This window comes from Chrysemys picta, chromosome 1 (genome assembly GCF_011386835.1).
Source record: "Chrysemys picta bellii isolate R12L10 chromosome 1, ASM1138683v2, whole genome shotgun sequence".
Classification (NCBI taxonomy): domain Eukaryota; kingdom Metazoa; phylum Chordata; order Testudines; family Emydidae; genus Chrysemys; species Chrysemys picta.
Window position 1 is genome coordinate 213,054,329 of NC_088791.1, and position 55,440 is coordinate 213,109,768.

At 41.4% G+C, this 55,440-nt stretch overlaps 1 protein-coding gene across 8 annotated transcripts; it reads right to left on the reverse strand.

Moving 5' to 3' along the window:
• Nucleotides 1-8,145: 8,145 nt before the first annotated feature.
• Nucleotides 8,146-36,193, reverse strand: ZFX (zinc finger protein X-linked). Of its 8 annotated transcripts, XM_005281551.5 has the most exons (9): nucleotides 36,053-36,178; nucleotides 34,875-35,102; nucleotides 29,977-30,065; nucleotides 28,883-29,446; nucleotides 19,149-19,298; nucleotides 18,793-18,936; nucleotides 18,562-18,696; nucleotides 13,940-14,080; nucleotides 8,146-11,956 (listed from the first exon to the last, which is right to left on the reverse strand). In XM_005281551.5, exons 3-9 carry the CDS (start codon nucleotides 30,035-30,037, stop codon nucleotides 10,770-10,772), a joined length of 2,382 nt encoding a protein of 793 aa, XP_005281608.2. In that variant the 5' UTR covers nucleotides 30,038-30,065; nucleotides 34,875-35,102; nucleotides 36,053-36,178; the 3' UTR covers nucleotides 8,146-10,769. The 8 variants fall into 8 exon arrangements, with proteins under 8 accessions (XP_005281608.2, XP_008168435.2, XP_065435468.1 ...); XM_008170213.4 differs by lacking the exon at nucleotides 34,875-35,102 and having other exon boundaries at nucleotides 36,053-36,193; XM_065579396.1 differs by lacking the exon at nucleotides 18,793-18,936.
• Between the last annotated feature and the right edge of the window lie 19,247 nt (nucleotides 36,194-55,440).

Sequence of the window (55,440 nt, forward strand, 5' to 3'; positions counted from 1 at the left end):
CTCAACTCACTTGGTGCCTAAGTTATTGCCTCTGCTCACCGCTGCCTGGACATCTAAGTCCCACTTAAGCCGCAGAGCGATTCATAGGTGTTCAGCTGCCTAAGTTATTTGCGGGGGCCAGATCCTGTGGGCATGCTCAAAGTTCACAAAAGACAACTGGAGGAGGATGTGTTCCCTTGTAACCCTTAGGCTAGTGGTTAGGACAATAACCCAGGATGCAGGACCACCATCACCTCTCCTCAGTTCAAGTCCCCCCTGCCTGATAAGGACTTGGTATCTGAACAGCGATCTACCACCTCTCAGGTAAGTGCCTGAATCACTAGGCTATAGTCATTCTAACTCTAGCTGTGGCCCAATTAATATTTAATGAAAGTGGAACTGGTTAAATAGGAGAGATTAAGGGGGAGACACCTCAGAATCCTCCATATCCTAGCGGTTAGGGCACTCACCAGATAGGTGACCAGGACACTAAGCTCCCTGTAGTCACACCTTACACACTACTGGAACAATCTTTTACAAAATATGCCTTGTCAGGTGTTATTTGAAAACTAACAACTCACTGATTGGTAATATTCTTGCATGATGTATGTATGCAATGGGTATTAAGTTATGGAAATATGTTAGAATTCTAACTAAAGTGTGTGTAAACCAGGTATGTCAGGGGGAAAGTTTTAAACAGGTCTGCCCTAAACAAAGGAATGGTTTTGCCCACCTGGGAGTTATTTCCAAAGTATGTTGAAAGACAATGAGAATCTATATACATATCACGTAAACACACCCATCAAGCCACAAGGGGGGAGGCAAACCTCTCACTAACAGTGTGGGGAAAGACAGCCTGGCGTCTACATCAAGCAGGGGAGAGAGGCTTGGTCTGGGATTTACTTTGCAGAAGTATCCATTTAAAAGGTTTACTAGTGATAAGCAACTGAATCAACTGATTGTATATAACATTGCTGTACTATCAGTTTGTGCAGAGTGAGGTCTTTTCCGAAAGCCTATGATGCTGGTGATTAATGTCATTGTGAATGGTATATATTAACCCTCTAAAAGGAATTATGGATACTCATTGATATTAGGCTGTTCAATCTGCCTAGACAGAAAGGGAACGTCACAGCTGTCTCCCTATGTTATTTAAGGATGGTAGAATTAAAACAATGGAAGCCCCAGGAAGGGAAAAACAGCATGAAGTCATCCTGCCTCTTGAAACAAAGTCACTGAACTTTGGAAGATACAAACAAGCACAGAAGACATCTTTGGCATCCATCACTAGACAGACACAAGGGAATAGAGTTCTTGCAAGCTGAGAAAGGTGGGTCCTTCAACCAAAAAGGGGGTTTGAAGTTTCTGGGAGCTGAATATAGGTGAGAAACATACCTAGGCAGAGATCTTTCACCTAAAAAGAAAAGTTAAGCAAGCACCTTGTACTTCTGTGGAAGGTCCTGACAGAGGGAAAGTCAGCCATGGTTGGGAAGGAGGAAGATTGGCGAGATAAACCGGTTTGAATGAAGCCTGTACTTTGCTAAATTACGTTTTAGACTTTTAGATGCACATTTTCACTTTTATTTGCTTGTAACCCTTGGTAACTTTATTCCTTTTACTTGGAATCACTTAACCTATTGTTAATCCATTTGTTCACTAGTAATCTAAACCACCAGTGCTGTGTTTCAATTAAAGTAAATATTAACTCCAGTTAATGTGGCAAGCTCTTGGGTTCTGTCTCTTTAGAGGAACAAATGGACTTTAGCGTTTGTCTGGACTGTGCAGGAGAGGGCTGGACATTGTAGAGTATACTATTTGGGGAAAGTTCAGGACGGTAAGTGTGTTGGGGTCACCTTGCTGGTTGTAACTAAGCCTGGTGGAAACCAGAGTGGGGCTTTGGGGCTGTATACAGGCTACTGGAGTCAGAGCTGCTGAACCAAGGCTAAGCACACAGATGCATCACAGCAGTGGTGGATTAGCCACCAGGGTCTGTGCCACGGGGCCCTGGCCGACTGGGGGGCCCCGGAGCCCCGGGCGGACAGTAAAAGCCCCCACACCCTGAGTCTGTTCCTGGGCAGCAGTGCCAGGTGGATGTGGCAGCCTTGTGCAGCAGCAGCAGGGGAACCCCAGTGCCCCCACCCCCCGGCAGGTGCAGCAGTGTGGGAAGCCCCCCCCCTTGCCCCAACACCATTCCCTGGCGGCCGTGCCAGGTGCAGCAGTGGGGGAACCCCCACAATCCCAGACCCTGCTCCCCAACAACAGTGCCAGGCACGGTGGCAGGGAAAGCCCCCAGCACCCCCCAACCCCATCCCTGGCAGAAGCTGAGGGGCAGTAGGGGAATCCCCAGCCCTGGGATCCCTGCTGCAGCCCCAGTACCGGAGAAGCTCTCGTTATCACTGCGGCCTCAGGACTGAGGGAGCTCTCACCAGCGGGAGGATAGAGCTTCTCCAGTGTTGAAGTTGCAGTGGGGGGGGGGCACTGGGTGGAAGGGAGCAGAAAGGGATGGGGCCGTAGGCATAGTCATATGTGGAGGGGGCGGAACCACAGGTGGAAGGGATAGGGAGGGCCCCCCAGGAAGGAGCCCCCCCCACTTGCTCTGGCCCAGAGCCCCAGGAAACCTTAATCCGCCTCTGCTTCAGAGTGTGACCTACATGCTTAGTGGCTGGTTGTGAGCATCCCAGGCTTGGAGCTACAACACCAAAGCATTGTGAGGCAGCCAGGGCTGCAGGGCAAGTGATGACACAACCTCTTACTGAATTCCATCACCGAGACCAAAAACTGTTCAAATCCCTTCTCCTACTCAGAAGGAACAGGGCCTCACACAAGGGGTCTCACACATCCTGTACCTGAGTACCTATCCACTAGTCTGAAGGCTATAAGGGAGGCTATAATGAGAAGGTCTTCCTTCTCATCCTCCTCCAGAACACTATCCACTTAGACCCCCCTCACATGACTTGGATGGCCAAGCATCTATTTTCTCTCAGTTTGTGAATTGTTTGCAGAGATACATGCCTCTCTGCAGCCCAAACTTAGCCCTAATTAAGGGCTAAACCAGTGACTGTATAGTGTGTCACGTCTGCAGCTAAGTTAAGAGAAGAGGTTTTTAGTAAAAAGGGGAGTCTTACTTTAGCCTTTTTCTTCTTCCACTCATGATGATAGAAACTCTCATACCTGCCAAGCAGGCAGCTGTTCCTTTTCTCCAACTTGATCCAGAGGAAGGAAGACAATCTGTCAGCTGCTTCCCTCCAATTATGTCATTAGGTCCTCACAAACTCAGCTGTAGTTACTTTAAGAAGTCAAAGGTGCAACAGCCACCAGGAAGTGAGGCAATCTGAATAATCCTGCTTTGTAACAGAACTGCAGCAGCTCAGTTCTAGAGAAGCTTTAGGCTCACATTTTCCAATGAATATTGCCTAACTTAGCAATTCAACACCACTGCCTCCCCCACTCCATTATTCCTGCCAGACATTTTTATTTTTAGAGAAATCCAAATTCAGTTGTCCTGTGAGCAGAAACTACTTACCATGTCATAATGGTCGGTTCCTCCTACTCGATATCCATAGATCTTGATCAGATACATTTACCCTAGCACCAATAAATGAGCCAAGCCTACAAAACAGGAACATACTGAAGAACACGTCAGGAGTAGGGAAGGAGTACTTTTGGCTCAAGAACTGTGAAGAGCCATCTTCAGTATCAATATCCCTATAAATCACTAAACTATGCTTCTTCAAAAGGTATATGCTGTGATATAAATAGCTGCTGCTGAATGGCAACATAGTGGAAATCTTTGCTTAGGCTGTAGTATTGTGCAGTTAGATTTATTGTAGGAGTTTCATGCTTTCCATTGAGGTGTCTGCTATTGATCCCTGTCAGAGAGGATACTGGAGGTGATAGATAATTCTGTCCTAGTACTTCTCTATGCCCAAAATATGATCTGTCCTAAAGAATCCAAGCTGTGCTTTAGCAGTGGCTTACCACAGCCAGCCCCAATTTATTATTAAGGACAAATCAAGGAATGGAGGATTGATTGAGTTCTGAATCAGTGCAGTAGGATTTCTTTTGACGAGAAGATTGGATGCCAGAAGTGGACCTGAAACCTAATTCAGATGTGGAAGGGAGGGGGCGCTGGCTTTGGGTCTGGGGTGCCCGTCAGGGCACATGGTGCTGATTGTATCAGAGAGGCTAGTAAAAGACATACTTCTCTGAAGTGCTTTCTTGTCATAGTGTCAGTCATTATCTTCAGGGACAAGGTCAGGAGCAAGAGAGGCAATTCTGAAGTAAAATACCAGGCAGTGGCCCACGTTAATAACTGCCAGTTCTTCAAGTCACTGTGTGTGAGGTGGGCAGAACTTGAGATTTGCAGCTGGGAGCCAGCAAGGAGCCCATTCAGGTCCAACTAGGCCTCTAGAACCTTGGCATGTGACCAGTTTTACCTCACTGCAAAGCAACTAGCCCCATGAACATTCTGGTGTGTGTTGAGGAATTTACTCAACTCCACTTGAGAGCAGGTGTGCGCCCTCTTAGATTTTGACTTATTTCCCAACTGCATACCATATGCTGTGGTATAGCGGGTACACCATGAGCTGGCATCACATGTATTTCGGGTTGTTTATTGAGCAGCCCACTTTACAGAAAAATACCAATTACCAGAAGCCTGGTAATGGGTTTTAGTTAGGCTATTAGAGGGATGGTCTCTATCACAGCAATTAAAGGGTCAGCAAGGGAGGATTCAGATAGAGTTTGGAAGTTTAGGAGTCTACAAAGAGGTTGTATGGGGGGGAAAGAGCCATGAAGGATTTAGGCACCTACATCCAAAATTTAGATCCTCAAAACCCCTCTTTAGCAGCTAACCCCACAGGCACCCACATTCCCTAAGTGTATCAGTTTCCACGTCCCCATAGAGGCCTAAATTTCCGCTGGTGAGCATGCAAGCCAACTCAGTCCTGATGCCCAGCACCTAGCATCTGCCTAAGTAGGCATTTGCCTCACCTATCTTGGCTGACGTGCTAGGCATGCTCTGAGCATGCTTACCAGACTGAGCCCCCACACAAAATGATGGTGGTGTCCCTGCTCCCTTTATGTGTGATCACCCAATGCTTAAAGCTCTCATGCAGGCTATGAGAAACTAAGGTTCAAATCCCCCTCGGCCTGATGTGAAGCAGGGACTTGAACCTAGGTTTTCTATGTCCCAACCACTAGGCCATACTGGGCTCCTACTGCTCACCTGTGGGAAGCTGTTCCAATTTTTTTATCAACTACATAGTCATTGGACCAGAGCATGCATGAGAATGACTCTATAGCCCAGGGGTTGGGGCACTCCCCATGGAAGTGGGAAATCCAAGTTCCAACCTGTTTCACTGACTATTTAATTATTTATACAAAGTGGAACAGCTTCAACAGGAGAGACTGAGGGAGCCCCACCTAAGAATGCCCCATAGCCCAGTGATTAGGACAGAAACTCCAGGAGGGCACATGGCTATGAATCACAAGTGGAAGAAAGTGTCCGCTTAACTCTCTTTGAGGGTTGGAGCTTAGGTCATACTCCTTTCCTCAGGATTTTTTATTGGCTAGCTTATTAGCTGTTCAGTTTATTGGCTTTTGTGAATCCCATTCTTAGGCATCCAATTATCCCCATGCCTTGTATGGGGAGCCTGGGCACCTAACTCAGGGTTTTGGATTCTAGTAGGCTGCAGGGCACCTAAAAGAAAGATGTTGCAATGCCTATGACTTGTTTGTGGATCTTATCCTGAGTGTCAAAAGACCATAGTGAATTATACTACCAGAGCGTAAGGAAGCTGGGATTGGCCTAGTCAAAGCAGTACAGACTAGCATAGTGCAGAAACCTGTTTGTCAGGCCATTCTTTCTTCACAGGAAGTCACCTTGGAAAAGGAAACCAGTTCATGATGTAGAAGAGCACATATTGTTGAGGTTTTCCTGGTGAATTAGAATCTCATCCATTCAGGATAGGAGTGACTACATCCACAGCACAGCTTGGAATGGGAGTCCCATGGCTTCTGACTATCGAAGGTGGCATCTGAATGCAGAGAAGGGTATAGAGATCCCCTGACAGGAATGATAATTCAGTGGTATAAATTTGCTAAATTCTTCCTGTTTATTTCTTCAGGCTCAAGAGAACGGATCCCAGGAGCTGGTGGCTAGACATGCGGGCACAGTATCGTGCATTTAGCCACAAGTAGGTTGCCAGTTCCCCAGGAAGTTCACAGCTGGGCCTCAACAGTAGGCAGCTCTGAGTTGGCCTGAATGGAGGAGCATGAGGTGGGGTTAGCAGATGCTCCTTTCATGCTTGCTGGGCTGGGAGAAGCCATGTGAATAGATTGGTGTACACCTAGAGGAGGGGGAGGGGAGAACTATCTGGAGATTTAGTGAAGGGGTGGAGTTAAGAATTAGGACAAAGATTAGGGAGTGGAGCCAAGTACTTTTCCAGGGGTAAGTGTAACCTGGCCAGAGATGCCACAGTAGAGGGTCTGGAAGGGGAGCTACCTGGCCTTTGTGAGGGGACAAGGCCAGGAGCGGGGTAAATTGGCTAGTAGCTAAATTAGATGAGTGGGTAAGGATGAGGATTTCCCATCACAAAATTTCATGTTATTCCAGGAAGAGGTGGTATACTTCTCCAACTGAGAAGTGGGTATGATTCTGGTGGCTATTAAGGAAGGAACTGTTAATAGTCTGGATGGCGGGAAGCAGCCAAGGAAATTGCTGGCACCTCCTTGTGACAGATGCCCAGTGCATGTACTCATTCAATAAGGAGCTAGTTCCCTGGAAAACTGGCATTGGAAGCAGACTAGACGGCATCTCCTAAAGAAACTGGGGAATTGGGCTTGGGTCTCCTAATATCTGGTATAGTGAGACAACTCTTTCTCACCTCCTTAACCCTGTACAGTACAGGGGGAAGGCAATGGGGTCCCAGCAATGGTGTTGGGGCCAAGGTAATGGGGTCCCTAAATCCCCAAATAGTTCCCCCCAGGTACTCACCAAATGGAATAGAGGGGTGGAGAGCAGATCACAGGTGGTAGAGATTACACTGGATGACCTGAGTTGGATGGGTTATTGCTGGCTAGTTCCCAAATATGTTACTTAATAAAGTTGCAGCCACAGTTGCCAACTTTCATACTGTAAATAAGCACCCCAATTTTCACAATAAGCCAAAAATCAAGCTAATCCTATTTCAAAACAAGGCCAAAACAAGCCAATCTCTAAGAACCCCAACACTCTATGTGCCTAGATCTCCCCAGCATGCAGTCTAGGATTGTGATGGGCCCACTGTGCACCCCTGACTCTCTGCCCCCCTTACCTCCCCCCCTTGGCCCTGCTTGCCGGGAGCCGATCAAAAAAAGAAACTACAAGCCAAACCAGCTACAAGCCAAAACTAGCCAACAAGCAACTCGCAAGCCAATTAACCCAAAAACAAGCCCAATTTCTGCATTTTTTCACAGGTTTGGCATGTCTGGTTGCAGCCTAGTTAAACCATATTCTTGGTATCTTGGTTTTTCTTCCTGCAATGGCCAGGACAATTGATTAGATCTCCATCAACCCACCCATACACAAAGTCATCCATCAGTAAGAGTCCTGTTAAAGGGTACTAGTTTGAAGTGTTTGGCATTTTGATTATTAGACATGTTCTCTCTAGGCCCCCAGCGGATAAATGTTTCTTACCTTCTCTGTAATCTAGATGTTATTTGTGTGTGGTCCATTTAGTTTAATTATGATAGCTGCATATGCTGTTCCTTCTGGAAAATAACAAAATAAAAATTATCCATTGTCTGGATATTGTAGTAGAACTTCACTTAGTACTTAGCCACTTTGTTGGAGGAGACTGACATTTTAAAAACAGTTTAATAGAAATTAATCGTTTTAATGAAATGGAAATAGAAGTTAAGTGAACTCAGAGGACCTGCCCTCTTAGGGTCTCAAAGTACCTGCAACCTAAGCGTAAGAAATGATCAAATGCCCAGGAGTGAAGGACCATTAGCATTCTATTTGCTTTACAAATGTAAACCGTTTAAACACTTCGTATCCAGTACTGCACACAAGTTGAGAAATGGGGGAATAAAAATAAACATTTATGCTAAATTATTACTTTTTTTTAAGTGTGTATCATTAAGTAATATCTTAGTACTGGAACCAAGTAAACTAAAAGTTCGTTAACAAGAAAATATTCTGATTTTTATTTTTTCACGTTATTATCAAGTACACAATTACAATAATGTCACACATCCCTATATGATTCTATGTATTTTGTTTTTTCTTTTTCTTTTTTACAAAGTGTACAGAGGGAGGGACATACAATATTTAACAGGGCATTTCTACAGAACAATAATTTATATTGTGTCCTTGTAAAAATCTGTACCTTTTAAAAACATTTAACTGAAACATCCATTTTATAGCATATGCTAATCAAATTATTTAAGAATTAAAACTAGTCTGTAACTAATGTCAGTACATTAACAATAACTACAATTTCATTTTCTCTTTATACAGACAAATACATTTTACAAAATCCACTTGACCAAACCTTTAATTACTCCTTTAAAAAAAAAGGTTTCAGTATTGTGCTTTAAAAAAAAGTGTGTATGATTCCAGACTACATAAGAGAAATAAAGTGTGTAAAGTGTTTGTGTTCTTTGTCTTTCAGCTTATTTAAAAAATATATAGTTCAAAATGGCTGGAATTTCTCAATAATATGGTGGGAATTTATGTGGAATTTATAGTTTTCAGCTCTCCACTTGCAAAACACTTAGAGAGAAAAATCAATCTGAACAAAGACATTTTGCAAGATTTCAATAGAAAATGTGCACCAAGTTTTCACACACTATGGACCCGATCCTGCAATAGACAGCTTGCAGGCAGACTGCTGTGACCACACAGATTCCCATTGAAGTCAGGCACAGGAGTCTGTTCCCCAGTTACACATGAAATTATCAGGATCTCTTTATTATTAGCAACATTAGCCAACGTAGGATTGGATCAGTACGTCTGGCACTATTAATCAGACATCACAAAAAAGTATGGGGAAAAACAGCATTAGAAAGCATTAGCCTTGCCTGAAAAGACAAGTCCACGTTAAACTCAAGTGTTTACACTTACAATAAAACATATGGACTGGATGAGCGATAGTTGCAGTTCTCAATAAAAAAACAAAATAGTAAAGATTTAGGACACAAACATCTGAAAGAGGAAAACTCATTCACTATGGGTCTGATTAAGGACTGAAAGCCAACTTCTGCATCCCTTGCTCCCAGTGAGTAGTCCTATTAAAGATAATGGAACTACTATCAGTAAGTGCTACTTGGTGGGATTAATGCTTGCAGAATCTGACTAATCCTATAGTCATTTGGAGCCACATCCTACAATCCTTACTCAACCAACCACTTACTTCAGTGGGAATTTGAATAAGGACTCCAGGATCAGGCCCTAATACATGACTTGTAATTAAGCAATTCAGTTTTGTTTTACCTTTTGTCATCTCAAGATACATGACTTTGTATCTTACACATTTATACAGCAAATAGTAACCAATATTGCATTGCAGCTTTATCTTAGTAATAGACTTCAGGGTGGTAAAATTACATACAATTGTAATGCTCTCCCATTTGTTTATAAACAGACTAGAAAAACTGGGTTAATTCTGGATACTAAGTATTTAATAAACAACGTTCTATTTAGAAACAGTTCTGCCTCTGTCATAATTTATTTTTACAAGGATATCTGAATGAAAATTGGATCTCTGTTCCTTAAAAATCATCTGCTCCTATTATTTCCTACTTGAAGTTCTCTCTCTAAATAATACATTTGCAAAATTATCTGAGACATCTGTTGGACTTTAGAATAAAAGTAAAATAATTCCCAGCAAAAATGTGATTTGACCCAAATACTGCTGTTTCATGTTGTTATACATAAAATCATATTCAATTTGGGGGTACACTTAGCTGTACACACAAGAAGTTGCAGCCTATCCAGGTAAGTGGAAGACCTATATCTTATGTTTCCAATGTTAACTCAGAGGGAAGTTGGGAAAACCAAAACTCTTTTGTGATACATAACCATTCAAAGACAAAGAAGCACAGAGAATAAACATAATACTTATGAATAAATTCTTACTCCAAAAAGTGTAAGCATTGAAAAAATGCCCCAACCATCATTTTTACTTATTATAAAGGGAGAAATGAGATCCTTTGTAAAGGAAACCTGAATAAAAATGCAAAATGTATTTTTTGTTCAGCAATATTAGATATAACTGCTCAAATGGAAAGTTTTTAATTTGCCACAAGTTCTGTATACATTAAATAAGACAAATAGGTTGGCCCTAATAACATTATTCTTGACATTAAAATTCTCCATGTTCTTTTGTACATGTCTGACAATTTTAGCAAGAGAAAATTTAAAATATTTTTAAAATTCACAACAAAACTGTATTAACATGGACACTGTGAGTACCAACAAAGTCAGTAAGATAAATGTTTAAATAAGCTATTACGGTTGAAAAATTCAGTATGAGACAGGGTTTACTTTATTAAATGCAACTTTATTGTTGCCATCTTTTCCTCATTTATTAAACAAACTGAATAGAATTCAGAACACGCTAGTGAACAAAATGTATAAAAGTCAACTAGAAGCAATAATCCTATTTGTATACAGCAATAAATCAAATGCACAGTATTTTTTATTTATTTTTTTTGTGATCGCAGGTGATTGGCTTTAAAATAAGCTGACTGCCTGAAAAGCAATATCCTTTACAACCCCAAGCCATAAGTCTGTAAAAGAGACTTTAAGGCAGCCCAATATCTTTATGATGCCGCATAATGTGCTGGTTCTTCTCTGAAGGCCTTCGGAAACCTTTCTTGCAGTATTCGCAACGGTGAGGGTAGTCTTTTGTATGAATAGAAATAACATGCCGTTTGAAGCCTGAGGCATCTGTAGTGCTATACTCACAGTACTCACATTGATAAACTTTCCTGCCACTGTGTGTTTTCATGTGTTTTTTTAGCTCATTTTGTTGCCTAAACCCTTTTCTACATCTCTTACACCTGAATGGAAGATCCTTTGTGTGAACTGAGAGAATGTGGCGGCTTAGAATAAATGGATCCGCAATCTTAAAGTCACAATGTCTGCACTGGTGCAATTTTTTACCCTTGTGGGCTGCCACATGTTTTTTCAGTTCTGAAGGCCTATGAAAGCCTTTATCACACATATCACACTTGTGAGGGTAATCCTTTGTGTGGACTGAAATTATATGCCGTTTCAAATCACTTGAGTTTGAGCTCTTGTGGTCACAATGCAAACACTGATGTGTTTTGCTTTCTTGATGCATAAGTATATGCTGCTGCAGCTCTTTGGTATCTGAAAAAGTCTGAAAACAAATATCACACTTGAATGGCATTTCCTTACTATGTTTAGTCTTTACATGAGTTTTCAAATTAGAAGAGTCAGCAGACCTGTAATCACAATACTGGCACTCATATGGCTTTTCACCAGTATGGATTCGCATGTGCTTCTTGAGCTCTGATGGATGACGAAATCCTTTACCACACTCTACACAAATATGAGGGAAGTTCTTGCTGTGGACAGCCAGAAGATGACGACTCAGTAACCCTTGTTCCGCTGTCTCATAATCACAGAATTTGCACTTATGCATTTTGTTGGCTCCTTTGTCCCTATGCACCATCTTGTGAGTAAATAAAGCTCCTGCATGAGAGAAACTTTTCCCACACTCATCGCATTCAATAAGCTTTTCTGTTTTGTTAGTCAGCTTGTGACTCTCCAGGTGGTTATGTAAACTTATTTTTTTATTGGTAGTGTAATCACAGTCCGTGCATCTGTATTTCTTCTTAGTAAGAAGGTGCTCTGGATGGTTTTTCATGTGCCTTTTCAAGAAACCTCTGGATTTAAACTTCTTTCCGCAAATCATGCAAGGGTAGACGGTCAAAGGATGGCCATCAGGGCCAATGATTATTGCTGAAAATAAACAAAGTATCATGAAATTGACCGTCAAACATTCTACTTCAAATAATTTAATTAATAATATGTAACAATAAGTAGTACTGTTAAATAAATCCAAATTAGTTACTTCCATTAATGTTAAGTTCACTTTAACCATTATTCTGCACTAATCCTATAGCACTGATAGTCAGAATTTCCCAACACTAACAAGTGCAGACTCAAAACTTCTATATTTGGCACTACTGTCAAATATGAGACATACAGAGAGAAGGGCATCTTTACAACCAATGAATCAATGTCACACAGACTACATGAAAGAAATATGTAGAAACTCAATAAGGAATAAGTTAACATGTCAGTGATTACAGGTCCTTCAACATTCTCTCAACATTGTCTTTAATCAGAATCGACACGTTTTAATAAAAAATGGAAAATGTATATTAAAGGACAACTTCTATGAACCAATGACACAACCTCACACAGCAAACTATTTATGCTCCCCATAACATTCCAGATTTCAAAGTTATACTTTTTAACAAAATGAATAAAGTCCATTCATACCACAAACACTCCTATGCAATATGATTTCTGTAATATATTGTACATTCTGCTTGCTATGAGATCAGATAGCAGCAGTGGACAGGATGGATTTTTTCATGTACGAATGGCAAGAAGTTAGCAATCATTTCTTTCGGAAGCAGAACTTACATGTGTCACCCATGTCTTTTTCTTCTCAAGATTATACTACTATAATGAAATCTACATAGGTTTACACATTAAAACCACCCTCAGACTGAAGTTGGTACAAAACTCATCAGCTCACTTATTAAGCGGAACATCGTCCTGTGAGCATATTACATTGGTGCCACATGATCTGCACTAAATAGCCTAAGACCTACGTATCTGAGAGACTACCTCCCTCCTCATGCCATATGTCATGGTTACAAGCAGGAGAAATGTTCAAGCTGGACTCCTCTTGGTATGAATGGGAGTGGGTCAATGGGAGAACATTTTATGTACGGGCTCCTCAGCTTTGGAACTCATTCCCTCATCTTTGTCCAAATTAGCCTGAATTTGATTACCTTCTGGGAACTCTGTGAAGCACATTTCCCCCCAAATAAGGGAGAATTAACAGGGTAATTGGTGGTGCAAAAGGAAGGATTATTTCAACCTCTAATTCGCCTGGTCTGCTATGTGGGGGCTACATGAAATAGAACTGCTGCAGCTTAGTTACAATGGAAAGGAATTTTTGATATTTGTATTTTAAGTCAAGAACACCTAAGTAAATGGAGAGATGGTCTTTTTACTTCATTAGAAAAATAAGTAATTCATTGAAGGTAGAAGCCTACTACTGTCAACACCATGCAGCTGCTCTTATGGTTTCAAGTAAAGATTCTGGAAAAGCCATTAGGGCAACTTATTTCATAATTATAGTAAATTTAAGAGACATGAGAGAACATGTATAGAATTTATACCAGATAAAGTAACTTATGATACTCAAACTTCTTTAGTTACTTGTTAAATTAACTGCCATAACTAACTTTATTCAGTTTATTGTATATACAAAAAAGACAACCAGCTTTTTAGAAAAGTACCATTTACAGCAATATTTTATTTGGCCAAGATCAGTTTTTGAAAAAGGTTGTATATGCTAGTCAATTCAGATTTGTTTAACAAATTAAATGTATAAGAATTTAACTTTTTGCCACAATATTGCTTTTGTTTTGTCTGAGAAGGATTCACTTCCATTTGAAGCTGTGATGTTAAGTTTTCTTAACATTTTTATTTCAGACTTTTAAAAAGAAAATACAAGTTGGGTATGTGAGCTGAACAACTTGCCAACAAATCCGAGAAGCAAAGTAACCATATTCTCTCTAGAGAACATTGTGTCTTCAAGACCTCAGTGGCAATGCACATTTGTATATGAGCATCCATATGTCTCTATCAAGGTACTTTTATGGCCCTATCACTAAATTACCTAAGCATCTAAGTACTCACCTGTTTGGTACTGCCTGGATTCAGGTCTCCTCCTTTTCTTTGGTTTTTGTTTAGCTAGTCTCCCAAGTCCAGTAGACTCATCTATGTGCAAGAGAGCACTTGCAGTGCCATTCCGACTTTCAATCCCATCAGTATTATTACCTAATAAAATAGATTAAAATTACCTACCATAGTTACTCAAATTTATTTGGACTATAGAAACTATAATGAAAAATAGGAAAGAGAACCTTTTAACTTGATAACTTTTAGCTAAACTATGGTAATGTTGTTAAACCAAAAGGCCATTAAAATTAATTGATCCACAAGCACTCTTCATAGTATACGACAAAATCTAGGACTAAAACAACTGTATAACTGAGTATAAACTGAATGGTGCAGTACTGGATTTGTATGGGGAAGGATCTGGATTCAAATCCAATGTAGTTTACAGAAGAAAACAGAAGTCCATTTCACAAAAAAGTTTCTCTCTTTCTAATCTCAATATTGCATTTTAAGAAAAGATTTTCCCATATATTTCTGGTTAGTAATTCTGTACAAAGAATTTCTAATCTCAGGGAACAAACGCAAGTCACACGTTTTATACCTGATGTCCATTATTCCATCAGGGTTCAATCCTGTAAGACCTCTGTGTGTGAATGCCCATTCTGTACAAGCCAACTGACTTGACTTGAAGATAATGAAAGTTCCATATGCAGAGAATTTGCAGGGTTGGACCTTTAATTTGGGAGTCATTGCTGAATGTGCCAGAGACTTTAATAAGAACTAGAACAACATGAATATACATAAAACTCACACTCTACACAAATCTGGATATTTAACTTTGTACAAATTACTGTAGATACTCGTTCATAAGCAGAATTTTTTTAATAAAAAAGGGAAGCACCAGAGGAGGGGGTCGGCTTATGAACAGGTATAGAGAGGGAGAGGTGGGACAAAGCCCCTCCCCCCAACAGAGGGAGCAAGAAAAGGCAGCACAGCCAGCAGAGACAGAAGGGAAGAGGCGGGGCCAGAGTCTCTCCGCTTCTGGACACGCTGCTCTCCCCCCAGCCTCAGAAGCAGCTGCAGCTCCAGGGCTGGCAAGCTGCAGCCACGCCGCCCCGCCCAGCCTGGAACAGCTCCAACCAGGTCAGAGACATCCTCCCCTGGCCCTACCCACATATGGTGGGAAGGGATGGGATGGGGAGAGTGTGGGGGTCCTGGGCTAGGGGTGGGGTCATGTGGGGGGTGGTCACAGGGGTTACTCCCCTGACTCCCAGCTTCTCCCCCCCAAATAAATTTCCCCACCAGTTGCTGTCCCGGCCCGTCAGGGTAAGCAGCTGGCACGCCAAGACACTTTGTTTACTTAGGTTTACCTCCATGCCTGCGGACACTCGAGGTAAACAAACCATCTCGGCCCCCCCAACGGCTTATCCTAATGGCCCAAGAGCCAAAGTTTGCTGACCCTTGAATTATAGAATCCGCTTATGAATGGGTTATAAAAATTTTCCATTTTTACTTATCCATCTTGGGGGGGTTGGCTTATAAACGAACCGGCTTATGATCGAGTATATACGGTAATTTTAACAAGAGTGAACAATACACTCAACACTCTATAAAACAAAGAGGAGGATACCACCCATGCCCCAAGGAGCTTACATTCTAAATATACAAACAGTACCAGAATGACATATAACACACCAGATAATGGGTTTAACTACAAGTGAAATAATTAAGATTTGTTTTTTATTTAACAACACATCTTTTGTTGGTTGTTTAACATTGATAAGATTTTGTGGAATACGTAAGCTTTAAGGAGTGGTCTCACGAACAGTGGTCTCTTTATGCTCCAGGAGAGGGAGGCAGTTCAAGGTGGAAGAGGTAGCATATAAGAAGATGTGACGACAAGAATGGGAAGAGGACAAAGGAAGCAGCTAGATAAAAGTAAAGAGTTGAAGTGGGTTTTTAGGAATGAATGAGAGAAAAAAATGCAGGCAGGAGCAAACTCATGCACAACCTGAGGATTCTGAACTTCATGTATCAGCTGAGGAAAGCCAGAAAAAGGGCTGAAGAGTCTGTGTGGCAGGTGACAGATGATTTTAGAAGTGAGAACCAATTTCACATCTGACAACAATAAAACATAACTGAGCTATGTACACAAGGGTCCTTACAGATTATGACATGACAAAATTGGACCTAAATGTTCTCAAATACAGGAAACTGTTTTCCCTACTTTCTAGAATGGAAAGTAGTAGAGCCACTGAATTCTGCCACATTGCAGCAGAAAAATAATAAAATGTGATTTTTTTTTTTAAATCTCCCCAGTAACATTACCTCCATCACTCTTTCCTCCTTTGAACCTGTCACTGACTTTGAGGTTTCTCATCTGATATCCTCTAAGCCCTCTTCAACCTGCCCCAGTGACACCCAGGCCTTCCAGGCCATGACTTCTGCTCCCCTTTTCTCACCTCTCCCATCAAATCCCATATCCTGACAATACAAGCACACTACTGTTTCCCACGTCCTAAAAAATCTCCATTTTAGATGTATCACCTCTCTTTCTGACTACTGTCCTCCCTTTTTTTCTTCATTTTTAAAACTCACTGAATGTGCTGTCTACAACTGTTGATTTGAGTTCTTCAAACTCCATTCTGGATCCCCATTGAAACTGCACTCACTGAGATCTCATATGAATTCTTCATGGCCAAATCTAAGGTCTCAACTCCACCCTCACTGATCTCTCAGCACTTTTTAACAAACGTTCTCCTTCTTGACATATTTGTTCTCCTTGCCTTTCATGTCACCATCTTCTCCTGGTTCTCTTCATCTTTTCCAATCATTTCCTCAGCATTTCATTGCCCCTTTTCTCTGACATTACTGACACCACCACCATGTTCCATGTCACTTAGATCTGTAATCGAGATGTCAACTTTTATTCCACTCTCTCTCTAGCTCCACACATCCAAAATATATTCAAATCTTGCTGCTTCGTCCTCAGAAACATTTTTAAGATCTAGAATTTTCTCTGTCTGCACAACTAACACTCTCATCCAAACCCTAATCATCTATCTCCTCCTTCTCTATCCTGGAAAATCCACTTCAGTCCACTCAAGTCCATCCACATAGGAGTTAAGATTCTGCCCATATTGCTCCTCCTCTTTTGAGTACATCCACTGGCATCCCTTTCCCATCAGAAATTCAATTTTCTTCTCCTCATCTTTTAAGGCCCTTCAGTACGCTGCCCCTACCCACTTATCCGTTCTTCTATCTCAGTGTTTCCCAAACTTGGGACGCCGCTTGTGTAGGGAAAGCCCCTCTCGGGCCGGGCCGGTTTGTTGACCTGCCGCGTCCGCAGGTCCGGCCGATCGCGGCTCCCACTGGCCACGGTTCGCTTCTCCAGGCCAATGGGAGATGCTGGAAGCGGCACGGGCCAAGGAACGTATTGGCCTCTGCTTCCAGCAGCTCCCATTGGCCTGGAGCAGCAAACCGCAGCCAGTGCGAGCCACAATCAGCTGAACCTGCGGACGCAGCAGGTAAACAAAATGGCCTGGCCTGACTGGGGCTTTCCCTATACAAGCGGCGTCCCAAGTTTGGGAAACACTGTTCTATCTTACTGTGTTACCTCTCACCTCATCTCTTCCAGGTTGCTAATAATGCCAGCCTCGATTGTACAGTCATTACCCTGTTGTTCTTCAAATCCCTCCTCAACATTCACTTCAACTGTGAGGACTACGTGAAACTTTCAACTAATAAAAGACAGGTAGGTATACAGAAGGGATTTTTTTTTAAATGACTCACAGCTACTCAGCCATGTGTTCCTATCACTGTTGCCTTTATCCTTCCTCCTTCATTCTTTAGTTTGTTACACCACTTGTTGCAATTTATTTAAAAGTATACTGTAAACTCTTTGGGGCAAGGACTGTCTCTTGCTATGTGTTTGGACAGCACTTAGCATACACTTAGCATACCCCATCTTGATGAGGTACCTGAGTGCTTCTATTACAAATACATAAATGATCTACTCCAACAAGGAGAAAAGTCAGTTCAGATCTCAATTAGTGCCTAGATACCAATAATCAAGAACAATTCTGAAATATTGGAGAACAACTCTGAGTTCTACCCAAGAATTATTTAAATGGAAATTACAGTAACAGTGTCCCCTTCCTGCTTGCTTTTTAAAAGTATTTCATTTTCCAAGTACCAGACTATATATTTATGCACTCATCCTGGCACCCCAAAATAAAGTCACATGTTGCTTCTCAGCTAAGATTTACATGAATCCTACAGTTGTCACTTTTGACAAAAATATTCCTCTCTCTATATCCAAGCCAGCCTTTATTGTACACCAAAACTGTGAAGGCCAGAGGTACTCAAGATACAATTTTTCAGCTGGAAGACTGTGTACTTCTTGCTGTACCTCCTTCTACATTATCTATATGAAGGAAATGCCTGTTAAAATGGAAACAAAGAAAGGCTTCCTTTAAAATTTTCATCTTTCTTTTCAGGAATCTGTTTAGAGATGTATGGGTGACAGCATTTTGGAACTGTAGGACACACAATGCCATGACATTCTGATTGAAAATGCTTTGGCAGATATTTTGCTACCACCAATCCCAGTCTTGAAGAAGTGCTTGTACATGACCTACCATAAGCTGCTGCCCAAGCTATGGGCATAAAAGTTTTAATTTCAGTGTCATCAATTTGCTGTTCATGGGCCACTGCTGCATCTTCTTCCCCTACAATCACTTCCATATAAACCTCATCAGCAAGTTCTGCAACATCTAACAGAAAAAGAAATTAAAAATAAGCAGCATTAATAATAATTTCACATAATTGAAAATAAAAACCCTGTCCCCAAAAAAAGGCCACCTACTTACTTAAATCTTCATCTTCATGCTGAGAATCATTTACAGTCATGTAAACCATTTTTTCCCTTGGAATACGAACACTGCTGTTTTGATCAAGTAGTCCCACCCCATGATCATTCTCAGATTCACTCTCCACAATGTCTACTGTGCCTCCTAATTAAGAAGACCAGAATAAAAGTGTTTTTTTAAAGTACATTTCTACCAAATTACATTCTAAACTGAAAAATAATATAAAAAATGTTTATATTCTTTAACATTTAGAATCCATGGCTCTTCACAAATGATTTGAGAAAAAACATAGTCTCAGAGTATACAGGATTTCAGAAGTCAAGTTAGAATATTCTAAAATGACCATGCTGATTTACCTAAATCATCTTCTCCAGGATCAGCTTTGAAGATATATACTTTGATGACTTCTGGACAAATGCTGTCCACTTTACACGGATCACTTTCTGAATCTGCTTCCATGGTAATTTCAGCAGAACCTTCATGTTCTATCTTCCCAGTATCATCCACTACAAAGACACATTATGATATGATCACACAATCTATACAAACAGCTGCAAATGAGAGAGGATTCACTTTATCATTTCAGTTTTAAAATGGTTAAAAATGAAAATAAATTTACTGGTTTGACACTGGAGTGGAAGAAGCCACACAAAGAATTGCTTAAAAAAAAAGGAGAGAGACGGAAGCAAATCCAAGACACAAGATTTTCATCATCTAGATAAGATAAAAGTGATAAGCTGCATCACTCTATTAGAAAAAAAGGCAGCAGCATTCTTGCATTACTTGATGAAACAAGGGCAGCCCTTATGCCCTATTTCAACCCAAGCTAGCCAAAATATATTGGTGATGAAGGCAGTAAGAGAAAGGAAACAGCCACAGTGAAGAACACAAAACTGCTTCACAACTTCTCTAGGTTGCCCTTCCTTGACCACTAACATAGAGAACCAGTACTACAATTTGGAGCAAAGAGGAGAAGATGAATGACAACCATCAGGAAATATCCCAAAATAGCAAACTGCAGTAAGAGGGGGAAAAACACATACTAGTACTTATTCTACAGCCCAGGGTTCATACACTTCTTCAATTTTTAACAACTTTCTCCCCTCCACATACACATCCAACAAGCTATTAACTCCCTTCCTGTCAAGAGCTGTCCTTTACTCCTCTCACCTCTCCCATAAGGCCACATATTACAGACGTCCCTTCAGTTGAGAACTGGACCTAGCTCCCTTCTAAGCCTATTAATACTGCTCCTTTATTTGGCTAGAAAGGGGATTAACTACATTAAAACACTAGGTCTGTCTTTTCCCACTAACCAAGAAGCAGCATTTTAAGCAATCCCAGACCCTGCCTGCTCATAAAAAAGGGACCAAGTTCAGTTTCAAACTAATGAATTGCCACTCTAACACTGACAAATTCTGATTCCATTAATTCCTGTCAACTTCCCTACAGAGAGAAATTTAAATTGTATGGAGTATTACAGTCCTATATCCATTCCCCACTATTATTTTGAATTCATTGCAAAACAATCTCTTAAAGGAAGACTGTGCCTGTTCCATTTCTGCTCCTCAATGGACTTCCTCCAAGCAGCAGAATGAAAATATAGTTCACACACATATACCCACATTCATGTGATAAATTTATTTTCCACACAGTTTTTAACTGGCTCACCTGCTCTCTGCCCACTAAGCCACTAGTACCGGTAGTGCTTCTAACACGGCAACCTCATAAGCAGCTTCAGAAATCTGACATCTTTTTAAAACACATACCATAAGAAAATATTTCTTTGCCCAAATGTGGCCTTTTATCCCAAAATATTAATTTCCACAGGCTCACAAAGTCCATTATCTCACAACCCTACAGGGATTTCCCATTTCCAACAGGATCCAGCATTTCTTCTAGCACTGGCAGAGTCCAAAGAACTGGACTTAAAATATATGGCATTATGTACAATAAATACTTTAAGTCTCTTTTTGAGGTTTTTATGGCTCCTTCAAAGTCATGTATAGAGTTTGGAATCATGGTAACAAACGGCACAAATTTTAGAGGAAAAGAAATGCAAAACAGTACCAATAAAATCTTTTAAAACGCTAAAAATTTTCTAATAGCTTTCTGTAACATGTGGCATATACAGAGTACGTGATGTCATGGTATAAAAATCTTATTGGCTCATCTGGAATGATCTGCATTAGTCAATCATGGTTTTGCCACTCATGAACAATGCAGCCAGCCCGAGCATCATACTGACCTCCTTTGTAAAGTGCTTTGAGATCTACTGATGCAAAGCGCTATACAAGACTAGGTATTGTTATTATTATTGTGCAATTATGTCAACATAAAACTTTTATACCACATACAATCGATGTATTCTGTCTCTCATCCGTACTATACATACATTTACACATGCATAACATTTCTCAACAAGGAAAGTAAATTAGTAGCTATCACTATTTGCAGAGAATATTATGCATTATATTACATCACAAAATATTAAAAATGTTCTTTAATCTACTAGTCCCATCACTAGAAATGGCAGCAGGAATGCACCAAACACTATTTTTTCAAGTGAATGATGAATGAACACTGCATAATACATTGCTTCCAAAGTCCCAGAAAACCAAGAGTACTATCTGAAATGCCTTTAGGAACAAGATCCTAGATCAAGAGAATGTCCTTGTTAACATAGCTGTAATAAAACTCAGAACCTTTTAAACGGAGAAAAAAGGCAAGACATTATGGTGATATGTTATTACAGATTACTTTGAAAATGCAACCTTACAGGACGTGTTCTCGGCTACCTGGATGTACTTTTATAAAAAATTTCTTGAAATACACGAGACCCCAACTATAAATAAAATTCTGGCATGGAGGGGAAATGTATTATCATCATTCCTCAAGTATACTTTTTGTTTTGTTCCTTCTGTAGGATTTAATTACTCCCTTCTGGATTGACTATCAGCACTGTCCATCTAGATAGTGCTTTCTCATCAATAGGGCTTGATACTGCACCACTGAAGTCAATAGGAAATTTGTCACTGACTTAAATGGATGCAGGAACAAGTCCTTAACAAGGAAAAAAATAACTGAAGGTTCTAGAGTCCACAGTACTATGTTAGGCAGGAATTGTTTTTGGTTTTCTTTTTTAAAACAATTAACTTCTAATTGTAGAGTCTGGTGGGTTTTTTTGTTTGTTTGTTTGTTTAAATAATGTATAGAAGGTTTCTGGCTTATGAATCAAAAATTCAGTTCCTTCTCCTCCAGATAATGGATAAGGTCTTCCTACGCTAGAGAGTAATCTTTGTGAAAAATGCAATTTTAAGGCAATTGGTGCATATTTCAATGTACAAAATTATAATTAGTTCGTTTCCCGACTCCCCTTCACATTATATATAAACCTCAGATATGACTCCTATTTAATAAAAGTATCCTTTAATAATCCTATTTAAGAAACAAAACAAAAACATGCCAAACTTTTAAAATGTGAGTATGTGTAGAAATATAGGACCACATTTTCCCCTTGGAGGAAAAATTCCCACACATATTTCTGGGAGAGTTTGCAGCATTAACATGCTAGCAGTGCTTGGCAGATTAGAGGAAGAGTAGAAAATATGATAAATAGTGCAGTAAGTTCAATAGGAGAAAAGTGGGGAAGAAAGGATGAGAAAAGAGTAAAAGAGAAGACAAGATCAGAGATAACAAGGAAAGAAGGAAAAGGAAATCAGAAGGTGAGATGGAAACAAGGGGGAAACAAAATATATCCCAGCAGGAATAACACCATTTCCCTCTCCAATTGGCTCTATATATAAAGCATGTTTCCACTGAAGTATAGTTTGGCTGCAGCTGCTGGCCATTGTCTGCTATCCACAGTGCAGTTGGGTGGTTGATTAGTGATCAAGACATGTAGTGTGCCTGCCACACTGAAGCATCTATCTATACTGGTTTATTTGGGCTTTGGTATCATCCTTGTAATTACACCTCTACCTCGATATAATGCTGTCCTCGGGAGCCAAAAAATCTTTCCGCATTATAGGTGAAACCGCGTTATATCAAACTTGCTTTGAACCACCGGAGTGCGCAGCCCCACCCCCCCAGAGCGCTACTTTACCGCGTTATATCAGAATTCGTGTTATATCGGGTCGCATTATATCGGGGTAGAGGTGTACTTATTTTAGGGTGCAGTCTAAAAATGTTATTTTGGTTACATAGTGAATTTTTTTTTTTTTTAATGAACACTTTCCACGCATTTTTCTGTATTTTTCAAGCTTTTCAACCTCAGTTAGAGAAAATGTGGTTTACAAACATCAACCTGGTCAATGTTTAAAATGTGAAGCCTCTTAGATGCTTGAATTTTTAATTCAAATATATGACCTATCCATGGGTACTACCCCAAACCTGTCTTACCCATGAATGCGCCAAACACAGGATGCTGCCATTTTCTTATATTCTCCCTCCTGGAAGTAAAAAAGGAAAATGTGTTCCTATCTGTTAATTTAATTTCTCAAAGAATGCATGCTCACTTGCTGGTGGTCTTCAGAGAGCTCATGATCACATGACGCTGGCTCTTTTCTCATTTAAAGTTGCTAAATTTACTCTAAAAAATGGCAAAAAACACACTTTCCTAATGTTACTTTTCTATGTATGCAATTGCTATAGTTGCTACAGTGATTTTACGAGATCACAAATGGAAGAGGAAGGTGGACTGCACAATTGTGTGCAAAGGTAGAAGTGGTCCATCAAAGAATCTGTTAATGTAGTCCACAACATGAAAAATCTTGAGAACCCCTAATCTAAAGCATATCTAGATAGTCTCCATATGGAGGAATAACAGTAAGACCAACAGATAATAAAGGAATGACTAAGAGCAGTACAAGGAAAAACAAAATATAGCTTATATATTAATAACATTGAATTAATCTGTTAATTGTCTACTATACTACTACCGTAACATGGTTGGACAACGGAAGCGTTATAAGGACTTGCTGAAGGACAACCTAAAAAAATTTAATATTGACATTGATACTTGGGAGACACTTGCCCAGGATAGCTTAAAATGGAGTGAAGTCCTACGTGATGGTCCCCTGCATTTTGAACTTGCTCACCAACAAGCCGAAGAGGACACGAGGCGCAGGAGGAAGGAGAGACTAGTCTCCAGTCATGGTCAACAGCCTCCTGCTGAGTCTGAAAAAATCTGTCCTCATTCAAATAGAACATGTGGTTCAAGGATTGGTCTTATTAGCCACTGGAAGACCCATAACTCCCATGGAAGACTATCAGACTCGGTAACAAGTGATCGCCCATCATCATCATACTACTACAGCATTTGCCTCCCACCAAACATTAAATCTAAAATGAAAAATTCTTATATATGAACAAATTGCACTACAAACTATGTCAAAATGTGACCCTGGAAAGACCAAATGGTATAACCTTCTTACCTTTCTCTACTCCAAAAATATATAAATTGGGCACAATTCAGGTGCCATCCTTTTACATCTACATACTAATCAATAAATACCACATCAATACAGTCCTTGAATCCAAAAAAATAACTCCACATTTACATCAATTTCACTAAGAATCTGGCCCCAAGTCTCTGGAGCCAGTCTGGAACAATAAGAACAACATGAGTTCTGTCCTTACATTGCCAAAGATTCTCACTATCACAGGTAACAGACAAAATACTTAGGATAAGTTGTTTGCCAGCTTCTAGAACAACTTGCTTAGTTTAGTATTTCCTTAACGCAAAAAAAGGTTGTTGCATTCTTCCATAATGTTTATACTCAAGTAGGTTTCTAAACAGGCTGTATTTCCCAAACTGACCTTTCGCTCAATCTGTACATTTACACTGTTTATTTGTATTGCAACTGAAAAGCTAGACTTTCTGTACACTGAAATGGCAATTTTACTTCCTGATGTAGTCTAGTATATCTTGTGCCCACTTTCTTTTCCACACAGAACACTGTTATGATGGTGTCCAACACAATGCCAGGCCATCCTGACATTTCTTTAATGGTAAGATGACACTGCGAACTTCCTACAATCCCAAGAAACAGAAATCTATCATAGATAAATTTCCCAGGACTCAAGACTGATATCTGTCATTAGTCGGACTTGGTGGGCTCTACAGCAAAGTAGCTCCAATTCCCATAATTTGGCTCCTGTCTACCCAGCACAGTAAAAACTAAGCTCTTGAATATTACTCTTACCAACGTACCCTAATGTCTTCCACCTTATGATCAACATGCAGTGATCTCATAAACATTCTTGGCCAGGACAGTTATGCACAGTACCATTATAACGGTTAAATAGGGTGTGACAGCAAATGTTACTTTTTTGAGGGAAAAAACTATTATGTCTTCCACCTTTAAGAACTTCCTCAAGAAAAAATAGCTCTGTACTTCCAGGTTGTTGATGAAGACAGCCTGTAAAACAAAAACATTTTTTATATCTGCTACAAAACCATGATTCTTCAATACTGAAGTCATATGGATTATGGTTCTGTTGACTAGGTCCATTGCTCTTGACCTTATAAAAATATCATCCAGGCGGATGGGGAAGAATGTGCCCCTTCTAAACCTAAGTAATTATACAATCACTGTTACCATCTTTGTGAATACCCTTGGTTCTGAAAAAGTCCTGTACTGAAAATGTTGGTTCTGGTACATGAATCAAATATTTCTTACTCTAGGCCTGATTAGGATGTGAATGTAATGTGCCTGCTGTATCTGTTAACATCATATAATTTCCTAGATTTGCGGAATACTGGACCAATACAAAGTTTCCTAGGTTAGCCTTCATCTCTTCAGATTTCCTATATTTTACCATTCTTATTGCACAAAATATACTTAAAACATCCAGCACAACTTCTCTTCTGATGGAGCTGTTTCTATTGCCCCTGTTCAGCCACAAAAGCTAATTGCATGTCTCCTGCTTTGACGAACTGAGTAAAATCAGAAATGTAGAAACCTTAATGTCAGTTGGATGTCCAGCTCTAAGGTACTGTCCTCCCTGATAAACTCAACATCTTTCTGTCTATGGCCATTTTTTAACATTTTACTAAAATGCTACATTTCCATGTAGGGAGAAATGGCTTTGCCAATCATAATTTTGGTCTATGGCTAGAGGAGTCGGGTTGATGTGTGTCTGTCCATAATCTGTCCCCTTTTGGCCAAGATCTATCAAGAGTCCTCCTTAAACGACTTTTTCTGGCATGGATAAAAGGAAAAGTGTGGTTTATCAAAACCCTTGGAATCCTTTCCCATGCTGCTTAACAGCTGATAGTGGTTTTCATTCTCTGCTTAGGGATCCAAAGGCAGAGTTGAGTTAGGTATAAATAGCCAAGACCCAGTTCAGATCAAACAACTGAGTTTCTGAGGGCAATCAAAGACAGAGTATCTACACAAAAAGAGGGTATCACTAGTGGTAAGAAGCATTATCTTGGAAATGGAATGCATATCAAGGAAATCAAGGCAGTCTCATATACGAGAGATTTAATTTGTAATGGGATGATTCAAACAGTAGATAAATTTGCTGAAGGAAAGTCTCACAGAAAGGAGATCACTAAGACAGGTACCATCAGAAAGAAAAATGCAGGTTCAATCCATAAATAGGAAGAAGGAATAAGAAAAGCATGTGTGGAGCCATTCAATTGTTAGACACTCATTCAGCCATTCTCGCCTGAGCAACAGCTAAACCAATCTTGAATAATGAGATGATGATCAGATTGAGAAGAAGCCAGGTACAAAGAGTAGCCTATCCAGCAAAGGAAAAACAATGAAAGGGAACCAACAGACAGAAAGAAGGTGGCAAGTGATCTTACCTAGGAATTCCATTGAAGAATATGGGACAGATAACTTGTGACCCATATAAAGTGATCAGAGTAATATTCTGCCTCTCAAGTGACAGAGCATAATACAAAGGGCAAAAGTATTCCTAAGAAAACAGGAAAACGTCGATGTATTGTAGTATACATGGAAACCGGCAACATTTAGATACTATGATGCAGGTACCTTAGATTAAGTCAACCTCGCAAAATTCTACTCACCCATTTGCCCAAAATGATTAATTTAGATAAACATAACTGAAGAAAGTTGTGATAGAATCAAGGATGATTTCAGGGATTTGGGGGGGCGGGGGGGGAATCAAAGGTGAGACTGATGTTGGTGATCTTCTCTGAGAGCCATCTGGTTTCAAGTGCAACTGAAGAAGATTGAGCCTGAAGACCAAGACAGACATACACTGCAGATGTAAAGAGGAGAGCTTTGAATTTAAAAATCATTTGATTTTTTTTCTATAATGAAGTGACTATTCAGATTAGACAATCTCCACTCAACAAGAGGGAGTACTAATCTCCTGACTTCAAAACCAGTAGAACTTGTTAGGCAGGCTTTAAACACAGTAGAAGGTAATGGAGGAAACTTTCATTTAACTCAAATTCTAGAATGTACTTTCAATTCAAAATATAAAGGAAAACAACAGATACACTTTACAACAAAAGATGAATATAAAATACTAAATTTACTTAAGTACCTGAGCTAGAAGGGCCAAATACATTACAAAAATATTTAAAAACACATTAGCATTTAATAGCAATGAAAGTAAAGAATCAAGTCAGTGGAGGAACCACGCTAGATCTACTTCTTACCAAGCAGAAGTAACTGACTAAGAATAAAAAACCTTGGTTCGGTTAAACATGATGAGGCTCTCTCATGTTGTCAATCAATTACTCTCTAAAGTTAAGAAGTCCAAAAGGATGGTTTCTTAGCTAGGGACCATATTGATCTCTATATTGATTTAAAACACAGCTACACAAGGATATTCGACACTAGGAAGTCAAATGTTAGGGAATTAAGAAATCAAGTGATCATGGAGGCAAGGAGAAGAATTATGCAAATCCATAAGTGCGGAAGATGATAATATAGTGAAGCCAAAACAAACTAAAATTCCATTACAAAAATAAATATTCAAAGAACAACTAGTCAAAGAACCTGTCCTGGAAATGAACCAAGAATCAATATATTAAGTCAGTTAAGTTCCATTATTTGAGTCATTAAAATCTAGACAAAACAAATAATCCTGCAAGGATCAACGTAAATGGGCTAAATAATACAATATGTCTGTTTTATTTCAATGATTCTATGACAAAAACCCATTTAATAGCATTACTTTCATAAATTATATAGGAGCCAAGAATGTTAATCAGATTACACCATTCAAATCAGTGTTAGTTTGAGCAAAGGGTTATTTCCCACAGGGGAACTAACTTTATGATTTGGTGGTGTCCCTTTTCCCTCCTTTTCTCCCTCCCTTCCTCCCTCCCTCACACACACACACTCACTCACACACTCTCACACGTTTCAAAACTGCAATTCTAATATACCATTCTACTGGTATAAAGGGGCTTAAAAAAATTCAAAAACCAAAATCTTGAGTTCAAGGTAGCTTCCCAATTATGTGCAATAGTGGCTGTCCTTTTTGCTAATTGTGTGCCTTCTCATGGTCAGTTTATTCAAGAGAAAAAAACATTCTAATAGAAAAGAAAAAAGTTATTGCTACATGTATTTATATATCTAAAAGAGGAGCTTAGCAAAAGCATTAAGGATAATATTTCAGATGCAAGACATTTTTCAAACTGCAGAAAAATAGAACAGTTCTGTGGCTGTCCCTCTTCCACTTACGTGAAACCATTCTTTTGCTTGCTTAGTGATTTTGCAACATATACTGGAGCAATGCCAGGTTTATTTCCTATAGTTGTTATTAAGTAAATGGCATTTTACATCTTTGTTACAGAAACTATTCATATAAAATATTGTTCTGTAAACTAATACATGAGTATTTTATTTTAAAAGGCTTATTTTAATAATCAGATAGCTGGAAAAACTACTTTATCTATATTAGCTTCATAAATAAACCACCTCAGCAGGAACACAATTATAACTGAAAATATTCATGCATATTTATGAGACTTTGTCTTTATAACTATTTCAGAAAACTCTCTCTCTGGCATTATTTAAAAGGAACAAAAAATTTTGAACAGCACCCCAGTCAATGTCATTCACTCTATCTTTTACTGCTTTCCCCATAAACTTACAGGAAATCATAAGGTAATCTTCACAGTTGCCCTTATCTTGGTGCTGCACGGGGATTCCATTGGCATCGATCACTGCTTCTGAGGCACAGTCTGCTACCAACACTTCTTCAGAAACTACATCTTCTCCCAGACTATCGGTGACAATTTCTGCTTCTACAACATTATCATGAACCACATGTTCCACCTGCCCAACTTCAGGTACATGCATTGATTCACTTGCCAGTACATGTTCTGGTATAGACAATGCTGCTGCTGTTATGTCAGAAGCTAAAACATCATCTGGAACAGTGCAGTGTGCTAAAGAAACCTCATCAGCTACCTCTGTGCCCAGTACTTGTTCAGGAATAATGACAGTTTCAGACACATCTGCCTCTTCCATGATATCTGAGCATTGAACATCCTCAATAACAACATCCTCAATGACATCTTGGATGACTACAGAATCTGGATCATCAGGAACAAAGTTATGCACAGTTATGTCTGAGTCCACCACATCTGAAACAAATACTGTTTCTTGCACTTCCACAACAATCTGATCTCCATCCATATGTGCTGCATCTGATCCTGAAAAATATAATTAAACCAATGTTTAAAACATCCACAGTAATTCAAGGAACATGGCTGATATTTATGGGCTGTAAATTATTACAATTTGTCTTCAGATTATAAACAACATATCTATCTACCACAAGCATTCTGGTATCTTTGACCATATCTATTTAGAGAGAGACAGGGCAGTTGAAAAAGCACTAGAAAACTGTTACTTTCTTATTAGCCACTGACATTTCTTTGACAAATTAACATAGACCAGTTTTCTAGCATTCAACTAAAAGAGACCATAATTTTTTTTATGGATAAGGTCAGCCATTTTTGAGCTTCTGCCACAACCCCCAAACACTTCTCCTTTCAGAGTATCCTGTAGCCAGTACATTTTAGTTACATTGTTCTGAACTAAAAATAAAATCACAAGTGCAGCATTCAGTCCAAAAATAATAATAAAACAGCCCAGCCTCATTCAGTAACGACAACTGACTGGTTATAATCTATTTTATGTTTAACATGAAGGGCCTCATATGCTTTATCTCCTGTCAGACCTGTTGGGTCAAAAAACGCATTTGGCTCATGTGGCTGCAGTTCAAGTCCATCTTCATCCATGGCCTTTAATTCTCATCAGTCACAGTGCCTGAAAAAAATAAAGAACAGAAAGGTTACTTGCCCAGTAACTGTAGTTCTCTGAGAGTTCCCCATGCATATCTCAAACTCTTATTCAAAAAGTGAAATCCTAACCCCATTGAGGTCAAAGGCAAAATGCCCCTTGACTTCAGTATGGCCAAGATTTTCACTCAAGGTGCCTGTACGGTTCCTAAATCTCTGGAAAGCCATACCCTTTGGGACTCTCAAAAGCATCTCATGTGACTGAACATTCAGGGCTTGAACAAAGGGTAGATGACCCCTAAACACCTCAGTTCATTTTTCCTGAACCTCTTATTTCAAGGAGGTATAGAAAACTCTGAGGAAGATGGGCAGAGAAAGTGAATACATACAGATATTCCCCAAAGAGAGAAACCTCTGCAAATTTCCACTCATGAGAGACTGGTAAACAGTACAACCCAGATGGATGATGGGCTGAGGAGTTTTCAAATTAATAATGATTACAAAATTACTCAAGGTGAGTAAAGGTAGATGTCTAATAGAATCAGAAATGGACACTGCTCTGGGGTCGCTTATGTTCACAGCCTTTGGCAGCCAGAAAGGAACTAAGGCAGCTAGGGCTTGCATCTCATACCTCCCTCGGGGTCCCAAATGGTCATTGCCACAAGGTTCCAGACCCCCATGTCACAGGCACTTTGAATCTCATGAGTGAGATTATGCAGAGGCTCCCTGGAAAAGCATCACCCATTTGCTTTTAGACTAAAAATACCATCTGGTCTCAAACATTATCAAATTTAAAATTCTATCAACTCTCTATAGTTTGATACAACGTCAAAACTTATTTGATTAATAGTAACTGATTAGATCTTAAATCACTCTACCTCCCAAAAAATCTAAATACTAAAAGATTAAGAAATTCTCATTACAATTTACCCCTCTAATCTTAATTCTGCCCCCTTGCATATATGCATTAGAATTAGGGTTGAGCAAACCAGTCTGGACTAGTCCCTTGAACTTAATCCAAGCTAGGGGGATTTGATGTGTAAGACCAGGAAGAGGCGACAGAATCTCCTTGAAGATTTCTTCCAATAAGAAGAATTATGTCAGTAGGTAGAAGGCATGTGGTTTTCCTCCCTCCAAATACTTTTGCCAATTATGGGCAGGAACCCCCACTATCATCATAATGCCTTATTACAATGCATGAGCCCAATATAAAGAGTTAAGATTTTTATGGAAACCTTAACTGAAAACTTCAACAATTTGTTTTCATTCTCCATCTTTCCTTTATATTAATTAAGTTTTTGCATGGGGGAGTTTCTTTATTTGATAAACAAACAAACATTCCCAAACACCCCCCCCCCCCGCCGCCAGAAGCAAATATATTCCAACCCCATCATTGCACAACCTAATCCTCTGCTACTCCCAGCTAACAAATCCTCCTGTTGAGAAAAATAATGTAAACAAGTTTGGGGGGGGGGGGGGGGGGGGAGAGGGAATGTAGCCAGAAATTAAACTATGAGAACAGCAGCTGCAGTCCGATGTAAAAAATATACTTTTTTTCATGGACTCCTTTGTTACTTGGAGAAATCCAGTTGAGCAACCCTAGATTCTGAAAGAGGATCTGCACTGACAAACTGTGGAGGACTGTAGTCCAAGGCTCCCCAATCTTGAAAAGGGATCTGCACTGACAGATTGTTATGGAGTTCTGTTGAGATCAATCAGGCCATTTTGAATGTCAAGATATTATGTCAATGGCACTCTGCACTGATGTAAGGGTCTGCCCAAGCAGATCCCTCCACAGATCTAGGACCCCAAATACTCATTAGGAAGAAACTTTTTTAGCTTTGGATCTAGGAAAGATCACAGATTTATCAACTTTTGTTATCGTAGAAAAGCAAGAACTCTAGCACCCCAGGTATTCTAAGACAATCATTTATTCAAGTATTAATCACCAGTCCCTAATCTGTTCAGCTTTAGTAATTGAACAAGTTCAGGTCTATTAAGTCTATTAAGAATTTATTTCCTATAATAGTATGTTTTCCTGTGGTGCCTTCTTATAGTTGCTTCTTTTCCTTCTCTCTTTCTCCACCTATTCATATCTCTCGATATTTCCCTACATTATGTTCTCTGCTGTCTTACCTATATTTTCTCATACTACACCCCCAGTCATTTATTTCTCTTTTCTAACTTATCCTCTCTAACATACCCCTCTATGCATCCCCCTCATTCATGCACACACACAGGACTTGTAAATGTATCAGATACCTAGTAGCAAGAACTAAACCTGCTAGCCAAAAACTGACCAAAAAAAAATGGAGTGACCTGCTCTGTCCCCAAGCAATGCCAAGTAGAAGTACTATTTCTGGATCCTACTTAATGGCTCCATCTTATCATATATATTAACCTTTGATAAGTTAGAGTCTGATGACTTTGAAGCTCCAATTCCCACTGGCTGCTGGAAGGAGAATTCACGCTCTCTATTCCCCACTCCCACGCCATGGCCTCCTTGCTCCTGTGATGGATGTTATCCATCTGTTATCCTATCTTTCCCTCAAATTTCTGGCTACTGCACAGGGAGGTCTCCATTACTCAGCTTCTCCTTTTGGGTCCTTCTCCCCTAGGAATAACTCTATTGCTTTCCTCTACTACTGTTCTAAGTTCCAGAAGTGTGAATTGACCTGATTCTCACCATTATTCAAGGCTGCCCACAGATTCTGAGTAGCAGCAGTAAAAACTGACAAGTCTCTGGTCAGTTCTCACCCTGATGCAACTTAGTAAAGACACCAACAACAGTAGAGGTGCTAGAGCTGTCCATCTGAAAATTCAGGAAGACAGTACTTTATTTGTTTAACTCTGTTCATGCTCAACCATTGAGATCAGAAATTTTGCAAAGGAAAGGCTTACATTCTGCAAATGTTGATTTCAGTCATCTGAGAAAGCTTTCCAAGCAAGTGGATTTTTAAGATTTAGTGTGGTGAATCAAGGACAGACTTTCTACCACTTGTAACTTGTACAACATAGAAGTTTTATAATTTTTTTTTTAAAACTAGCCTCTACTGGAATAAATAAGATTTGCCTCAATACACTTTAAGACCCCAATTCTACAACTAGATCCAGGCAGAGACCTCTGCACCCATGTGGAACCCCAATGGCTTCAAAGAGCCTCTTTGCAGGTATACTGATCCAACTGAAGGATCAAGAACTAAGTCAGTTTCATGTAGCTTTAGAATAAATATGACCTTAAATATTGCATAGTTTAGTCTGTAAAGCTAAACTATAAAGACAGCTCTAACAGGATGCTTATAATATCTGCTTACATAAGCAATACAACTTTATTTGGGCAAATGAAAATCAAGGCAAATTTCTGATATGAGGACACGTAAGAAAAAATATATTTGGAATACAAATGATATTAAAATGCTAGCAATTCAATAAAAATACCCTACAAAAGAAAACGCTTCATTTCCCAAGATGTTATTTACATCTTTCCCCATAACTCTGACCTTAAATACAATCATTCAAGAAAACAATGAATGGAGAAAGAATATGTGCAGGAGAGTGAGATTGTAATATGACATTGAAACATGCGAATTCCATTACCCAACCCCCTTCCAAAGGAAGCAAGAGGGGGAAGACTAAGGCCTGGTGTACACTACAAAATTAGGTCAGCACAACTACGTTGTCCAGGGGTGTGAAAAATCCACATGCCTGAGCAGCATAGTTAAGCTGACCTTAAATTCACATGTAAAATTCTTCCATCAACCTAGCTATGGCCTCTCAGGTGGATTATCTACATGGATGGGAGACTATGTCCTGTCAGCATAGGTAGTATCTACACTGACGCACTACAGCAGTGCAGCTGCAGGGGTCAGGGCTGGCTCCAGGGTTTTGGCCGCCCCAAGCAGGCAAAAAAAAAAAAAAAAAAGCCGCGATCGCGATCTGCGGCGGCAATTCAGCGGAAGGTCCTTCGCTCCCAGTGGGAGTGAGGGACCGTCCACCGAATTGCCGCCAAATCGCTCGACCTGCCACCCCTCTCCGGAGTGGCCGCCCAAGCACCTGCTTGCCAAGCTGGTGCCTGGAGCCAGCCCTGGCAGGGGTGCCACTAGTGTTTTAAGTGTAGACAAACCCTAAGATACAGCAAAATCATTTCTCCATCCTTACAGATGAGAACAACATACAAAAATCATTCACGCACCTCCATTCCCATAAAGATACCAATATACAGAGCAAAATCTCCCTCATCCCCATACCAAATTTTTAAAAAGCACAACAAAATCCTGACCCCGCTTCCACTAGTGAAGAACAATCTGCAAAATTCCCTACCTCCCATCCCCAGTGAAAGACCCCCATCTACATCAGAAGTATAACTACAGGTTTCAGAGTAACAGCCGTGTTAGTCTGTATCCGCAAAAAGAAGAACAGGAGTACTTGTGGCACCTTAGAGACTAACAAATTTATTAGAGCATAAGCTTTCGTGGACTACAGCCCACTTCTTCGGATGCATCCGAAGAAGTGGGCTGTAGTCCACGAAAGCTTATGCTCTAATAAATTTGTTAGTCTCTAAGGTGCCACAAGTACTCCTGTTCTTCTTTTTGAGAAGTATAACTGAGTCAGGAGAACCAATTACAAGATTTTTCCCTGATCTGGTCACATCACAGTTTTAAAAGTAGTGTAGACGGGATCTAACTGCGTCCCCATAATTGGGCTAAAGGCCTGAGCAGTCCAATGCCTTAGCCTACAAGCAACTTATCACTGTGTTGAAACCAGGTTCCCCTGCCTGACTTGATCATTGAGACTGTAGCGCACACACACAAAGGAAAAATCATGTTCAAAATTACACCTTTATAAAGCAAGGGCTCGACTTCACAAATAAGTCCTAAAACCATGAAAAATGTTCCAAATACGATTAGCTGCTTGTTTCTTTTTCTGCATCTTCCTCAGTTTGGACAGTAAAACCAGCATAGTTTCTCTGTGGCCTACAGCCAGGCTCCAAACTCATTTTCACTCTCATGCATTAACTCAGTGCTGGATGTTGGATTTGCAGACACTGGGCAAAAGGATGTTTCCTCTGGATTAAGAAAAGAGGGTGACGGGGATGTTTTGGGTCAGACTGAGTCTGTGCTGATTTTAATAAAACCTAAATCGGGGAAATATTTAGCCCCAAGTATCTCTCTGAAACTCTTCAGTGAAGGGGGCTCTCCAGCCGGGGCTGGGGGAGAACTCACTGCCCTCCATAGGCGGGCAGCCATTCTTCCCAGCGAGGGGACCCTTTCCCGGGCTCCCCTTCGCCCGCAGAGCCCCCTGGCAGGGCAGGGAGCGGCATCGAGGGGACCCCGCTCGGGGCTCACAACAACTCAGCGTTGCCGCGCTCAAGGCACCGCCAGGGGGGAGGGGTGTGTGTCGGGCTGCAGCGCGGCGCGCCCTGCCCTGCCCCCTCCCGAGGGTGGTGGCGGTAGGGCGGGCGGGCGCCCTCCTCTCTCCGCAGTGCGGGGCGCATTGCTGGCGGCCCTGGCGCTGCAGGGGCCCGGGAAGCCGCCGGGGGCGGACAGCGCCAGCCCCTGTCACGCAGCCCCGGGGAGGGGGGGGAGGCAGCGGCCGAGGAGCGGGGCTGGGGCCGCCCTCGCTGGCCCGGCCCGCACGAGGGGAAGCCTGGCTGCTGGGACGAGCGATTAATTCAAGATGGCGGCCGGCGCCCTGCCCCCGCCTCTCGCAGCCTCTGTGCCCCGCCGCCATCTTGTCTCCTCCTCCACAGGCTCCGCGAGTCCCTCTCGGCCGAGCTCGGGGCCTGGCCCCGCCGCCCCCCGGCCCGGCCCGGCCCAGACCCCTCTCCCCACACGGCGCGGCCCCGGCTGCACCGCACCCAGTCGCGCTGCGAGAGCCCGGCTCGCGGCCCTGCGGCCCGCTCCTGCCGGAGCCTTGGCGCGGCCTAGCTGCGGCCTCCTCCGGGCCTGCACTGCGGCGCCGCGCCGCGGCCTGCTGCGGGCACGGGGAGGAGAAGGCCCGGCCCGCGCTGCTTACCGTGCGGGGTGGCGGGCGGCGGCGCTCGGCTCGGGGCGGCCTCTCGCAGCGCGACTGGGCCGAGCTCGGCGGCGGTGGCTGCGGCGGGGCGGGCGGGAGGGGAGGGAGGGGCCGAGCTCGGAGCTGAGTGGAAGCGGCCAAGCTCCCCGGGCCGGGCCCGCCGTCAGCACGTCACGTCACTGCCCGAGAGAGACCCAGGAAAATGCGGAAGGGAGACGCCGCCGCCGCTGCCTGCGCCGCTCCTCAGGCCAAGCGCCCGGGGCCGCGGGCAGCGGAGCGGGCCCGGGACTCGGCGGCGCCGTTGCCGGGGAGGACGAACAGGAGGGCGGCGGCGGCGGCTCCTCCTCCGCTCCAGCTCGGCCGTAAAATTCCGCTCCGGGCTCAGAGCCGCTCAGCGCGGTCCGGGGAGAAGGGAGCTGCTGGTGGCCGGGGCCCCCTGCCTGGCGGGGCCTAGGCACCCCCGCTCCAGTCGGTGACACTGACCCACGGGGTGGCCTGGCTCCCCCGTCCCCCAACATATATTTTCAACGCATCCTGGAAACTGCCGCCGCCGCTTTTGGGGGGGGGGAATTAAAGCGGTTTTGGTTTTGTGTTTTATTATTTTGGGGGGGTCTGTATTTTTTTGCATGTGGAAATAAAATCGGATTGAGTAGCGGATCTCGGGGGGGGGGGGTGGCCCGGGATAATTCCAAGTGAGCCCTAGTGGAAAACTTATCGATCAGTTCACTTGTATAATGGGATTGGTGTGATCTGGTGTCTTGTAAATAGGACTGAAACCGAACCCCGACCTTTACATATTGGAAGTGGCTTCTTGCACACGTAATAGTAGTTACTTTCCTTGAGGATTTTTAATACACATGGTATGTGTTCTGTATCCTTCTGTAAAGAACTAGCATAGCTTCAGGTGGTGGTGTCCCATATAAGAACAGAAGAAAAAAAAATCTAAAAACACTATTACTGTTCATTTTTATAAACTTGTATGAGGAGAAAAAAGTTAAAGAACACTGTCAAAGCAAAAACGAGTTAAATGTAATTTGGAGTACCGCCAATTTTAAAGTTTTACAATTATATTTATTAAAATGCTGTTCTTGTTTAAAAAAAAATGCACTGTTGCTGTGTCAAAAATGAGTAAGCAAAGTCCCCAACCCTGTAAATATTTACCCCTATGAATAACTTTGGGTACCTCTACACTGCAAAAAAGACCTGAGATAGCAAGTCTCAGAGCCTGGTCCACTGATGGGCTGCTACAGGGCTAAAAATAGCAATGTAGACATTCAGGACAGTCTAGGCTCTGAGACCCGCTGCCCTAGCTTTTCAGAGAGCCAGGCTCCCACCTAAGCCCCAACATCTATACTGCTATTTTTGTCTTATAGTGCTAGCCCCACACTCCCAAGTCAGTTAACCCAGGCTCTAAAATTCACTGTCACGAGTCTTTTGTTTGTAGTGTAGACATACTCTATGCCCATGAGTAGGCCCTCTGAACTCAGTGGGAGTATTCCCGTATATAAAGGGCTTGACTAACTGAAATGGACCATGCACAAAGTAAAGAAACTGGTAGGACAGTCACGCAAATACGTTTGTCTGTTACAGTAATCAAGAAATACAAATGCTACTTTTAACAATAGTTTAAAAAATTAAAACAATTGAAATTTTTAAGTTGGTGGTGATGCAAGTGATACAAACCTGGAAATACCAGAGACGCTATTAGGCAATATACTTGCTAGAATGGAGACAGTTGATGCTGCCCTTAACTTGGATATTTTTGGCTTTTTCCATTTTGTTGCAATTTAACTGTGCACTAGTCTTTCACATATCAAGATGCAAGCTTCAAAAACAGTTTAAATAACATTTGCAAATTAATTTCTCAGTTTAGTATACAGTGGATATGTACTTTGAACTGTATAAGATCCAAATATGTGAAAGTTGCAAGGAAAAAAATGGAGGTGAAAGCACAATACTTCATAGAAATAGTTCCTTTAAATTGCATTAATGTACCGATTCTACTTGTTCCATGTAGCTGGACTGCTGCACCTGCTTACAATAAATTGTGGTACTGGGGCCTAAGCTAATTGTTGTTGTTTTTTAAAGCCTATTTTGGCAATAGGTGCTGAAGGATAATGTGTATATGTAAACTAACCCTGCTTTCTGCACAGGTAATATTGTTTGGATGGGAGAGGTCAGAATACCAGGACAATTTTTGAAAGAGATGATCTTAGATTTACTAATCTGCCACTAAGAGGATTTGGTATTGCTCTACCTCAGGGGTTCTCAAACTGGGGGTCGGGACCCCTCAGGGGGTCACGAGGTCATTACATGGGGAGTTGCGAGCTGTCAACCTCCACCCCAAACCCCACTTGCCTCCAGCATTTATAATGGTGTTAAATATATTAAACACTGTGTTAAACTTATTAGGGGGGTTGCACTCAGAGGCTTGCGATGTGAAAGGGGTTGCCAGTAAAAAGGTTTGAGACCCACTGCTCTACCTTAAATCAGTAACCGATAGTTAACTGGACAGTTCACTAAAGCAACTCCCCCTAAAATGAACCACGCGCAATAAAGCTGGTCAGAAAATGTCTACTTAAACAAAATGACAAAGTGGGGGAAATTTGCAAACATAAAAATTTTTTTTTTTTTTACATTTTCTTACAGATTCTAATATATGTGGCTCTGGTATCAAAAGCTTTATAACAATGAACAGCAATATGACCCTCCCCGTGCCTAGTGTTTAGGTCATAAAGTTTACAGTCTAAAGAGGATGTTTAAGTTGCCCTACCATTTCCACTTAAGTGTCCATGTAGCGGGGTAGTCACCCTGCTCCTGCCCTGAAGGGCTTAAAACAGCCCTGGGAAAGGGCTGCGGTGTGGGGAGAAGCTAGGCTGAAGGGGGAAGCAGCCACAGGTGGGGCCATGCCCCAATCAGACCACAGCTGGCCCTATAAGAGGGCTGAGAGACAGAGACAATCTCTGGCTCTTGAGAGAGAAGGACCTGGCTGCCTGGGAAGCTGAAGAGAGTACCTAGGATGGAGTAGTGCTGGGGAAGGGCAGAGGGAGCTGGGGAGCTCCAGCCTAGCAAAGCCCCAGACTGCAGGCCGACTTAAGGGCCCACAAAAGGGTACTGAGGCAGCCCAGGAATAGGCAAAGGCAGCTGGTCCAACCTCCGTTGCTGATGATGAGTGATTTACAGACTTTCGTCTGCCCCAGTGAGTGGGGGCTAAATGGAGACTGGCAGTAGCCACTGAGGCAAGGTGGGGATAGGGGGTTGGAGGTTCCCCTTAGAGGGGAGACCCAGAGTGAGGGGGTACTGTGGTGGACAGAACCCCTGGGCAGAGGGCACTGGGTTCTGGGAGGGACACAGGCCAGCAGCAGGCGAGACATCAGCTGGCAGAGGGTGCTCTGGAGCTGGAAAAGAGCTAATTCCCTGAACAACCAGCAGGAGGTGCTGTGATGGTGAGTGTCACCATGCCACAGCCCAAGATGCAGATCAGGGTTATATCCTCGCAGAGGCAGAAGGCACAAATGATTGGGTCATGGCAGGGATGGACTGGACACCTAGTGAGCAACCCACCCTTATGCTGGATACATGGGTGCCATGCAGAACCCTGAATGCTAGAAGTGTGGTGGGAACCTGAATCCAGGTCCCTGTTCACCTGTGGGTATTTTCCTGTAACCCCTTTGCTGCATTTATTCTGCATGCCATGGAGAGATTGGCTGTTCTGAAATAAGCCCCTTTCCCCTTCCTGAACTTTCTCACAGTAATGAAAGAGACCAAGTGAAACCCCCAGCCCTGGTAAGAGAACATTGACACTAGCCGCTACCTAGCAACCCACAAGCAGCAGCAGCTTGTTTCCTGCAAAGGAACCTGCCCCCTCCCTCCCACTGGAGCTCTTCCAGTGGGGTTGGGGTACCCCCTAATTGTCATCACCAACTACTATGGAACCTTCTGATTCCAGAATTCCATCCCCTCTTCTGTTGGTATCACCCAGAACATGTCTTCATGTCCCCCTAAGTGATGTAAGGATTAATGTACTGACCTATGGTAGCTATCTTTGCAGACCTGCCTGTGGCAAGCTATGGTTACAACAGAGGGCGGAGTTTTTACCATATAAACAGCTTCCTTCCCAGAATAGATTTCATAAAGTTTAAGGCTAGAAGAGACCAATATATGACCTAGTCTGACCTATATACCATAGGCCATTAAATTTTCATACACTTACCCCGGTATTGAACCCAATAACTCGTGTTTGACTAAACCAAAGCTTGTATTTTGTTAAGCATATCTTCGAAAAAGGTATCCAAACTTGGAAGAAAACCTCAAGAGATGGAGCATCTACGCCTTCCCTTGGTAGTTGGTTCCAGTGATTACACTGGTGGTGTAGTGATGGTCACTGTTGTAAATTTGAGACTTTCAAGGGGCTTCAGACATTGCACAGCATTATATTTACCCAAGTTGCCAAGTAATCAGTGCCAGATGGATTAGTTGTAATACTGTAACCCTGTGTAAACTGGTGAGATGGCAATTCAACCCGCAAAGACTAATGGGGCTACAGCATCCAGCCATTGATTCTTGTTATGCATTCTTCACTAGATTAAAAAGTCCTTTAGTACTCACTATTTTCTCCCCATTAAGGTATTTATACACTATAATCGAGTCACTTCTCAATCTTCTTTTTGATAAACAGATTGAGCTCTTTCAGTCTCTAACTGTAAGGCATTTTCTCCATCCCTCAAATCACTTTTGTTGATATTTTCTGCATCCTCCCAAATTTTTAACGTTCTAAAAAAAAAGGACATCAAAATTGTATGGTCTTACCAATGCCATATACAGAGGTAAAATCATCTCCCTACTCATACTCACTACTCGCCTGTTTATGCATCCAAGGATCATATTAATCCTTTTTGCCACAACGTCACACAGAGAGCTCATGTTGGGTTGCTTGTCCACCATGACCTCTAAATCCTTTTTAGAGTCACTGCTTTCCAGGATACAACTCTCCATTCTGTAGGGCAGCCAGCTCCTCCCATCCCTCCCAGCTGTTCCGTGGTGGGCAATTTGGCTGGTGTAACTGCATCTACACTAGGGGCTTTGGCCAGCACAGCTCTGTCAATCAGGGATCACACTGCTATAGCTATGCCAGCAAAAGTTTGCAGTGTAGACCTGGGCTCAGGTACTAATGCACTGGCAAGTTCTTCATCATCCTCATGTGATACGAATACCTCAACCTGCTTCTTTCCAAAATACAGAACAAATATTTATTGAACACTGCTGCTTTTTCTGCATCATTATTCATACTGTTTCCATTGCCATCTAGTAATGAACCTATACCATTCCTAGGGTTGCTTTTGTTCCTAATATACTTAAAAAACTCCAGGCAAATAATGGAAGGCTGGCTCTCCCTGAAACTCCTCTTCCCCCCCAAATGCCAAATACACACACACATGCACGCACACATGCAACAACTAGAATGAATATGAAGTAACTATACTTTGTAATAGTAGAATAATTTTCACTGTGTATTAAATTAGGGTTGACAAGTGATTAAAAAAATTAATTGTGATTAATCGCGCGATTAAAAAGATTAATCGTGCTGTTAAACAACAATAGAATACCATTTATTTAAATATTTTTGGATGCTTTCTACATTTTCAAATATATTAACTTCAATTACAACATAATAGAAAGTATACAGTGCTCACTTTATATTTTTGATTACAAATATTTGCACTGTAAAACACACACAAAAAGGATTTTTCAATTCACCTCATACAAGTACTGTAATGCAATCTCTTTATCATGAAAGTTGAACTTACAAATGTAGAATTATATGCAAAAAAACTGCATTCAAAAATAAAACAGTCTAAAACTTTAGAGCCCACAAGTTCACTCAGTCTACTTCTTGGTCAGCTAATCACTCAGAGAAACAAGGTTGGTTACAATTTGCTGCAGATAATGCTGCCTGCTTCTTGTTTACAATGTCACCTGAAAGTGAGAACACGTGTACGCATGGCACTGTTGTAGCTGGCGTTGCAAGATATTTACGTGCCAGATGAGCTAAAGATTCATATGTCCCTTCATGCTTCAACCACCATTCCAGAGGACATGCATCCATGTTGATGATGGGTTCTGTTTGATAATGATAGAAAGCAGTGTGGACTGACACATGTTCATTTTCATCATCTGAGTCAGATGCCACCAACAGAAGGTTGATTTTCCTTTTTGGTGGTTTGGGTTCTGTAGTTTCCGCATCAGAGTACTGCTCTTTTAGGACTTCTGAAAGCATGCTCCACACCTCGTCCCTCTCAGATTTTGGACGGCACTTCAGATTCTTAAACCTTGGGTTGAGTGCTGTAGCTATTTTTAGAAATCTCACATCGGTATCTTCTTTGCATTTTGTCAAATCTGCTGTGAAAGTGTTCTTAAAATGAACATGTGCTGGGTCATCATGCGAGACTGCTATAACATGAAATATATGCAGAATGCAGGTAAAACAGAGCAGGAGACATACAATTCTCCCCTCAAGGAGTCAGTCACAAATTTAATTTTTTTCATTTTTTTTAACGAGCATCATCAACATGGAAGCATGTCCTCTGGAATGGTGACCGAAGCATGAAGGGACTTATGAATGTTTAGCATATCTGGCATGTAAATACCTTGCAATGGTGGCTACAAAAGTGCCATGCGAATGCCTGTTCTCACGTTCATGTGACATTGTAAATAAGAAGCAGGCAGTAGTATCTCCCACCTATGTAAACAAACTTGTTTGTCTTAGTGACTGGCAGAATAAGAAGTAGGACTGAGTGGACTCTATAGTTTTACAGTTTTGTTTTTGAGTGTAGTTATGTAACTAAAAAAAATCTGCATTTGTAAATTACACTTTCGCGATAAAGAGATTGCACTTCAGTACTTGTATGAGGTGAATTGAAAAATACTATTTCTTTTGTTTATCATTTTTACAGTACATATATTTGTAATAAAAAATAATATAAAGTGAGTACTGTGCACTTTGTATTCTGAAACCTGTGTTATAATAGAAATCTACATTTTCAATATTGAAAAACATCCAATAATATTGAATAAATTTCAATTGGTATTCTATTGTTATAAGTGCGTTTTAATTTTTTAATCACAATTAATTTTTTTGAGTTAATTGTGTGAGTTAACTACGATTAATTGACAACCTTATATTAAATACATACTTGTGGTTACATACTTGTGGACTTTTACTGTGTATCAGATTATTCCAGGTAAGCGCTAGAGACTTTACCAGATTTTAATAACTGGAATATTTAAAAAAGACCTCACAAGGTTTTAGGTCCTTGGGTAAGAAGAAATAGAGATCTTTCCTCATATAGAAAGTTTAGGTAGTTGAAATAGAAACTGTCTAATTTCCTTATCACAGTCAGAAATAAAAAATAATAATTTGTAAGCCTCTGTGGAGACAATCCTAGTAGCACTAAAGCATCATATAATGCAGCATTGCCACTCTTGAAATTTTATTACGAGGCTCCTGATATTTGGTTTCTTTCTTAATGTCCCAGCTCCTGAACTCCAGGGATTACATGAGAATCTCAGCTTTCCTCTTGTTTAAGTAAATTGCTAATCCTCATGGTTGTATAGGAAAAACCTGAATGCATGAACCCTAAAGGCTCAGAAACAATAAGATAACGCAATTTTTATTATTGTTACTCATTCTCGTGATTTATAAGCCACTCTCATTACATCTTTAGGCCTGACTCAGGATTTTTGAAATGTTGAGGTTCACAATACAGCAGTGGCAATGGATGGAGGCCCCATCTCCGTGCTAATACTACCTGATACCACTGCACTTTTCAACAGACTGTCACAATGTTCTGTGGATTGCTTATATGACATAGCTAGATTAGATAGTGCCCACACAGAGTTCCCTGCAAAAATACTTTGGCCCAGCTCCTCAAGGTATTAGGCATCTAACTCCCATTGGAATCCAGTAGAATTAGACACCTAAATGCCTTTGTGGATCTGGGCCATATCTGCTTAGATACTCATTATAAAATCATGAGATAGCAAAAATAATCCCCGTCAGAAGTATATTTTTTAGTTATACAATCTTTAAGACAGGTACTTGGCTTTAATTTCAGAGGGGATCCAAGACACCGTCTTTCACTGTGGTCTTTATTGTTGTATATTGTAAAGTACCAAGCACACTGTCAGATATAAATAAATACTATTCAAGTTGTGATGGGTTTTCTCACCCTCGGGATGCCACTTGGAAGTGGGGTACCACTGAGCCCACCTGACCCACCCACCTGTAATGCTGAGGCAAACCTCCCAAGCCCTTTCCCAGGCTTCAGACTGCAGTTTACCAGCACACATACAGGTAGGGACACATCCAGCTGCAGCTACACACACAGATGCTGAGATCAGCTCCGCATGGGAAGGTTCATCTAAGGAACTGCCCAGTTACTCAAGTGCACACAAACCCTCTGGAGGGTAAACCCAAAATTATACCGTCTTGGGCTGCACAGGGAACTGTAGAGCGTAAGCTCATGAAATTCGCCCCCTCCCTCAATCTGGAGGAAGATATGCAACAGCTTTCCCCCTGCCCCTCCCCAGTAATGTTTTACCACAAAACATCCTATTCAACTTATTCATAAATGATATATATGATTTACAATATATAGAAAGGGGTAAACAGTGAGGTGGCAAAGTTTGCAGATGATACTAAACTGCTAAAGATAGTTAAGACCAAAGCAGACTGTGAAGAACTTCAAAAAGATCTCACAAAACTAAGTGATTGGGCAACAAAATGGCAAATGAAATTTAATGTGGATAAATGTAAAGTAATGCACATTGGAAAAAATAACCCCAACTATACATACAATATGATGGGGGCTAATTTAGCTACAATAAGTCAGGAAAAAGATCTTGGAGTCATCGTGGATAGTTCTCTGAAAATGTCCATGCAGTGTGCAGAGGCGGTCAAAAAAGCAAACAGGCTGTTAGGAATCATTAAAAAGGGGATAGAGAATAAGACTGAGAATATATTATTGCCCTTATATAAATCGATGGTACGCCCTCATCTCAAATACTGCGTACAGATGAGGTCTCCTCATCTCAAAAAAGATATTCTGGCACTAGAAAAGTTTCAGAAAAGGGCAACTAAAATGATTAAGGATTTGGAACGGGTCCCATATGAGGAGAGATTAAAGAGGCTAGGACTCTTCAGCGTGGAAAAGAGGAGACTAAGGGGGGATATGATAGAGGTATATAAAATCATGAGTGATGTGGAGAAAGTGGATAAGGAAAAGTTATTTACTTATTCCCATAATACAAGAACTAGGGGTCATCAAATGAAATTAATAGGCAGCAGGTTTAAAACAAATAAAAGGAAGTTCTTCTTCATGCAGCGCACAGTCAACTTGTGGAACTCCTTACCTGAGGAGGTTGTGAAGGCTAGGACTATAACAGAGTTTAAAAGAGAACTGGATAAATTCATGGTGGTTAAGTCCATTAATGGCTATTAGCCAGGATGGGTAAGGAATGGTGTCCCTAGCCTCTGTCTGTCAGAGGGTGGAGATGGATGGCAAGAGAGAGATCACTTGATCATTGCCTGTTAGGTTCACTCCCTCTGGGGCACCTGGCATTGGCCACTGTCAGTAGACAGGATACTGGGCTAGATGGACCTTTGGTCTGACCCGGTACGGCCTTTCTTATGTTCTTAACTGGTCTTAGACAAAACAAAACAATTTTATTAACTACAAAAAATAGATTTTAAGTGATTATAAGGAATAGCAAACTGATCCAAAGCAGATTACCTAGCAAATAAAACAAAATGCAATCTAAGCTTAATATACTAAAGAAATTGGTTATACGTAGCTAATTCTCACCCTAAATGTTGTTTTTAGGCAGTTTGCATTGATTCTTGAGGGCAAGCTGCACTTGCTTGCAGCTTAAAACTCCAGGTACTCCTTTCACAAACTATCTAGCCTGGGTTCAGCCCTTCTCCCCCAGTTCATGCTTTGTTTCTTAGGTGTTTACAACAGTCATCTTGGGTGGGGAGTCAGTGAAGAATGAACCACAATGATGTCACTCCCCTGCCTTAAGTAGCTTTAGCATATGGTGGGAACCCTTTGTCTCACCATTTGATTCCCATGCCTGGTCAGTGGAAAAACACTAAGTATTATGATGAAGTCCAGTACCAAGTGACTTGGTCACATGCCTCTGTAGGGGCATAGCAGCCATGAGACAGCAGCTGTTTGTAACATCCTCAGGAAGGTTCCCAGGTGGGGGATTAGCATCTTCAAAGTCCTACAGTTTTCCCTAATGGCCCTTCCCAGCCAGCCATCTAGACTGATTGCATTCTGTCTAGTGGGCATTCCCCAGGTGTAAACATATTTGTAATAGATGCATAGACAATATTCCTAACTTCAGATACCAAAATGACACATGCATACAAGTAGGATAATCATATTCAGTAAATCATAACCTTTTCAATGATACCTCACATAACCTATCTTGTATAAAATACATCATATTTATGCCATAATCATATCATAACAATATATTTATGAAGAATATGTGGGCATAGTGTCACACAAGTCTCTCTCACAAACTTCCTCTGTGACCTTGCACAAGCCACTTGATCTCTGTGTATAAAATTATTATTGGCATGGCACACCTATTTAAGTTTGCCAGACACTTCCTATTATAAGACTGTTTTTTCAGTTGCTTATAATTTTGCCAAATTTTAACTGCTTGGGCTGAAATTTCCCATATTGGATGTCTGCCTTAGACTGAATTTTTCTAGAAAATTTCAACCAAAATGGTTCAGATGTTTCAGAGAATGAGCCTAGGGGGAAATAAATTGTTTTGCCAATGTTTAAAAACACTGGCAACATTTCTTTGAAAAGCTCAAGTGCCCCCATGCTTTTGAGAGGGGACTTAAAATTTGGTAGGGGGGGCATTGTGTCAGGGATACGCCTTTACTATCCCCATAGAACTCCACCTAAACTTGGCCAAATTACAAGACTTTTGAGAAATTGTAGTTTGCTCAGCCTCTGTAAGAATGGCTAGTTTTTAGTAGCTAAAATCTCTGAAGATTCCATCCACACTGGGCATGCTCCAGCCTGGAACAGCAGAGGGCTGAGCAGGACTTTCCTTGCAATTGCAGCTCTAGGTTTCTGTGACCCTTTCAGCTCCTGATGCTGGCACCTGAACTCAGAGCAGGGAGACTGCTCTGTGCTCTTTGTGATGTCCCTGTTGGGCCCAGGCAGAGTGGAGGAGCAAGCTGCCTGATTGAAATGGAAAGAGGACAAGTGCCAGACTTGAGGGAGGGATGACAGGGAATAGATTGGAACAAGGAATCTGGGGTGGGAGGCTAGCACTGGAGGCTTGCAGCGGGGAAGACTGAAACTGGGACTGGGAGTTAGGATTGGGAGAGACTGGGACTGAGAATGAGTGGGGGCAGGGGGAGGAACAGGAGAGGAAAGAAAGATCTGATGAAGATCCAGGGTGCAGGGGGAAACTGGCACTAGCTGGGCAAAGAGACTAGGATAAGGAGCATGGGATGAGTGGGGGAGGGCACACTGAAATTGGACGAAAAGCCTGGGGAGGGAGATTGGAAGTGGGAGCCAGTGGAGTTGTGGTGTGGTTGACTGGAAGCCTGGGTGTGAGAGAGAGATCAGATGAGAAGCTGGGAGGGGAGGAATAGGAACTGGCTGAGCAAGGAGACTGGCACTGGGAGTTAGGGGGGAAACTGGGACCAGGGTGAGAAATCTGGAGGGGTGAGACTAGGACTTGCTGGGAAATGAGATTGGGACTATTGGACTAGGAGGAGGAGCCCGGGTGGGGATCAGAAAGGACTGAGACAGGAACAGGTTTGAGGGAATGGAACAGAAGCGGTCAAGCTTGGGGAGAATGGGCAGAAAAGTCTGTGCCCACTACAGAGCCTGGAATGGAACCCAAGATTCCTGAAGGCAAGTCTACACGTATAATGATGCATTGGTGCAGCTGCACCGCTGTAGCACTTAAGTGAAGGCGCTCCTACGCCAACGGGAGAGAGCTATCCTGTTGGCGTAGTTAACCTACCACCCTAAGGGGTGGTAGCTATATTGACAGGAGAAGTTCTCCCACTGGCATAGTGCTGTCTACATGGGAGCTTAAGGTTAGTATAACCACGCTCAGGAGTGTGGATTTTTCACACCCCTGCGCAACATAGTTATACTGACGTAAGTATGCAGTGTAGTCCTGGCCTGAGTCTCACCATTCCTCTGCTGTCAGTAAATATCTGTGAACCCCACTGTCAAAGTATGTGCATCTCATCCCGCTTTAGCGCTGGTCCACAGAGAGGATAACAACTGTCTACTATTGCTATCAGTTACTCCATCAGCTCAAGTGGCAGAGGTCTGTGTGGTGGAGCTAAAGGTTCCAACCCTGCTGATGACCCAAGGGGGTGTCAATATCATGCCTCATGATGGAATTTGTAATCCAGTTTTTTTTTAAATTAGTAAATCACTCACATACACACACAAATATATATGTTAAAAGAACATTAAGGTTGCAAAGTCAGACATTCAGAACTTAGGAAATGCCAATATTGAACTTGCCTGTGCAACCTTAATTTAGCCCCCTAGTGTGTATGTATTATGAAACCGTCTTTAATTACATGATCCATACTATTTTTTTCACAGGACCCCAGCCTCATTCACTCACAGGATTGATCTGATCTGGGGATGTATCAGGGCTGTCTAGGAAAGATATTGTTTGTAAGACCCCTACCTAATTAATCTGCAGAATTTGGAGGGTGTGTAGTGAATGAGGTGAAGGATTGCAGGAAGAGAAAAGATGGTCTTGTGGTTAAGCCCGTTGAATACTGCTCTGGAGAACTGGATTCTACCTCTGCCACAGAGTTCCCATGTGATACTACCAAAGTCACTTAACCCAAACATTTCAGAGGCAGTCACTAACTGAGTACGCCTCATTTTCTGGGTGTCTGACTTGAGACCCTGGGGCCTGATTTGCAGAAGTGAAGAGCACTCACAACAGCAACTGAAATCAATGGAAGCTGTTCTTTCAGTATATAAAGTGCTATGTAATATATTCTGAAAAATCAGGTCCTAGGCATTTCAAATTAGGCCCCCAAAATTAATGGATACTTTTGACCTTAATCTCTCTGTGCCTCAATTCCCTATCTGTAAAATGGGGATAATACAAACCTTTCATTTCATGGAACGTTGTGAAAATAAATTCATTAATATTAGTGATACATTCAGATTCACAAAGGGATTTTAGGCATCCAAGCTTTAAAATTTTGGCCAAAGATCACAGTCGTTATAAAAATGTTCCTTCTCCAACCTCCTCCCCACTATTCAAATGTAATATAATTGGACCATTTGTGGATGCCTTCTTGCCACATGAGAAACATTGATGAAGAGTGCATCGGGTTATAATATCCCATATTTGTGCATTTGTATTTTTGATGGAAAGTGGTATGGGCAGCTTACATTATGCCTGGCCAAATTTAGATGAATGAAAGCTCAAATACAGTAAATGTTATTTTGTAAAGTTCCAGGAGGAGAAGGAAAATCAAGAAAGCTTTTCTTAGTTATTTTACTATCAGTCTGTCTGTGGGACTCAGAAGAGCACACTAAGAAAGCTCAGAAGGGAATCTCTCAGCATGGCAAATGCATATATATATATATATATATACTCTGGGGAAATAAATTCCTTTTGGTTCTTCACAGGACGGGGGCTGTGCTAGACAGACAACATTTAGGATCTCTGTTAGAGGCTTCGAAAAGTCAAACAGATGAGTCATGCTTTGCCTGTAATGGGAAATAGGATGTTGCCCACAGCCTGTTCATAAACTATCCTATGTCAATCTGCTCCAATTTACAAACGTTCTTCTAACTAAGAACGAGTCAATACAGAAGTTTTCAAAGCTGCAATAGCAAGCCACGTATTTTGTTGATCTGCATGCATTTTCTATTAGTTCTGGGAACCGCAGTGTATGTGCCAATAACCATATAGGGCCTGACAATGACCAGAAATCAACAGCAAATCTCCTGACTTTAATGGCTGAACCTGCTGACCATTAGCAAGTATGTAAGTATTGTCCTATCTACATATTGTAGGTCCCAGAAGCCCCAGTAAAACTGGGTCCCACTGTCCTAGGCACTGTACAAACACACACACATATATATATATATATATATATATAAATATATATATAAAACACCCCAGCCTGAAGGCCTTACAATATAAAAAGACAAGTGATATATGATGGGTGCTGAGGAGAGGGATACAATCATATATATTCATTATATACACATGTATTTGCATTTTTTTTTTTTTGGTTGGGTGGGATTTTCAAAAGAGACTTAGGACTAAATCCACAAGATACTTAGGTGTTGCAATGGTGAGCATTAGAACACTTAATCCTAGGTTCCCGGCTGTCCATTGAAATGCAGGCGCCCAGGCTCTCCCTACAAAGTATGGGAAGAGTTAGGTGCCCAAGATAGGGATTTTCAGAAACGAGCAGGCTGAATGAGGAGCTGCCTGAGCTAGCTGGGCGAGAAATGCAGAGGAAAGGACCTTAGGACTCACAAAGGTACTTATTAATTATTTGCATTACAGACTGAAGAGAGGCACTTATCTCTGCTCAGGATTCTCAGCCATGAACCCTCTTCTGGAGGCAGATGCCAAATCGGGTCAGCCCTTTCTCTCAAAAGAAAGGCACATACCCAGATCCAATAACCCAGCGGTTAAAATCTCTGTTCTGCCTGATATGGAGTACGTCCTTGAACCAGGTCTGCTCTCTCAGTGCCCTATTCCCCAGGCTATTGGCTATTCTATGGTGGAGCTTTCTCAGTCTTTCCTGTTGGACCCGTTACACTTTATATTAAATATACATTAGGCCAGAGAGAGAAAGGACAAGCAAGAGAATAGTTCTATAACCTGGTGGCTAAGGCAATCACTGGGGATATGAGCAAGCCAGGTTTATCAAGTCTCTAACTCCAATAAATATTTAACCAATTATACAAAGCAGAACAGCTTCAATGCAAGAGACAGAGAGCTCCACCCCAGGTTACTAAACAGCTTGCTGATTAGGGAAGTCACTTGGGATATGAGAGAGCTGGGTTGAAATCCCTGCTGCAAAGCAGGGATTTGAACTTGGGTCTCCCAGGTGAGTGCCCTAACCAGAGGGCTATTGGGTATGCTGGGATACAGCCAGCTATAGTCACTCCAGCAATTCCTCATGTGCTCACCTGTGCTGTCCTTTGTGCAGGTTAGGCAAGCTGCTCAGAGCATGCCTAGTGAATCAGGCCCCACAGGTAAGCTAGGCCGGGAAGGCCCACTTTGAGAATTCCATCAGGGCTTAGGCATGATCAAGGGTGCCAAGCAGCTTGTTAGCTGGGAGCAGTGGCAGGACCTAGATGGCTTTGCATATACCTGCTGGTGGAAACTTAGGTCTTGCCTACACCTAAAAATTAGGTCATCCTAGCTGTGTCACTCAGAGGTGTGACAGCACTTTAGCATCTGTAGTGTAGGTATACCCATAGGCACCTAGAAGACTGTAGGCACCTATACCATTAGGTGGCTGCTGAGCGGTGGTTTTGAAAATCTCAGTGGTGCCCAAACATTGAACTTAGGGGCCTAAAGAGACAGTGAGGCACCTAATTATTATTGTGAGGCTGAGCCTCAGATGCTACAGTGATAAGCACCCTAGAAAAGCCCATGAGTACATTAATAACGCTGTCTTCAGAGCAAGGTTTGAACCGTGTGCAATAAATAAGGCCTGGGACATATATTGCACAATGAGGAGAAAAAACAATATTGAATAGCTAGCTGCTCCTTAACTGAGCACCATCTGTCCTGTGCACAGAATGTCCCGAGGGCTCCTGTGGAAAAACTAGTATGTGATCATGTAATTAAAGACGATATAATAATGAATATGCACAAGGGGGCCAATTTAAGGTTGCACAGACAACCTGAATTCTGGTACTTCCCAACTTCTGAATGCTTGATTTTGCAACTGTCATGTTCTTTGAAAGTAGGGTTTGTATGTGTGTGTGATCATATAGATATATAAAATATTGGCAAGAATATCCTCCAGTTTTAAATTATCTATTTCTTTAAAATCTAACAGAAAAATTCAGAAAAAAATAATTGTTCAGTTGACTCAGGTTTGATCTCCCCTACCTTGTTTGCCTGCTTGTCAGCAGTAACTCAAACATGGTATTCTTTCAAAGTTTGATCATGGTGAGTATGCACATCTAAAGTTGAAAGCATGAATGCTTATTTAATCAAGTGAATTACTGCAAGACAATATTGTCTTTGACAAACTAATAGACACCAGGTATTCAGAAAGAAAACCCAGAGAAAATTCCAGCAGTTAAATGTATTTTTCTTTTCTATACCTGGCTGAGAAAGTAATAAATGGCCCCAAGGGCTATCTGCTTGGATGACTGCATAAAGGTTGTGTTATGAAATACAATTGTGTTAGTCCCTCCCAGTTTCATTAATAAATGATTTAGCAAGACAGCTAGACATTACAAAACAAATATTACATTAATGGACAGATCCTGTTTCCAATGGGAGTTTAATGGGAACAGAATTTGACCATAAAATAGCATTAGGTATGGCTTAAGCTGACAACTGTAACTTAATTTTTATAACTCTTCATTATTGCAATACCCTGTTATAATTTATCTCTCATAGAATTTTTGTCCAATAACATCAGCCAGACACTATTGGTATTAGGTGCAGTAGTGCTTTGAGATCCTCAGATGAAAGGTGCTATGAAAGTGCAAACAGTGTCAGTTTCTCTAGTGCTAACACTGATATCCTTTCCCTACAATCTTTCAAATGCTGTTGAAGTCAGGGACAGAGCTTAGCAAGCATAAGGGAAGACAATACTTTGGGTAAGCTATTGAGTAAACACAGCATGTTGGCTTGATAACCTCCAGTATAATAAGTTTTGAAGTCTTGCAGGAACTCTGATTCTTATCTGTGTCTGGAGGACCAGAAGGCATGGCCAAAGCAAAGAGCACAATCAATCCAAAAGAGTTTTTCAAGTATAAAACCATAGCAGTATAGGGCTCTTAGAGGAAACCAGCTTGTTTCTCCCTTCCCCCACTAGCCTAGGAGAGCTCTGAACGTTTTTAGAGTCACTTAAGGGCCAGCTTTTCAAAGCGAAGTCAATGGGAGTTAGTTACACAAACAGAGACAACCCCTGTTTGCTGATTTGGGGGGGGGGAGTGAGGAGGGGAGAGGCGAGCAGAGTGAGGGCAGCTGACTTCAGCAATGTTGCATGCTCAGTACAAACCAAGCAGCAAATCTGGGTGGGGGGCACCCACATGCTCCACACACACATACACGTTGCCCAAGGCACCTAACCTCTTAGGATACAGTTACACAGTCATAAAAAGACCTGTGGTATGGCTACAGCTGGCACAGGTCCGCAGAAGGGATCAGGGTGTGAAGCTATAATATTACAGTGTAGACACTGGGGCTTGGGCTGGAGCCCAAGCTCCGAGTCCCAAGGATGGGGGAGGGAGCCTGGGCTCCGGCCCGAGCCTGAACATCTACACTAACCTCATTATCTCCAGACTGATTCTTGCCAGCATATTTATACCTGCCCCTGGAAATTTCCATTACATGCATCCGACAAAGTGGGCATTCACCCATGAAAACTTATGCTCCAATACATCTGTTAGTCTTAAAGGTGCCACAGGACACACTGTTGCTTTTAACATCTACACTGCAATTTTATAGCCCCACAGCCCAAGCTCTGCAAGCCCAAGTGATCTGACCCAGGCTCTGAGACTTGGTGCCACAGGCTTTTTAGCAGGGGATCGACATACCATCAGGCACTTTTGAAAATCCCACTAGGTGACTATCTGCATCTTTAGGCACCTCAATACCTTTTGTAAAGCTGATCTTAAGTGCTCAAACAAATAGCCTTCAAAAATAAAATCTTCTTTAGAAGACAAACTTGAAGCTTTAGCTACAAAAATAAATCCTCTGGGTGAAAAAGTAAACTAGATAGAGTAGAAACGACATGAAGTAGGAAGCAACGTGAAGAAGAGTCAAGTTTTTAAATTAGTGGAAAGAATTTAGGATCCCAATTTGCAAAGCACTTAAGCGCATGCTTAACTTTTAGCATGTGTAGTCCCATTGACAGCAGTGGGATCACTCATGCTTAAAGTTAAGTATATGCTTACATGCTTTGCTGCATCAGCACCTAAATCAGCATGTGCGAAACACCATGCTCTATCAGACAGGCAGAAATAATGAGAAATCAAGACTATGCCAAAAATATCTGAATCTTTGGGTTTCTAGAGAAGGGATAATTATACTACCATAATTACTCTAGTGAAAATAATTATTCCATATTAGATTTTGATATTATTTACAATGGGTTAAATGTTACAAGGTTCCTACAAAACAAACATAGGAGCAATGAACAAAAACGAATAGATATTTATTGCTAAAATTTCAGCTCAAAGAGGGAATTTTAGCAGCAACCAGAACCACTATTTGGAGGAAACAAAGTTCAACTTTCCCAGACCCAATTCTAACCAAACAGTCCCACAGGACGTGAGAAGATCTCAAGATAAAAACTCTGATGCTCCAATATTCTGTGCCTGCAAAGTTCATGAATATGTTGGGGATTCATAATTATTGAATAGACTATTAACTAAAACCAGAGAGGAAAATAAATCAGAACCTCCTGAAGGAAATTTGCAGGAGTAAGCCTTATTTCAGTATGAGCTAAATTGGTTGAGACAATAATTTAAAAAAGAATTATAAAGTGTTTAGATGCACATGTTATGACAGGGAGAAAACAGCACAGTTTCTTTAAAGGAATTCATGCCTCTCTAATCTGTTAGAATTCTTTAAACATGTCAATAAAATAGTGGATAAAGAAACTGGTTGCCGTAATTTATCTGAACTTTTTAAAGTCTTTAGTAAAGCCTCTCATAAGATAACAGACAGAAAACTTTAAGGCGGAGTTAAGGTTGCAACCATATAACACTTCCTGGTGGCCACAGTACCTTTCCTCAGTGTGAACACTGAAATAGGAGACTCAGACATAGAGGGGGGAAAAAACCTCCCCTCCAGCAGGGTTTTGACATGTATGATATTTAGGACTACAGAATATGAGTCTTTTGGAAGATAGCTTAGTCTCAAGTTATATCTGTGTATCTTGGTGCTGCATATATATTGAAATAGAATTAAAAAAATCAAAAAGCTGCCTCTTGAATTTAAAAAGTGATCTTTTGTTTTATATATTTGCATGTTCCTTTGTAATGTGCGTATCTTAACATTTTACTCGAAAGAAGTTTGTATTATGTGTATTTTTGTTTCCAATACTGACTACCAGGAATTCAGTGCACACTGTATTACGC

Bases quoted from the DNA above. Each gene is read 5' to 3' on its own strand.
- ZFX (XM_008170213.4), bottom strand. From the start codon at position 30,037: ATGGATGAAGATGGACTTGAACTGCAGCCACATGAGCCAAATGCGTTT. The intron at 29,447-29,976 runs GTCTGACAGGAG...TATATTTTTCAG, and splicing joins TGCGTTTTTTGACCCAACAG to GATCAGATGCAGCACATATG. The intron at 18,697-18,792 runs GTAAGTAGGTGG...TTTTTCTGTTAG, and splicing joins GCATGAAGATGAAGATTTAA to ATGTTGCAGAACTTGCTGAT.